The 72,089-nt window shown below is 39.1% G+C and overlaps 1 protein-coding gene across 2 annotated transcripts; it reads left to right on the plus strand.

Annotated features, from left to right (window-relative positions):
• Nucleotides 1-11,777: 11,777 nt before the first annotated feature.
• Nucleotides 11,778-50,961, plus strand: PCSK1 (proprotein convertase subtilisin/kexin type 1; the record flags this gene model as incomplete). 2 transcript variants are annotated; one of them, XM_080803805.1, is made up of 14 exons in its annotated part: nucleotides 11,778-11,957; nucleotides 14,960-15,064; nucleotides 18,376-18,486; nucleotides 20,906-21,052; nucleotides 22,370-22,446; nucleotides 27,266-27,354; nucleotides 30,241-30,413; nucleotides 31,501-31,713; nucleotides 34,220-34,320; nucleotides 42,531-42,764; nucleotides 45,189-45,346; nucleotides 46,598-46,731; nucleotides 48,713-48,880; nucleotides 50,590-50,961. In XM_080803805.1, the coding sequence occupies 14 exons, from the start codon at nucleotides 11,778-11,780 to the stop codon at nucleotides 50,959-50,961; spliced, it is 2,262 nt and encodes a 753-aa protein (XP_080659931.1). The 2 variants fall into 2 exon arrangements, with proteins under 2 accessions (XP_080659931.1, XP_080659930.1); XM_080803804.1 differs by having other exon boundaries at nucleotides 48,713-48,874; nucleotides 50,584-50,961.
• Nucleotides 50,962-72,089: the final 21,128 nt, after the last annotated feature.

Here is a 72,089-nt window from a genome sequence, read left to right on the forward strand (position 1 = left end):
TAGGGCCCACACTACCCCCAAATCACGATAAGAAGAGGGATGCTTAGGAATGTGCATTTTAAACAAGCTCTCCAGGTGAGGTTTAAGCATTATAAGCTGAAAATTATTGGCTGACTATAGGCTGGGTACTAATAGCAGGGATGTCATCCAATATAACCCATTTATTTTTTTAAACCTTCCAGCCTTCCAAAGCAACAGAGGGAAATCATATTTTCAGATAATACAAATCCAGGGACATCGTGCTTCTGGGATTAATCTCAGACCATGGTCAGTTCTCTTTGATATGAAGCCAACAAAGTGACAAGAGAAGACAGGCCAGTACTCATGACGGTCAGCCTTCACTGAGCACATACCCTGCGCGGAACCCTGTCCTCAGTGACTGACAAGAGGTAGTCACCTTGAGGTCTCATGAGCAGGTCTTGGTAATATTTTCTCAACTGCACAGAGGAGGACACTGAAGTTTCAGGGTAAGCAAATTATGCTAATTAACAATGCGAGTAAGGGACGGAGGACTCACGCCCTCCGCCCTCCACCACTCAGACTATGTCAAACTATCCCGTGTCCGCGGACAGAGCACCGCAGACCTGTATTGTGGCTTCAGCTCTGTCAGAAGAGTTATGCAAACTCTGGTGGCCTCCCTGTCTGCAACTTCTTTGGTCATTTGTCTGTGAAATGAGACTGGGAATAATGGCGGAGTGAGAAGCAGGTAGCTGTGAAATCTTTGTGTGAAAACTATCAAGAACCATACAAATGCCTGCTGTTATATTCTGGTAATCGCGGCTCGTGTGAGCCAGATCTAAACCTTCCCACACGAAGTTAGGAAATTCAAATGAAAGAATTGTGTGAGTGTTCAATCACACAGATAGAATCACAGGCTGGCTCTAATATCAGGAGCACAAGGTGAAGGGGTACATTTTTTTTTAAAGGTGCTCCCTTTGTTTTCTTTATGCGCCTCGAGGTCTGATGGCCGCTCTTGATGTTGAACGCACTGACTCAGGCTTCCACACGATTCCTTTCCAGCACACCTGACAACATTGAGTCGACATAGTATCCTGCTTTTTTAAAGGTGCCATTTTTATAGAATGTGTTTAGGAGCAAGTCTCTAGGTCTTCCCATTACCTTGAACTCTGTCACTGTTTATCTTCCACCAGGAAATCAAATGCCAAAATTTCGAAGAGGACGGATCTACTACCCAAAGTTGGCTGTGGGAGCTGCGGGGAAATGACTTCACTCTTCTGCATTTCAGTGAACTGGAGCTAATCAAATCTGTCCTGCTTCTCTCAGCAGGCTTGGGAGAAAAATCAGCCAAGAATATGCAAGACTGTGATAGAAAGAAATAAAAGAGGAAGAGGAGCATGCTGGAAACTAGTGAGCAGGAAAAGAGGAGGGAGATATGAGAAGGGGCTGCTGGAGCTGAGCAGGCTTCAGTTCTGAAATCATCTCCCTATCCCATGTGCCACGGCAACCCCACAACCTCCTCTCCATTTAAAAAACACTCTTACAACAAACAGGTGTTTTCAGGGGGCTATTTTCTCAGTAAAAATAACTGTTATTTATTTGCACTGGAAAACGTTGTAGGTATGTTACATATAACGACGACATCAAGAAAGTTACTATTGTAGCCCCCCCTTTACAAATGAGGAAACTGAAGCAAAGAAGGCTCCAAAACACCTGCAGACATCCGCAGCTGTTACATGGCAGAACCGAGATTCAGACCAGGCAATCTGGCTCCAAGGTCTGCTCTCATTTCTCTGCTTACTGCTTTTTGAAATAGTGTCCATCTAGATAGAGTTTGAGCCCGGTTTGTCAAATGATGCCAATTTTACAGCGAACTCTCAACTAACCTTGCAAATAAAATTAAAGCGCTTGCTTCTACTGTGTCCAGCAACAGAGCACAAGGAGAAGAGAAAATGGATCGCCAGCCAGGGTACCCCACAAAACATTTTGTCCCCAGCTTTCCCACTGCCAAACCACCACATTCCTGCCTGTGTCGGTGTGGCTTCACCCTAGATCCCTGATTAGTCTGGACTACAGAGTCAGAGGAATCTAAATGGCCTTAAATTGACTTCTTTGCTTTGCTAACATCCTTCATGCTCCCCCCACCCCACCCCTCAGAGGCTCATCTCTTTCCTAAATTCAGAGCCTGGGAATGAACTCTTGTCATCTGTTAGTTTCTCCCTGGGATGTAACACCCCAGACCTGGTTAATTCATGTTTGCTTAAGATACTGGACCAGCTGATCTTTTGCCTCTTTCCTGCTATGATGGGGATACGGCATGGCCAAGTCTGAACAGTACAGGAAAGAGTCTGCAGGTAGCTCTGGGGAAAGGGATGCCAACACCAATATTCAGAGGAGACAGGCAGATACCGTAACTGAATGGAGTAAGTCAGGCTTAAGAGAATATTGTCTTCAAACACTTGGTTCCCTCTGCTGTGTTTTGTTTTCCCACTTTTGATAGAGTTAAGGTTACCTGAACTTGACCATAAGAAAAAAAAAGCGGAGGGTAAACATAACTGCAGAAATTGATACTTTGTCTTCTTGTGTGAGACTGATGGGGACTCCTGTTGTTATAAGGGAATTCAAACTTACAGTTTCTAGATTTTTATGAGATATCTCTTGAGTTTATCAGAAACCAATTTAGAATTTTTAAAGTAATGTGCTGTGGACTGATTTTGTTTCCATGGGTTTGTTTTCTTTCTAGTAGGTGGTGGTCAAAGAGGCCCAGGAGTGGAGAGAAGAGATGAGCAGCTGAGAATTGAGTCCCCTGTGCTAAGGTGGGAAGCAGCTGAATTCCCCCCTCCCCCAGCATCCATCGGACCGGTCTTCTTTAGGCTTTCTTTCTAGCCAGGCTGCTGAAAGATATGCAACAATGGACTGAACCCGACACTTTACCTTTGCTTCTCATCTCCCTCCTGTGAATGTGAATGTTGGAATTAATCTGCTTATTGTTTAAATAAATGCAATCCTTGAAGGATTGCACGGAAGCTATTGTAAACAGGCGAGGAAAAGCAGGCCTCAAACAATTGTCTGTAATTGTGGTTGAAAGGGTGGGCCAATCTTGACTCCAGATGTGACAAGCAAGAAATACAATCAACAAGACTGGAAAGCAATCTCCTTATGTGCAGAGTAATAACTAGTTAGGGTTATAAACATAAATAGCTATGGAAGTGAAATTATTTTCATTTTATCTAAAAAATATAAATTTGAATATTATTAATATACTGTGGTTCTTCTCATCATTGCTTCAACAATTATTTTTGCACTGAAATGTTCCTCCTCAAATAGTAATTTTATAGTGGAGAAAGCCTGGCCAATGCCACCTTGACCGAGTAATCAGAGATAGCATCATGAGTAATTAGACATATGGAGATCTATACCTTCTGATGCAAGGCCGTGAGAATGGCATAACATTACTTTTTGCTAAAAGATACATAACTCTAATCTGGTCATGAGAAAACCTGAAGAAAGATATAGATTAATTAATAGTATATCAATATTAAGGTCCTGGTTTAGGGGACTGTACCACAAGTATGTAAACCTTTGAGGAAGCTCAGTGAAGGATATATAAGAGCTCTGTGTACTATTTTTGCAACTTTTTGTGAACCTAAATTATTTCAAATTAAAAGAAAAAGAAATTATCTTTTTTCATAACCTTACCCTTAAGTCCATTTTAAGTAATTTTAAAGGATTTAAATCTATTGTTATATTTATATTATTTTATCTAAATTAATTCAATATTGGTATTTACTTTTAAATATTGAATGATGCTTAAATGCATGAACTCTAGGACGAATAATATTCAGGATGGAAGCATAGGGATTGTCAATGCCTATTCTCTACCTACTTTATGTCTGCTGAAGGGCTTGGTAATTGTTGTTTTTGCTTCTAAACACTCATCCTTCTATTATTATAGGGACCTCCACCATGCCCTTCCTTTGAGGAATCGCTCTTTTCTTACTGAAAACACATGATGTGGCTGGAAATCCTGGTGACACTAATACAGTCCTCCCACTTTCAAGAACAAGCTTGGCCACATGGCCTATATCTGGCCGATCACAATAGTAACACTTCCTGGCTACAGTGATTGGTCCGGGGTGAACATATTGGTCAAGCTTAACACCTAGAGTTTTTCTCTGGTATTTTTATATTGAGCATGGAAAAGAGATCTTTTTCTCCTTGTGTTATCAACTGGAAAGCTCCTGATCCCAGAAGCACCAATAGTCATGTATTCACCCCGCAGAAGAGCGTGAGAAATGAGAGCTACAAAGATGTAGAAACTGAGAAATGAGGAAGAGAGAGAGAGAGAATGGAAGAAGGAAAGAGAGAGATACTCGCTAATGCTACTTAAGTCTCTGGGTACACTGTCCTTGGCCAGCTCTTTTTTCAAGCTTCCATTACACAAACCAATGTATCTCTTTTTTCCTGCTCACGCTAGTTTCAGCTAGGATACACCTGTTTGTCTTTTAAAACCAAAATAATTTTGATTCCAACAAGATGACTTTTGTTTTGATAGATGAAAATGTTATATGTACCAGGTGATACTGTTATACTACTACAACTTGCAGCTGATTCAAGAGGAGGAGGCAAGTAATATGGGTAAATTTCAATTCAAGAATTAATACATTCAAATAGGGAGGCACCTGAATTCGGTGTCAGAGATCACTGAGGAATATTAGAAAGCAGAATAAGGATCAGTACTGAAAGACTGGAGATGGTCAAAAAGTCTCAGTTTCAAGAATAAAAAGAAGGAAAATTCCATGAACTAGATCAGTGGACTACCATTAATTTTAGAACAAATTATTAAAATTTTGGCTTCTATGACTCACAACATAAATATTGATCACTGGCACCTAGCACCACATAGAGCAAGTCGTACTAATGCCAGTGAGAATTAGTCCTGCAGTCACTGTATATCTGGACGTGACAAGGTCTTTCTGCTAGCCTTTTGATATTTTAATTAGGTAAATTAATAGCTGTTTCTAATGCATAATAATTATTAAGTAAGTTAACTTGTAGGGAAGTTTCTGGTGGCTCTATCTTCTGTCCTGTCTGCAAATCTTTTCATTAATAGCCGGAATGAAGACACCAATGGAAAACTGACTATATCTGTATATAGCATAAAGCTAGGAGAGAAAAACTGGATGATGAAATCAAGATTCAAAATATCGGGGTGCCTGGGTGGCTCAGTGGGTTAAGCATCTGCCTTCAGCTCAGGTCATGATCCCAGGGTCCTGGGATTGAGTCCTGCACATAGGCCTTCCTGCTTAGCGGGGAACCTGTTTCTCCCTCCCCCTCTGCCTGCTGCTCCCTTTGCTTGTGTGTGCATGCTGTCTGTGTCAAATAAATAAATAAAATCTTTTTTAAAAAAAGATTCAAAATATCTTGAAAGGCTGAAATGAGTGTTATGCTTAGACCTCTGTCCCATACATACAGATAACAAAAACACAAAAATTCTTCAAGTCTGGTGAAAATGTGACTCAGCAGCACATGTGACTATGAATAAAGATCTTAGTCGACTCTAAGTTCAGTAAGAAAAAATAAAGCACACACAATTTTAGGCTCTAGTGGCAGAAGGATAGTTTCCAAAAAGAGGTGAGATTCTTGCTGTAATCGGCATGGATTTAACCAACAATACTACATCACACTTCACATGCCATGTATCAAAAAGTACACACAAAGAGATCCTATCCAGAGAAGACCAACTGGGATGCAAAATCGTTAAAAAGACTGAGGGTGTTTAACCTAGAGTAGAAAAATGTTAGGCAAGACATAATAATCTGTCTTCAAAGTCTGAAGAGCTGTCATATATAAAAGAGATTGAGACTTATCCGTGTGGTGCTATAGGGCAAAATTAGCATGCTTGACTGGAAGTAGGTAATGAGGGACGATTTATGTCATTACAAAGAAGGACTCTGTAATCACTTGAGCCAGATCAGACTAAAGAAAGGACTGTTTTGGGAGACCATGAATTACCTCGCTCTTGACAGGAATATTCTCAAGGAATGTCATATATCGGGGTGGGGTGTGTTTAACTAGATCAATGCTTCTCAGAATTTAATTGCATATGAATCACCAAGGACTTATTAAAAATGCAAATTCTGATTCAGAAGTTCTGGGATGGGGGCTGAGAGACGGAATTTCTAACAAGCTCCAAAGTAATGCCTATCATGCTGCTGGTATGTGGACCGCACTCTGAGAACCGAGGAAATAGATAACTTTTTAAGATCATTTTACACTACTGAAAGTCTACAGTTCTCATCAAAAAATGCACTTCAAGAACCAAGAAAGCGGTTACATCTTGGACTTTCCATAAGAAAATGTCAGTGTTTGAGAGTATAAAGGAAGCAGGAGCATGCTTGGAAATGGAAGCAGGAATGCTCCAAAACTCAGTAAGTAAATGCACATTTTAAAAGAACTGTTCTAAAGAAAGAAAGATTGCTGATAAACAATCTTGCATATGACTACATTTAATTATCTACTTTCACTAGAAACAACCGATAATTTTTTATTAATAACACTTATTTCTTCAATTTTAATAATTCAATTCTATATTAAGATCAAAACTCTGTCTAGTTTATTCAAAAAAAGTCCTTCGTAATTATCCATCCACTTCAAAGTCTTTCAGTGTACAGGCTGCTTTATTTTTCTCTTATGTCCATTTCTGTAGATCAGAGCTTTCCAAATGGAATTACAAATGTCCCTCAAGATATTTGTCTTCTCAACCATTGGGAAGTCCAGGCAAATAGCTTTATCCTGGGCTCCTGAGAAAAAGAACTAGATTGGCATTTAGGCAATCATGATTATCACTCATTGGTCTGGCCTCAGGGCAGGAAGCTCAACCTAGCTATGTGTCTATGGCCTTGATAACTACTTCAGCAACTTGCTGTGAGCATGTCCCTTTTCATCACGAGAAAGGGATCTGTGGATTTGCTAAAGGAGTTCATGTTCGAAGTGCTTAATTAGCATAACATGCCTACCAAAATTTGGCTATAGGGGAATAGATAATAAGAAAGAAAATCAAGAGCTCCTGGTAGGTGTATCTTTAGGTATCTTCCCCTACATTAAATACTCTTACTCATTTGTGGCAATATTGATGCATGATAGCATCTTTAAAGGACATGTATTTTCTAATTTAGAATTTCAATATTATTTTGTAATACTTGACATATAAAATTTAGGCAAATTTTAAACATCTAGAATCCCCATGAAATTCCAATGGTAAATTTGGAAAGGAAATAAAAGAATTGCTATATTTAAAATCAAATGTTGAAAAATTTTTAATGGTTGTAAAAGTTGTTTCAAAAATTTTATTCCCAATTTGTACAAATACAATTTCTTGTTGACAGCAGCTATAAACAAAAATTTTTTTTTAAAGATTTTACTTATTTATTTGACAGACAGAGATCACAAGTAGGCAGAGAGGCAGGCAAAGAGAGAGAGAGGAGGAGGAAGCAGGCTCCCTGCTGAGGGGAGAGCCCAATGTGGGGCTTGATCCCAAGACCCTGGGATCATGACCCAAGCCGAAGGCAAAGGCCTTAACCCACTGAGCCACCCAGGTGCTCCTATAAACAAATTTGAAAAGATCATTGGCAAAGTGTTTTGATTAGAAGTTACATATAAGCTTTCAAACACAAAAACTGAGACAAAAAGTTATATTGATGGAAGTGTATTCATATTTCTAAATTTAAGTTTATCTATATTCACTTTTATATCTTTCCTTAAACATCCCATTTTATTTCCTTATCAAAATTGTATCATTGGAAGGTAATGTAATGAATCATTACATTATTATTATTCTACAGAATCCCATACATTTGCCTCCAAATCTCCTCTAGTTTACTCCAGTTAGTCATACAAATATTGTTATTTTCTATATTGGGAAACACTGCAATAGGTAGATTTAGTTCTATAATATGTTCTTTTACCAAATATCTTTTACTTAATTTACAGGCTAATCAATTACAAACTTGTCATAATACATGGTTAGTGTTACTCGAGGGAAATGAGTAAGTATACATAACAACTAAAAAAATGTTAAACTTAAGTTATTTTGTTGCTCCTCCTATGCTGCTTGAAATGGAATTGGGATATTGTTCAGAGGGCTAGCAATGTTCTTTTTCTTGACCTGAATGGTTACATAGTGTTCACTTTGTGATAAATCATTGCACACATTGTTTTGTGCCCTTTAGTGTACATATTTTATTTCATGGTAACAAAAGTTTAAAAAAAATTTTTTTAAAGATTATTTATTTATTTATTTGACAGAGAGAGATCACAAGTAGGCAGAGAGGCAGGCAGAGAGATGGTAGGGAAGCAGGCACCCTGCTGAGCAGAAAGCCTGATGCGGGGCTCGATCCCAGGACCCTGAGATCATGACCTGAGCCGAAGGCAGAGGCTTAAACCACTGAGCCACCCAGGTGCCCCAAAATTTTTGTTTTCTAATACTAAAAAGATATGGTGATTATAGATCTCTGAGGATATTCTTACTTCCTGTTTATACTAGCCTTGGTTTTATTACTCTCCAAGAAAACTTAATAAATGATTAACCTTATCACTTGGCAGTTGGGAGCAGTCATGAAAGGCATAACACTCACTTGATAATTCATAATAGAAACAGAATTTTCTTCAGTTTATGAATCATCCTGTTTTCTACATAAATTAATCAGATGACTCCAGTGTTATTCAAACCAACCTAAAGGTAATAATTGGCTCTTTTAATTCATGGTACAAAATACAACACCGATGGGCCTGGAGGTTATTACTATGATGCACATAGTAGAATAGGGCTAGCCCTTGATATGACAAAGATGAATTCTATATCTATTTGCATCTTCAGATTTTGCAAACATTCATTTCTTCTCTATCCCCAAAATTGTGGCAAATAAAGTCCATAAGATAAATTGAGACAATTTCAAAATAAATTACTGAGATTACACATATAGTTTGGATGAGACTATTCTGCTTTTGCTGTGAAAATTTAGTTTAACCTATTAGGCATATCAGTCAAATGTTTACTCCAGGTTTGTATAGTGCTCCATTTAACACAAACGCCTCATTAATGAGACACTCATTGCCAACACTCTGCAAACTGATTTACTTGAACAATAATAAGAAAGGGCAAATATATTCTTGCTCTAGCCATACTTATCTTTATTAAATATGTGCCAGGAGTTTCTTTTGTCTTGCTAGCACACAGTTCGCATCTGTCTGCTGTGAGAATGAAACACCCTAGAGAACTTGAGGCCACAACTCAGGCTGAGACACAAAAGGGAATAAACAAAAGTTCATCCAGCCATCAACACTCACACATGTGAATTTACAGAGCAGACAGAAGAGCTGTTAATCTCAGCCCATTCCACAACATTTCATGGAACACGTGGCTTATTAACATTGACATTTGTTTTTGTTAAGAAGATTCATGTTTCGGGGCGCCTGCATGGCTCAGTGGGTTGAAGCCTCTGCCTTCAGCTCAGGTCGTGATCCCAGGGTCCTGGGATCGAGCCCCGCATCGGGCTCTCTCCTCAGCGGGGAGCCTGCTTCCCTTCCTCTCTCTCTGCCTGTCTCACTGCCTACTTGTGATGTCTGTCTGTCAAATAAATAAATAAAATCTTAAAAAAAAGAAGATTCATGTTTAAAGAAATTATCAATCTAGTCTACATTTCTGCAAACATGAAAGCAAATGAAGAATTAGCACTACTCAGTCTCATCCTCCACCAAGTCTTATTTGCTTCCTATATAGTATATCTCTCGCTTCCTTTCTCCTCAATCTCATATGCCTTCTTTTCCAATCTTAGCCTCCTTCTTCTTTCTCTTTAATAGTCTGCGCCCCCCGGTGGTTTGAAACTTAAAAAAAAAAGAGAGAGAGAGAGAGAAGAAGGAAGGAAGGAAGGAAGGAAGGAGAAAGGAAGGAAGGAAGGAAGGAAAAGGGAAAAAGAAGAAAGAAAAGAGAAGAGAAGGAAAATCTTTCACAGACAAGACTTTTAAGCCTCCGCAATTTCACTTTTGGGATGAGTCCAATACGCTCCTGGGAGCTCCACGCCAGTAGTCACGATCAGGAACGTAACCACAGTTCCTCCCAGCAGTCAATTCCCTTCCCCACCCCCACCCCCTATTTAAAAGAGGGGAAAGACGCAGATCAAATGAGAAACAACTCGGTTAGCTGCAAAAAGACAGCAGTTTCTGAGACTCAAAGGGAAGGGCAGCTCTGGCCGCCGCCGCGTGTGGCGCTGTCCACTCTTTGGTGCTGAATACTATACACTGGGGCTTTTCCAGCCAGGTTCAACTCTTGAGGATCCTGATAAGCTCAGTCAGCCAAGGTAGACTGAATCCATTTTAGGGGTCTGTGTGGGGGTGGGTGGGAGGTGCGGGGGGGGGGGGCTCGGGCATTTAGACTTTTTGCTAATTCTATTCCCACGGGGGGGGGAACATTCTTCCACAGAGTGACACTGTGCATTTTATAGAAAAGTAATGGTACAGCTTCAGCTCAAATCCCAAGAGAGGAGCTCTACTGAATTAAAAAATGTAAAGTTCAGAATTAATAAAAGCCACGCTTTCTCTCCCTGATCTAACACAAGAGTGTTTGGATCCCAAGACCCCCTTGTTGATGGTTAAAGAAAGTAATTTTCTTTTAAAAAATCATGTGATTGGGGCGCCTGGGTCGTTGTCTCAGTCGTTGAGTGTCTGCCTTGGACTCAGGTCATGATCCTGGGGTCCTGGAATGGAGCCCTGCGATGGGCTCCCTGCTCTGTGGGAAGCCTGTTTCTCCCTCTCCCACTCCCTGTGCTTGTGTTCCCTCTCTCAGGTGCTCTCTCCCTCTCTGTCAAATAAATAAATAAAATCTTAAAAAAATTTAAAAAAAATGATTAATCGTTTTTCAGATAAGCACAGTAAGGGGGTGACACTAGGCTTTGCAATATCTAGAATAAAATTTTAGATATTGTTTTACTAAGTTGAGAGACATGAGGAACTAAACTTGTTTCTTTAAGGTGGTTTCAATGTTAGATGAGAATACATTTTTTTAAAGTATCGCTTTAACAATGTCTTCCAGATGAGCTTATTTTCTTAGGCAATTTAGATCAGAATCTGGTCAATAGACGCTTTTCTCCTCTCTGCTCAACCTCTGTCCGATTTCAGACTTAAGACCCCTGTTCTTCACAGCAGGTGCTCATCTCCACAGGGCTCTTATAAAAATTCATCCCCATTCCCGCCCCCCAAACCATGAAATAATTAAGTAAATGAAAAGAATGCGGACAGGAGTGCAGCAAAGTGTGTGGTAACTCCCAGCCTTCGGTTCTTGGTAGTAATATTCAAATAGGGGCACTTCTCTTTGAGAAGTGAAGGTGTTTCTCATGGCTACAGAATTTACAGTCAGTCAGGGAGCAGACTTAACTGATCCCAGCAATCGATTCCTTCCTTTCCTTAATCCTTCCCTGCTTATTTTAGCCGCTTCTCCACCCCGCCGGGAATACCATCTAGATCTTAGTCCAGGTAGATCTGACGTCAAGAGATGGCTTTCGTCGATTTGACGTGTAAACACTCATTTCCATTCCGGCTTGGAAGGGCTGGGGCTCCACTCAGCCGGGAGACCAAAGAGCGCTCGCCACCGCCCAGCCTCTCCTCGCGCGCCTCCTATCTCAGCAGAGTCACCGGGAGCGAGAAGTGGTCCAGAGTCCGAGGGAGAAAAGGGCTAGTGTTTCTGGCTTTTCTCCTTTCTTGCATCTTTTCTTGCTTCTTTCCCCCATCTCCTTCCGACTTGTGTGCAAGCGAGTGTGTGAGCCATGGAGCGAAGAGGCTGGACTCTGCAGTGTACCGCTTTCGCTCTCTTTTGCGCTTGGTGTGCGCTGAACAGTGTAAAAGCGAAGAGGCAATTTGTGAATGAATGGGCAGCAGAGATCCCCGGGGGACCGGAGGCAGCGTCGGCCATAGCGGAGGAGCTGGGCTATGACCTTTTGGGTCAGGTAAGAGTTTACACTTTCCAGAAACTTTCTGGGGCCCACGGGGCCTGGCGGGATTGACGCGCGATCTCCCAAGTGGGAGCCCCAGGTCGCACTCTCCTAAGCCCAGTGGCAAAGAGCAGAAGCTTCTGCAGCTCTCGCTCCTGGCGCGCTTGGAGAAAGAAGGCTTGCATTATTTATTGTTTGGGCTGGAAGCAGCCAGGCAGAACGAAGCCGCTGCAGCTGGGTAAAGCTTATTCTTGCTGTCGTCCGCGTTGGCATTTAAATCCATTCCCGCGTGGTTTGGGAGAAAAATCCCTTCACGCTTGTTCACCGAACTTGAGATGCATGTAGGCTCTTACCAACCAAGAGCCCCCGGGAGAGGCACTGCGCTCTGTCCCCTGGGACTCAGCTGGTCTCTGCGTCAGGAGCCGGCTGTTTCTTTTTTTTTTTTTCAATATGGCAGCATCAGATCTAAGTCCTGATGCAAGGGGTCAGAGAGGCTTGGTGATGTCCGCCCTCAGCCTTTCGGGCACGCCCAGGGCACTGGAAGAGCGCCAGAGGCCGGGCTCACGATCTAGAGGCTGGGGGCCCGCGAAGTGGCCTGGGGAGCGGGCGGGGAAGAGGTGAGTGAAAGACACGGGAACACTCCCCTCGCCTCTACCGGGACGTTTGGGTCTTCACCGGGAACTTGCAAAGTCTGAGCTTCACAACTTTGCCGGGTCAGTCCCCCTGAAGGGTCAAGGGGCCGGAATGACTGTGGGGAAAGCTTTTCTTTCTTTTATGCTCTTCAGCCAAATGCCTAATAGCGTCCCCGAGGGTGTCAGCTTGTGATAAAAACTTGTCTGTGCAAGGGAGAGCTGGTTTCATAGATAGCTGGGAGGAGGGTGTTAAGGCATTACTAGAGTGACAGCTTAGGTGTGCGATTCCCGGGGGAACCCCAGGGGGTGTGATTTCTAATCTAAGCTTTCATTTTCCTTGGCTCAGAATCAAGCCCTCGCCCCTTGCCTTGGAACTGTGCCTCAAAGCGGGGGAGGAGGGAGTTGTAAAACATTTTGGCGCGTTTTTTCTGGAGGTGGTTGTAGAGATGCAGCTGAAGTCACGGATGAGTAATCGGCGTGGGCGTTGGCGATTCCATGGATCGAATCCTCTGGGGGAATACGCCTCTCCTTGCCAGAGGCTTCATTCCCCAAACTTGATGAGCCAAATTGCCTTTAAATGCCCAGCATAAAAATCAATACTCAGTTTGACTTCTCCGTGTCCCAGGAGCCGACTAAGACTTTTTGCTTTGCCCAGATTTTGTTCTGTGCCAGACTCCGTGTTAGGGGTTGAGGAATAATAGGAGGAAAAGAAACTTTCAAGGAATCAAGAATTTAGAGGAGATTGGTTTAGTAACAAATAATTGGAATCGCAGGTAACTGGTGTAATAGAAGTTGCACCTGGATTCTCAATATTTGTTGATTGAGGGATTGAAGAGGGACAGGAATTGAGGAGGAGCGTAAAAAAGACAGCCCAGTGGAGGAAACATTTGTAGAGGGTTTAGGAAGAAGAGTCAAGTTGCCAGGAGAATTTGGTGAGATTGTAGAAGGCACCCAAGGCACAGAAAACAGATTGTAGGAAACAAAGAAGATATAAAGAAAGAAATTTAGAAGAAACTGCAAGGAATTGCTGGGATCTGAGGAGAGTGTGAGCAGTAAGTGGAATTGTACTGGTAGCCACTGTGGGCATCATGGAAATCTTGTGTATCCTATGGGGGAATAACGGGGACTTAATCCTATATCCTTTGGGTAGCTAAATAGCACTGGTAACTATGTGGAAAGAGATTGGGTAAGAGAGCAAAAATACCCCTTTTTCTTTTTCTCACCTGTTAGCCCCAGGCATATTTCCAAACCTGGCCATTCATTATGGGAATTGCTTTTAAAATCACAAATCCCTTGGGGCCTCTGGGTGGCTCAGTGGATTAAGCCTCTGCCTTCAGCTCAGGGCATGATCTCAGGGTCCTGGGACTGGGCTTTTTGCTCAGCAGGGAGTCTGCTTCCCCCTCTCTCTCTCTGCCTGCTGCTCTGCCTACTTGTGATTTCTCTCCCTGTGTCAAAGAAATAAATAAAATCTTAAAAAAAAAATCACAAATCCCAAACCAAAAAACAATAAATCAGTTTTCCTGATAGGATCTTCAAGGAAGGGTTGGAATGGTCACAAGGAGCTTTAAGAAATAGTGGGGTATGGAGGGGGGGATCTATGTTTACATATGATTTGCATATGCTATATTTTCTCTAGCTATTTCCAGTTAAAATGGCATTACTAACAAATATTTTTAAATAATAATTCTTAGTAAAAGATTGATAGTGTTTTCTTGATTCTGTTTATTTCTCCCTTTGTTTACAGTGATTTAGCGTCACTACCCTGAGCTTCTGAAGGTCTCAGGATAAAGACAGAATTAGAGAGGTGATCAGAAGCCAAACCAATTGATAGCAGAGGAAGAGCTAAGCATTGATGACATTTTCCCTCTCCCCAGCTCCGTGTATGGAAAGCCTTGAACTAGTGGAAAGTCAAATGGTCTCTACTAGTAGCTATAAAAATTATCACCATTGAGTCAATGGCTGTATTTTATAACAATGACAAATCATTATAGCTGAATGTAACATTGACGATATAGAGTACCCAAAGGGTTTGCCAGCTTTCCACAAATTATTCTTCTCTGACAAGATAAATTTGATGAAGTGGGTATTTTTTTTTTAAAGAAATGTCTACCTACACAATATTGTCACACAGAAATTTGTTCCTCTGAAATCTGAAAAAGAGGTATCATTAGCCCCCAAGTATACGATGAGCCCAAGTGATAAAAGTAAGCTCAACTTACTCAACATAGTGACAAGAGAGCAAGGGCTTCCATCGGTGTCTTCCATATAAAGAATGGGCTTAATAAAAATTGCCTGCCTTTAAGTTACATGGGTTTCAGTCTAACAACCCATATAAATTTATTTTGGATAAAGTGAGTTTTTATTTTAATATTTTTTCTTTTATAGATTGGATCACTTGAAAATCACTATTTATTCAAACATAAAAACCATCCCCGAAGGTCTCGAAGGAGTGCCCTTCATATTACTAAGAGATTATCTGATGATGATCGTGTAAGTGTTGTGCATTTGTCTTCAAACCAATAACCTGACTTATCTGCCTTATGATTTCCAGCAAGAGCAAAAAGCACTTTGCAAATATGATTATTTATTATTGTGGTCACAACTATCTGTCTGTAGTATTTCTTGTTATTTCTATAGGATTATAATTGTACATAATAATAACTGGATTGGAGTGGATAGACTGAGATAAATAACTTTTACATATTTTATATAAAAGTATATGTTTAAAATACTAGCTCACAAATCCAGCCGAAGAGCACAAAAATGAATATTAAAAATTAAATTGCAGCTCTAATAAAAATGTTTGCCGATACAATCAACAACCTTTTATTATACGCCTATTATTTATCAGCATTTTAATGTCCAGTGTGAGGATGCCAAAGAAATTTACATGTGAACATTGATTTTAATAAATTTCAACATAACTAAAAACACCTTTTGCCATTTCTGTTTGGTTTGGTTATATGGGGAATTAGTATTTATGACTGAGTTTTAAATCCACATCTTCATGAGCCAAATGTTTCCATAAGTATTGTTTTGAAAGTATTGTAATGTTTGAAAGCATTTGATCTCTCTTTATCCTTGTTCTTATACATATTCAATGGTGAGACAAGAGCAGGAAATGTCTAGAATGAATATAGGTAAATAGTGTGAGGACAATTTGAATGTATATCTAGTGTACCTATTAATTTTTGAAGTCTCTTTTCAAGATCAGCAAACATATCAATAGAAATGGTGACTATATTGGGAGTATTGAAATCTGTATACACAATGTTGCCTTTTCTCAAGAATGTGCTATACTGTTTGAAATTTATCCTGGCTGGCCTGTTTTCTGTTATCATGATTTCTGTTGCCTAGGACACTCCAGAGAATTATGGAAGCTTTGTGAGAGATAGAATACATCCTTTCAACTTGCTAGAAAGAAAATATAAGTGACAGAGAGGTGATAAAACTATTGAAAATACATGGAATTCATAAACCCTGTGAAATAATTTGTTACTTATTTTATTTGTTCTGAAACTGATAGAATTTTTAAGTAAATTGGTAGAATTTTAAAAGCTGAAAGGAAAAATAAAAAGGCAAATTATCAGGGTAGGGGATGACTGGGCTTTGGTTACCAGCAATCACACCTAGGCAAGGAACAAGGACCGTGGACAGCGAACCACAGCTCCTAGGCATCCATGGCTACTTTTACTCAGATCAATGGCTAGATATGAGCGACCAAATCAGAGGCTCAACATTATTTGAGAAGTTTCTTGTCCAGTGAAGTCTTCCTTTTGCCATCCCAAAGCAGATGACTCATTGTATGGGCTGTGAAAAGTAGGACAACTTTGAAGACTCTGGCTAGGCTTAGTCCTTGAGCAAAGCAAGAAAGAGATTTCCTTGTCTGCCTAAATGCATGCCTGACATTAATGGACAAGGAATTCAAACTGACCTCCCTTATCATCTTCACAGAAGAAAACTGGACGGAGTGGAGAAATACCTGTTATTATTACTAAAAGTATCTCACTAAAGTGAACAAATGACCCGGTTCTATTCTTTTTAGAGATTTCTTTGATAGTTGATTTGGGAGCAAAAATATCAAGTGATAATGAAGAAAGACTAAGAATTTAATCCCTAACATAACTTCATAAAAAAAGGAGTCCATATAATCTTATGAAAAATTTATTTTTGAAAAATTTATTTTTCTAAACTTTATTTTTATTTTGTTTTAGAAAACATCCTAGAACCCATAGAAGGTAGCAGTGGGAAATTGAGCTAGATGATCTTTAGTACTCTTCCCAAATCAAAAGGATTATTTACATTTAAGTACATGATACCTATTATATACATAAAAGAGAGATATTCCTAATTTCCTCTATTCTATTTGGTCTGCTCTTAATAGAGATTAATGTGGGATTTGGAGTTAATGACATTAATCATAACACTGTTTCCAACAACTGAATGTTTATCTGATCAGATGGAGGAGTGCCTCTTCTTATATTCCATTTTTTAAAAATTGCTTTTGATTTTCACTTTATTTTTCTTTTTTTTCGATGGGGGATAATATTCTTTCAAAATAGCCTTCTGAAATGCAGCAATAGGCTATCTTTACAAGTATGTTAATGAAATCTCCAACTGTAAGTGACTCTATCAAGGATTAGTACTTGTTCCCTAGCAGCCAGCTTCCAAAGACCAACTCAGAGGACAGGCAGTATATTCCAAGCATTGAGGTATTTTAAGCCAAAACAATTACGCTTGAACATACATGGTCTTTAAAAATAAATTATAGTGACTAATGTCTAGCTTTCAAGTCCCTCCCAATATTTATAATAGGTTTGCCATAAATATTCTAATTGAAAATTCAGGATACTCTTAGTGGATGGTTTTATCCTTTAGCAACACATTATTTTTTAGTTTTTATTTTTGGATCTGACTCATGAGTATTCGCACATTAACAACATCCCACTAGACACTGGACTGTCATCATGTGTACAACAGAGAGAATATGTTTTGGGTAGGAAAGAGTCATGTTGCCCAGCGAAATAAGAGCATAGTATTATTTCATAATGAATATAACCACAAGGCAGTCCCTCACCCTCTCAGGGTCTCAAGTATAATAGGATTATGCCATAAATGTGGGAAAGGTAATTTTTGTATTGTCAGATCTCTTTGCATAATACATGAGACTAAATTAATGGTAAGTGTGCATGGTCAGTAGTACTCATTCATCACCCTAGATCTGTTTCTCATATTAAATACTCTTAAGCAGGAGCTTGAAGCACAGGGGAGTCAGAGTTTTAGACTTGCAAAGACACAACACCTCTCTTGTCTGGCATAACCTGTACAATTTATACCTTTTGCATGTAAAGAAAGAGAAATTAAGCTGTAAGAGCACCATAACAGCAGTCTCTGGAATCTCCCAGCTTGTTGACTCTCCCCATGAAAATGGACAAATTTTCAGTTACAAACCCCTAAGACGGCAATAAAAAATCAGTCTTATGGTCCATATGCTGATGAAAGCAGACTAAACTTCTACTTCCACTGGAATCATAGTATAAATAATTTGAGGGAATCATCGCTTCACTGACTCCTTCTCCTCCCCCTAACGGTACAGTTTACTGTAATAGAGGAAATGTTCATCTCCCCAGTGGGTAGTCCCTTCTTCTCACTGAGCTGCCAGTTTGATCTGCAGTCAAATGAAAACATTTTTGAACTGCCTCAGCTGTGATGGGGAGGGCACTGGAGCTAGTTAGAGGGAAAATGGTTACACAGAGGTGACTTTCTGACTGCTGATTTTCTTGCTATAAAACACCTTGTAGGTAATATGGGCTGAACAACAGTATGAAAAAGAGAGAAGTAAACGTTCAGTTTTAAGAGACTCAGCACTAAATCTCTTCAATGATCCAATGTGGAATCAGCAGTGGTACTTGGTAAGTACTTACAGAAGGACTGAATAGGATCTGGGCTATTTATTTTGTTACATCTGCAAAATAGATTTTTTAAAAAGATAGACAATTTAAAAAGAAGGCCAATTTACCTGGAGATTAGAGCTGATGGGAACTTCCATGATCTGGATCTCCTGTTTAACTAGGTGGAAGTGTCTGAAACACAGATCTTAACTGCTATGAGAGGAAGGATTGTTACTTTTCTTCTCTTAAGCTTATCTGGAGCAAAAGCAGAAGAATCATGTCTTGCAAGAGTTCCAAAACAGTAATCATCGCAAAAATCATATTTGGTCGGAGTTACTCTTGAGAACCTTTAAATCATCCAAAGGGCACAGTGAACTTGATTCAGTATATACAGCCCTGAGTGGCAATTCTTATATGCCAACAAGTGAGAATTTCTGAACCAAGGAACGCAAGGAGAGACAAAAGTCATCTACATGCAGATTTGTAGACTTGCAAACTGCTTTACTTTTAAGATACCAAATCCTCATTGATATGTGGGCATTGAGTAGAGAAATTTTTTAGAAAGATTATTTATTTATTTGAGACAGACAGAGAGAGAGAGAGAGAGAGCGAGCGAGCACAAGAGGGGAGGAGGGTCAGAGGGATAGAGAGAAGTAGACTCCCTGCTGAGCAGGGAGCCTGATGTGGGGCTCTATCCCAGGAACTTGAGATCATGACCTAAGCTGAAGGCAGATGTTTAACCGACTGAGCCACCCAGGTGCCCCCGAGTAGAGAAATTTTAAGTGCTCTTTCTTGCCTGCAGAGCCTTGCTGCATGCCTGTCTCCCTTCCATTTTAATATGAAGCTTCTATGTCAGTAATACATGTTGATAAAAGTGGTTTTTTGTTGCAAATACTATAAAAGATAAATTTTCATGACAACCATGAGCTAAGGCTTCGACATCTTTGTTGCATAAAGGATGGGAAAAGGGATCAATTCCTCTTGACATTCTCTTAACCTAGGCAATACTCACTCATTGCAGTAGAAGAGACTCATTAACATTTGTGTATTGACTGTATGTCAAATACTATTCTAAGTGTTTGACATGAATGAACTCATTTAGTTCTCACATCATATTGTAGATACAATGATTATACCCATTTGGTAGATGAAGTGACAGAGATATGGGCAAGTTTAGTAACTTGCCAAAGTCATCTGGTTACCAGTGGTAGGGCCATAATTCATGGCTCCAGAGGTCATACTCTTAACCACCACACTGTGTGGTTGTTCTTGCAACTGACACAGAGGCCTTCTCTGGATTTGGCCAGAAATCCATGTGTAGTTCCTACCTCCTAAATCATTTAGTTTCATGTTGGCCTAGTAAGTTCTTTTAAGAGTTTTCCCCTACGGGGGCGCCTTGGTGGCTCAGTCTGTTGAGCATGCAATTTTTGGTTTCAGGTCAGGTCAAGATCTTATGAGTTGTGGGATCAGCCCCATGTTGGGCTTGTGTCCAGTCAAGAGCCTGCTTGGAGATTCTCTCCCTCTCTACCTTCCCTCATTTTTATATGCTCTCTCTCTCTCTAAAGTGAATTTGAAGACATCTTAAAAAAAAAAAAAGAGTTTTCTCCTACTTTTTGAGGAGAATCAGTCAGGGGGAAATTCATTCATTGATACTTTAAGCTGTTATTATTAATAAATTTCTTACTGTCCCTTTCACCAGAAACTGGCACTTTTCTAAAGCTTCTCCCTCAAATGCTTGGAAATGTGCTCATCTATTTCCTTGCTGTCCAGCTCTTCTCACTTAGAGTCCCACACACTGTAACTCTCAGAAAATGTATCTGAAAAAGAAAACTTCAAATCCCCTCTCATAGATACTTACTGTCTTAAATCACTCATACTTGGGAAAAAAAAAATACATCACTCATACTTGGAAATAGGCAATTAAATTGCAAGTCCTGGTGAGAAGGCATCCTCCTGAGCATTCCACGTTCTGCTTTTAGAAGAGTTGTTAAAACATCCATGAATGACTATGGACCAGACAATGTAAAGTAGGCTCAGAGTGGCAAGGGTGGCTCAGGATTTGGGGAGAGATGGGAACATGCCACGCCAAATAAAACTTTGGTAGATAAAAAGCTTGAGCATGTCATTATAAATGAATGAAACTTAGGGATGAACTTCTTAGAAGCTATGTAGCTCAGTGAGAAGGGGCACAGGGTGATTCATCCTTTTAAGTGATTTTCCATTGGAACAACTGGGAAGAGAACAGCACTCTGATGATTCACTTGGCTTTACCATCAACTCTGTTTTTTATTTCACCTAATTGCTTTCTTCTAAAAAGTAGAGTGACCCTGGGGGGGGGGGCGGGGGGGGTGGGGAAGATGGGTCTCCAGACTTGAGCTTCAGTTCTTATTTTGCAGCAAGTATATCATGGTTTTATCAATTCTTTGTTTTTCTTTACCAGCAAGATACTAGGATGACTGCAGCCCTGCCCAAGCTGGATCTCCATGTGATACCTGTTTGGCAAAAAGGCATCACAGGCAAAGGAGTTGTTATCACAGTCCTGGATGATGGCTTGGAGTGGAATCACACAGACATCTATGAAAATTATGTGAGTCTGGGCCCTCCCATGACTACAACTTAGGGAGATGTCTACAAACACACATAGTTAAGGCTTTCCTTTTCTCAAGTGGAAGACTGCTCTGATGTTGGCCTCGGGAATTAGGGCCAAGGTCTTTGCTCTTTCCTTCACCCTCCTGCCAGCAATATGAACTTTTTTGGTATCGTGAGCACTGAAAGAATTCAGTGGAACCAAGGATTTCACAAAAGCACGTGTGTTGAGGAAGTGGGGAGGCACCTATACCAGCTAAATTATTAAAAGCCATTCAGACTCAACATCACTTGGCATTTGGGGGCATTAAAACAATCAAATCAAGAATAATGCCTGAGATCATTTTCACAGTCTTCTTCCTTACATCCTTTATAGGTGAATATCTCTGACATTGTGAAATAATGTGAATGAGATTCCTTCCATACAAATTCAAAATGTACACCACGTGGTATAAAATGGCAAGCTGAGAAAAGAAATGTTTATTATGAATGGAAAATAAGTAAATGATAACTGCTTGTCTGTTAAGTACTACATGATATCTTAGGCCTTTAGATCAGTGTTTTATCTTTAAGATTGTCCCTTGTCTTTCCCTCATCCTTTCCATTCCTTCAAAATTCCCCAGCTAAAGAGCAAAGGATGAGGGAAGAAAAAGAGGAGATAAAAAGATTAGTAGAAAGTAGGAGTTATTGAAAGATGTGGAAAATGTAGAGAAAAATACTGGTTAACAGAACTCCTATGTGGGAGATGTTTAAGTGTAGCAATCTGTTTGGAAAAGGAGGTGGGGCCTAGAAGCTTGTCTTCTATTTCAAGCACACTCTTTTTAATTAAATTACATGTTTATTTCATGTAACTGGAAAGGCTGAAGGAGATCACTGCAGACCTGAGCCCCACCCCACAGTCATCTATTTGCACCTCTAATCATAAGAGAGATGAGTATCCAAGTGTCGCTAACTAGCTCTAGAGCTTAGTTAAATCATTCAACCTCTCTGGGTCTCAGTTTTCTCTTTTAAAAAATGAGGTGGTCAAACTAAGTAAACTGTGATTCCTTCTGGTTCTAATATCCTATGAACTTCAGAGAATTATATAGGTTTGCTAATGTTCACTGAGAATTGGATGATTGCTCACTTTTCTGTGTACATCTTTTATGCTTGGTTTATGTATATAACAATTGATCAACAACTGGGCCAGAAACTCTGAAATGCAGACTTCTGAGCTATCAACCAGGATGGAGGGAGTAGGGGCAAAAGGCTTGGGAAGTGCTACTTTTTTTTTCTTTTTTAAGATGATGCTACAGGGTTATTTCTATTGTCTCTCTAGGATCCAGACGCTAGTTACGATTTTAACGATAATGACCATGATCCATTTCCCCGTTATGATCCCACAAATGAGAACAAGTGAGTAAATGTGGATTTGGGGGGAATATGTACTTTAAAATGCTTTTATCTTATTTGAGAAAATTACACTATAAATATGATCCATATTTCAGCTCTCAGAGAAGTTTTCATGCACACCATCCACACCACAATATTTTGTTGCTTTTAAAACAGAAACCAATGCTTCTATTTTTATATTTCTTTTGGCTTCCAGGACCACATTTCAATTAAACTTTCTTCTTAGGTTATGCAATGCTCCCCTCAAATGGTGCTGATAGTTATAGCTTTAGAAAGAATGTTTGGGTCTTAAAGAGCAAAATCCTACATCCCATCTTCTCCAACACCAATTCCTCTATGAATCCTTTCCTATTAGCAAACATATTTGATGTTAGTTGTGGAAATAAAAATAAATGACAGGGGTGCCTGGGTGGCTCAGTCGTTAAGCTCCTGCCTTCGGCTCGGGTCATGATCCCACAGTCCTGGGATCGAGCCCCACATCGGGCTCCCTGCTTAGCGGGAAGCCTGCTTCTCCCTCTCACACTCCTCCCGCTTGTGTTCCCTCTCTCACTGTGTCTTTCTCTGTCAAATAAATAAATAATATCTTTAAAAATAAAAAAAAATGATAAAAAAATAAATGACAAAGATAACAAATCCCCATGACTTCTTTTGGTGGCCACAGTCACGCTCACCATTTCCCTCAGAAAAGTATGGCCAGATACCAGACAACAGAGATGTATTCTGAGGCCTGGCCCTCAAATACAATGCATTTTCTGGGGGCACTAGACAAGTCAGTAGTCTCTCCCCGAATTTTTGCTGGGTACTGTAAAACTAAAGGGAAGAGAAAAAGAGTATCTTCTGACTCCTGATTCTTGCTAGTAACCACAAAGTGTGGAGGGAGGCCAAGAGCCAGAACTGGCAAAGCAAGAGGCCAAATAAAGAGCCAGAGGCAAGAGACTTTTTAACCATTTCTTCCTAGCTGCAAAGAAACTTCATCCTTTAGCCACATGGTCTCATGTGAGGAGCTTTCTTTTACAATATCTCCCATAACTTCAAGAAGACTTCCATACTTCCTTTTTTCATTTTCTCCACCCAGAAGAGACTTGTCCCAGAATAGATCAAAACCAAGGCAAACTTAGAGCTTGTTGTTACAATCGGAATGTAAAGATTCTACATAAAGGGGTTCCATTTTTCCATTTTCATTGACCTCTCTCCCTGTCTCTATGTTTCATTTTGTCTCCCAAAATGGGTGATAAGGCACTTGCTCTCTACCCTCCTGAACAGAACTTCTAAGGAAATGGGCAATAAGTTCTTAGAAGAAAGGGGCAGTTTATTCCAAGAAGTTAGAATAAAGTAAAAATGACAACTCTCATTCTGTCTCCTTGGTCAAGACCAAAAGAGAAATCTGCTCTTAGCCGGATGGGTGCAGCGGAGGAGACTATTAGCTAGAGCCGTCAGCCTTCTTCCGAGGCTGTGTCCTCGAGGTCTGGCCTCAGGATCCAGTGTGGATGATAAATTGTGTGGTGGCTGCACAATAGCCAAATACTTGGTAAAATGATATTCTCAAGAGTTTCTCTACTCAGGAGAAGGAGGGGTTCAGATTTCCCTTTTTTGTCCCTCCCCAAAAGGGGAGTCTTATATCCAATAATCATAATACTGGATAGCCAATTCAATAGCCACATTTCCCCCAATGTACAGAGCTTCAAAGCCTTCAAAGAAGTAGCTCATATAATGGTACTTACTTTGTGCCTGAACACACTGAGTTTCCAGAACAAAGCCTGCCATGGACCTCCCACATAGTGTCCAGTTAGTGTGACACAGACAAGTAGCTAAAGAGTACAGGATATGCAGCTAGATTTGGGTTAAATATTAGCTCTACCACTTAACAGTTGGGTGACCTTGAATAAATTATTTAACTGCTTTAGTGCCTCAGTTTTATCATTTATTAAAAAGGGATAATAATAATAGCTATTTCATTGTGTTATTATGGGGATTAAATGAGTTTATATATGTAATTAGCTTGTATAGTATCTGGTACATAGAAAAAGTTTTGTTTGCTATGGTGATTATGATGATAATGACCAAGCCTCTTCATTTAGCAACAAAGACAGACCTCCTTTCACTAAGAAATCAACAAGACAAGAATTACACCATCTGAGAGGAGCAGTGACAGAGGCAAGTCCATTTTCTGAGCCAATTCAGAATCTGCTCTTTGAAAATTACACAATAAGTAACTACCTCTCAGGGTCCTCTTGACTATCAACCAAAAAGGGAGCATCCCTATCATTTAACAAAAGGTATAATAAAAAATAGAGTTGCCCTTCTAGCATGTTGTCAGAAATAAATCCCCTAGGTTTAGAAAATGAATGGCTCCATTTCGTCCTGGGCTTTATAGCAGTTAGAGACCTATTATCTCCCAATTCCAAGGGCATTATCTCTCCAAACTATCTGTGTTGCTGCTGTTCTTTATTACTATGTAAATGAGAGTAATAGAAGCTGCATTTGAATTCTCTTCTGCAAATCAAAAAAGGAATCACTAAATAATAAAATCTCAAAAGTGCAGGTAACTCTTACTATTAAGCTGGCATGAATCTATATTCAGAATTTCAATACCAATTACAGATTATTTTTCTAGTTAAATAACATGTGTGACAAGGGTATTTTAACTAGGATAATAGTAGTCTTTAAACTATCTTGTGGAATAATTTTTTAAAAATCAATTTGTTTAAATGCCAGTTACTACCATTGTTCTAAAATAATAAAGGGTTCTTTTATCTCAGAGCCTAAGTTAAGGAAAGAAAAAAGCTGCAGGTCTACAAAGAATGACATAGTACCACTTTGATAAAGCCTTCCGTTTTTCTCAAGGTGTGGAGGTGGGAAGTGAGGGTAAGAGGAGGGAAAAATATCAATCCTTTTTTGTACCATGATCCTACTGCACCTTTCAAGAAAATAATTTTCACTATGTAAGGAGAGATAAATCACAGGTGTTGTCACTTTGCATCATTCTTAGGACAGAGGTGCTATGCTGGGGATAACTGTCAACAGTTTGATTCTATTGGCTCAGGCTGGACATTCTGCTATCCTGGCCCTAGGGAAATGGAAATAGAGGTGGTGGTGACTTCTAGAAACACTTTCTGGAGGGTGACAACTCAGTTTCTCCTTCTACAAAAGCAAAGAGAGTTAACCCATCAAAGAAGCATAAGGCTCCTTTTATGTGCTCGTCATGCACACAATTCTCAGAGAATGGGTGTGTTGGTCAGGGCAGCTTAGGCTGCAAGTGAGAATCCTAACTCAAAGATGAAGTAAGCTGGGGATTAAAAAAAAAAAAATCATCCAAGGGATGGTCTAGCTTCGGGCTTTCCAAGATCCAAGAGCTCAAATAATATGCTAGTAGGACCTTAATCAGTCTATCTCTTAGCTGCTTGCCTCCAATTTGCTACATTCTTAAAAAGAAATTTTTTTTTTTTTTTGGCCTGGAAGCAAGATCCACATGGGTCACATGGAACATAAAGCTGTAGATTCTAGAGAAAGAATAGAATTCTCTTCCCTAGAATATGCAACAATCCTTGAAAGCTGTCTGGGAAGAGGAGGCTCATGACAGAATCACAAGGAGTATGAGAAAGTACTTCCCTAAAGGAGGAAATGCTAGGAGAAAAAAAAAAAAAAGAAGCAGAAGCAGATGTCTGCTACATTAGGAAAGACCTTGAATTAAAAATAATTACATTGTTCTGACTTAGGATTCCTCTCCAGTATTAACATGAAGAAACAGAAACATCATTTAGCAAAAGGAGACCAAGAAATCATCTTTAGTACTTTAGCGGAAAAAAAAAAAAATGAGAGAGAGAAGTGAAACAGAATTATTTTGGGTAGTCAATGTAGAATTTGTATATTCCTGCTGGGCTAAATTAACAGATGTCTAGTGTAGTAATGCCTAAAAACTAGGTGGCTGGCAGTGCTGCCGAGAGCTAACTCTTCCCCTCTTTCCTATGACGGCTCCTCCAAAGCACCAACAGCCTCTACACTGCTCCCAGGGGCTTCCACGACGGGATGAAGCCTTTAAATAAATTCACATTAAAGTTCTCTTGACTTATTGACCCTCTTAAGGTCAGGGAGTGGTGGGAAAAGATGATTATCCTCAGATTTTCAGAACTGATGCTTTGATGGTGGACTCTGCTCTGTTTTAGAGATGGACTTTTCCCTCCAGATACTCTGAAACCAGCAATTATCCTCTTTGCCTGATGGCAAAACCAGTCTTGTTCAGGCTTCTGGCCCCAATCAGAGTTGCAGGACGACCCTGGTTTCCCAATTAGCTGGTAGTGTCCTGTTAAAATTTTCAAACTCCCCCCGGTACCAGAAAACCCTCAGTTTCTTTAGTTTGGTGGAGGATGGTTAGAGGGGTGGGGAAGAGGGCTTGAGAGGAGAATTCTGTTCTACTTATCCTACTAGGACTGGTCCAGGATAACCTACTTCAAGAAAGTCACTAGACAGGGATTAAGGAACAACTTCACCAAAACGTATGGAGCGGGAGCCATTTTTCTGAAACAGTACACTAGCCACCACTCCAAGTTCTCTACATGCAATATGGCATGTGTTGTCACAAACCCCCGAGGACAGATGACTTACCCAAGGTCACACCACTGGTCAGGGGCAGAAGCTGGAAGGTGAATCACATACTTCAGCTCCAGTTTCTGTAGCATCTGATACCTTCACTTCATCTAAAACTGTCGGGCAGGAGACCAGCAACAAGGTTGACAAAAAATTACTATGGCCACGTACCAGGGACTCACGTGCAAATGACAGTTGCACTCACTCATGTTTTATAATTCCTATTTTTCATCTTCAGACATGGGACCAGGTGTGCAGGAGAAATTGCCATGCAAGCAAATAATCACAAGTGTGGGGTCGGAGTTGCATACAATTCCAAAGTTGGAGGTAAAGCGGAGGGTTGCTCCTGGAGTTTTGAACTTTAATTCGAATCTCACAACACCTGGTGTAAATAAGGGGGGAAGGGGGTTTTCAACAACCAGAGGGAGAAATGAATTCCATGTAAAATGTGCTGCAGGATTTAATTGTGATTTGCAAACAAATCAATGGATCTGGATTCTTAAAAAAAAAAAAATGATAGCTGAATTTAGCCTATACATCTTCGTGGGGAGAAAAATGGAAATGTTGAAAAGCTTTTGAACCAAGGCTAATTTTCTCTGTGTGCTGATTTACAAGGGTGTGTTACTGAGTGCTTGCTAAGGGAACAGAAGGAGGAGGTAAATTTAGGGAAAGACTTTCCCTGCCTCTCAATTCTCTCATTCTTCATTTCATAGCAAATAATGGTCTTAAGAAAATAAAAGAATGCATACTGGTTACATGAAGAAGCCAAAGGTTATCTTTGACAGCACAGATTTAAAATCTAGTCGTTTCAGTCAGAGTCTTTGTGGAGAAACATATGGTAAATTCCATCGGGGCAATATAATAGAGGAAATATTTACAAGACTTAAGGGAAACTATCACGATATTGTACACCTGAAACTAATATAACACTGTATGCTAACTAACTGGAATTAAAATAAAAAACTTAAAAAAATAGTAAAGGGAAACCAACAAGGGCTAACAAATGAAAACAGATGTAATTATCTTTAGGCCTAAAGGAGCAAGAGGAAGGAGGGGTCAGTGGCAACAGGAGAAACTGGACAGGAGCTATGGCCTTGAGTGCAACAACAGGGCTTCCTCTAGGCAACGAGGATCCCAGCGAATGATTACCTCACTCTCCTCTCATCCCCCACCCTCCTGCTACGGTCTTCAGTTGACTGATGCCCACGGGAAGACAAGAGAACCCACTGACCCAGTCCATGTTCCTGTGAAGATGGGTGGATGGTGGACCAGCAGGGGCTCCCACAGAATATAATCATTGTCTCTCCTCTTTTCACTATCCCAATCTTGGGCTTTTACAGTTACGCTAGCAACTTTGCATTTAGTTTGTTTTCCAAACTACAATACAAAAGATCAGTTGTAGAATATGCCAATGATAGTAAAACTCCTTTTAAACTCTGCACAAGTATACATTGGGTTTATTATTTCCTTTTAAGAGATCAAATAAACACACATCGTGGCACATACAATGAATCTCTCCCTAATACAGCACACTATTACATTTGTGTCATTCCTGATCTCTCTGATACCAGCATTGTCAAAATGCTGTGTTTTTTTCTTTTTTTAAAACACTATGTTAATTAAAAAAAAAATGAAGGCAGAAGCACAAATCAGGTATCACTTAGAGAAATACTTCACATTTTAAGTCATGATGAACTAGCTATAGTTTGCAAGAGAATCTTCTGATCCCTTCATTTTATAGAGAAGTAATCAGGAACAAAATTCTCAAGGTAACAGCTGGTTTGTGGCAGTGTAGAAGTAAAACACAAGACTTCTGATTCCAAGTCCACTGAGATTTTTTTCATTACTCCACCCTTTGATGGTCTAGCCCCAAACGCATTTTTTAATAATACGTTTCACTTATTAGGCACCACTGACTCTACAAAACATTACACGTGGTGTACTCTAAGTTAACAGGCAGGATTTGGTTGTCACATTTCTGGGATTCAAGTCCCAGCTCCCCAGTTTCAAGTTGGGTGGTCCTGAACAAGTCATTGTCCCTCTCTGGACTTATAGTCCACCTGTAAAATGGGGGAAATTATGATATCTACCTCAAATCATTCTCCTAAAGATAGAAGAATCTGTATGTTTAAGGCCTTAGCATGGTCACTGCATATAGTATATCCTCAATACACATAAGCTGCTACCATCCCCATAAAGATTGAAGAAACTCAGGCACAAGATGTTAAGTGGCTTGCCCAAGATCACACAGCTAGTAAGTAGAGCTTGGATTTTTTTCTTTTTCCCAAAGTAAATTTTTAACCAGTTTTGTTTCAATCAATATGAGTTTTGCTAATTATGTTAATTACATGTTCTTTTACCTATGCTCCATAGTAAATAATAGCATGCAAATATGAGGCTGTGCACTCTACTACATGATCGGTCTGAAGCCAGGAATAACTGGGTAGCTGTCCGTATTTGTCTACATTGCTTTTGCCTTCCTGGCTTTGAATACATGAGTCTGATGACAGGTGACAGCCTGTTAGAAAGTACAAAGAGCTACCGTGTCTGCCTTCTCCTAATGAAAAATGATTCCCCCTCAGGAGAAAAATCCACGGCAATGATTTCATCCTTGAGATTATTTAGAAGAAAAGGAAGCATGTTCCTTGAAAATGTGTCTCACAAACACATAAAAGAATGGCCTCTGGGTTATTTTTAATCAGGGCTCAGAAACAAGAGTTCTTTCCCTATTTGCTAGTTTCCTATTGTGGGTAGATCTTTTCAACCCACACAGTGTCCCAAACAGAATCCTTCGTGTGGCACAGGCTAGGCAACAGTCTTTCGTGGTATAGTCATGAACAGACAGGTCAAGGGAGGGTTGTTTGATGCCTTTTTTCAAAAGCTGTCTTGTCATTTTCAGGTTGTTGAGACAGCAAAGGGAGGGGAGACATTTTGTAATCAGTACCGATCATGGTCACTGCTTAGTGCATAGAGTTACTCTAAAGGGCAGATATCAAAGCTTCATGGAGGCAGTGACTTGTATCTTCCTTCTGTGCTCATAGCAGCCTGATCACAGGCACTTGAGATCTAGTGGTTACCCTGTTTTTTACTCTTTTGAGAGTCTTCTGTAAAATGAACATTAAGAAAAATAAAATTAATATTAAGAGCATTACACCATTTTACATGTACATGCTGACATCCACTTACGTGTTTTTTGTCTGATTTACTGTGCAGGCATAAGAATGCTGGATGGCATTGTGACTGATGCTATTGAAGCCAGTTCAATTGGCTTCAATCCCGGACATGTGGATATTTACAGTGCCAGCTGGGGCCCTAATGATGACGGGAAAACTGTGGAGGGGCCTGGCCGACTGGCCCAGAAAGCTTTTGAATATGGTGTCAAGCAGGTAAGATGCTTAACAAAGACCCACCTGAAGTGAAACATGACCATTTGGATAAGAAGGAAAGGGATGAACATTTAGCTTATATGGAAAGAAATGGCTTTGAATTTCTTGTCATTATTTACAATTTGAAATGCATTTAGAGAACCAAGTCATTCTTCAGAGGGACAGAAGTTAAGGGTCAAGAGAGTTTTCCCCATTTGGGTCTGACATGCAACATAGATTCTTTACTCTTAGAATAGTTACTTTAAAAAATATTCTGGAAATAAAATTTTAAAAAACTAAAAAACAAAAGTAAAGAAATCAGAAAAAAATTAATAAAATAAATTTAAAATAAGAAATAACTCTGGGTAGGTCCTTTCTCATTTTCCTGCTGCTTTTGGATTTGTACACTAGGGAAACTACTAACCAGACTTCTTTCCAATCTTTGGAAATGCATCCTTAAATAAAGCTACGTGCTACTTCCCATTTTGTTTGTGCCGGGTGCGGACTTGTGCCTTGGTGGTATTGCTCTGTTTACTCCATTCTTACCAGGATCCTAAGGCCTCATTCTGCACAGGATCAAACAAAAGTAGGAACTTCGGAGAGCACAGACTGAGAAGTCATAGAAAGAGTAGCCTTGACGAGTTGCATTCAGCTGAAGAGTCCCTTTTAATGCAGCTGCAAAACAGATCTGAATAATGCCTGATTTTGTCATTCTATCAGTCAGCCAGAAGATGCAAGCAGAAAGAAAAAGAGGAAGTTCAAAGATTCAAACACGGTGACATAAGCCAAGGGAGGAGTGCAAAAATATGAGCAAGTGCTAAGGGCCAGAGTAGGGCTCTGCACAGTGAGGAAAAGAAAGAAAAGCTCTCACTCAGACCCATGTCAGAGAGGGCCCAGAGGAAGGTAGCCTGGTAGAGTCCCAGCCCGGAGGCTTCTTAGATGCAGCCTCATGAGCTTTCCCATAGGGAGGCCGGAGGACCTGAAGTTGAAACCGACTCCAAATAACTATCTCAGAGAACCTCATGCATGTATTTGTGGGGGATTTCACTGGGGCGTGACAGTGATCCCAAGAGATGACGGATGTGATCTAGTCTGGCTTTTCCTTTAGGGGAGACAAGGAAAGGGCTCCATCTTCGTGTGGGCTTCTGGGAACGGGGGGCGTCAGGGTGATAACTGTGACTGTGACGGCTACACGGACAGCATCTACACCATCTCCATCAGCAGCGCCTCGCAGCAAGGCCTGTCCCCCTGGTACGCTGAGAAGTGCTCCTCCACCCTGGCCACCTCGTACAGCAGTGGGGATTACACCGACCAGCGAATCGTACGTTGCTTTTGTCTGACTCCTCTGCTTAGGTAGGAGAGCGTGGCTCGTGTCCCACAAGATCCTTGGGTCGGTACCTTTGGTAAAGTTGATTTGCTTAAGCTTGAGGGCTCAGCTGGAGAGACTCGCACCATACTCCCCTGAAAGGCTGGTGTATATTGGCAAGTTTTCTCTCTCAAGGATAATGACATCTCTGCCAAGACGATGCTGCCTGTCGTTTTTAAACTTGCCCCTGAGAAGCCACTAAGCTGTCATTACATACAGCTAAGAATCCAAATGTCTATTCTGCTTGTGTGATGCCTCCTTGAAAATAGCCTTAAAGAAGATTTCAGGGTTGTAGGGCCTGTCTCACCCTTGGACTTGTTGATCTTTAATAGCGGGGATATGGTCTGGCTTGCTCTTTAGCAGATGATAAAAATACAGAGCACACCCCAGCTCCATCTCCTAATAATGTGTGACCTGCAGGAAAATAACAGTCTAACTCTCCCCCAAGATGAACTTCTTAGCTTCTGAATAAACAGCTCAGGAAGGTTATATTCTCAGAGAGCATCTCTAGCTCACACTTGGCTGTGCCTTCTCTTCCATGAGTCAGACTGCGAGGGGCAGTTATTGGATTTCCCTTGAAGGGCACCATGACAGGTCATTCAGGGGATCTGAGAATGGAGAAAGGTACTTTTAATTCTAAAATGTCCCAAATTTAACTCCTGATACAGAAAGAACCAACTGGCTAAAGCATGTAGATTGTAATCTCAGTGGAAAATAGGTCATGATCCAATTAGAGTGTGAGCGAACCCCATAATAGTTAGGCGTTGGAATGTGTGTAAAACCCTATGAATGGCATCTCAAAACAAAACAAACAACAAACAAACAAAAACCAACACCTGTCAGTACTTTTTCATAGAGGATCACTATTCTGGAACTCTGACTTTTTCTGTGACTTACTCTAGTTTAGATGGTAAAACCCTAGGCTCAACTTAGAAGCACTGGCCTCCCTCTCACGCCCTTATATTCAGTTACTCAAATAATAGATGGTGATGTTCTACCCAGGAATTGTTTACGGCAGGCCTATTTGATAGCCTTTGAAAGAGGCCTATCAGACATTTGTTCCCCTTGTGCTCAGAGCCCCCTGGCTCTTGTTGTCCCTGGGAGTATCTAGAGTTGCTTTTCTGAAAATGGCCTGGTAGGCATTTCAGTCAGTATTTCACAGACTGGCCCTCAGCCGAGCTATCGCGCGTTGAAGCCAGAGGAAGTTTCCATCTTCGTAAAGCTCTCTCCTTAGGTAAATCAGCCAGCGGAGAAGACAGCTGGTGGGTTCTATTTGAGACGCTGGCAATATCGTAGCCTTTGTCTTACGCAAACCAGGTCCTCCACTCAGTCAGCTCTGGGGGCTTACATGCGTCAGTAGGGAAAAAGGGCGGCCTCGCTTCCGCAACCCTCTAAGGAGCAGTGCCACCATAACTTGCGAAATTCAGCGACTCCAAGTGGGAAGCCAAAGGAGGTGATAATAGAACAAATTATTTTTTTACACCTCCCTCCCACACATTGAAATCTCTAGCTAAAAATGATAATGCGGGAGCCCGGGTGGGTGTCTTGTTAGTAATCCTTTGGCCCGACAGCTCGCTCAGCCAGCACCACTGCGGTCCTCAAGGCAGTCTGATTGGAAGTCTGTTTGGTTTCTTGCCTTCGATTTCGTCAACTTCTTCATTAAGCTAAAATTAGCCCGGGTAATTCCTTATGTGCAGTAATATTGTGTAAGAATACTTTCACAGAGAGGATCTCATTTCGGCCTCAGCATCTGAGGATATGTCAGCCTCATTCTACAGATGGGGAAACAGAGGGACGTGCCCGTGGGGACACATCTACTGAGTAGCAGTTTTACGGTTTGAAACCAGATCAGAGTCTAACACACTTTTCAGCTGAAAAACACCATTCTCACCGAAGTGCAAATATGGACGCTAACTCAGGGCCATCAAACTATGTCAACAGTGAGTGCAAACTACACACTGAACACGTTTTGTGCAAGTAGCTCAAACGGCCCCAATCAGAGGCTTTCCATCCTTGTGCCGAAGAGGTAGTCAAATGTCGATCTCAAGGCAAAAGGGAATTTTGCATGAGGCAGAATTTCTAAATATGCCAGACTAGACACAATGGACCTGCTGATTAATGGGCCAGCATGATTCACAGTGATTTTGAAACTGTCCCTTCTTCGCAGACAGCAATTCGTTTGGGAATCTCAGAAGAGAAAATATTCATAGTGGGAGTACTTCATCCCCAGAAAAGGCAGCCTGATGCCAGAATTATAGACAAGTTGCATATAGAGGAGAGGGAACTAAAATATCAGCAGATGGCAAACATCCGCCTGTGGTTTAGAGGAGGAAGTAGGGAAGACAATCAGCTGAGTTTCCTGATCATGGCAGATGCGGCGGTAGGTAGGGTTAACCCCCAGGGACAGGGGCACACTCCTCACGTGTTCTCCCACATTTCTTTCCCTCCGGATGCTACCTAGACAAGTGCTGACCTGCACAACGACTGCACAGAGACCCACACGGGCACCTCGGCCTCGGCGCCCCTGGCTGCTGGCATCTTCGCTCTGGCGCTGGAAGCAAAGTAAGGCCCAGGAAACTTTAATCGCCTTTGCTGCCTTTCCTTCTTCTTAACAGCATATCTTGTTTGCTGAATTATGGTTACAACAGAAAACTTAGGACCTTATAAAAAATAATCATAAAAACAAGTTCTCTTCCTGTTAAAATCTCAATGTAGATTTAACACACACACCTTACAAAATGGGGACCTCTGCATACACATTATTTTGTCATTTTTAAATACCTATCCTATAATCTTTTAAGAGCATGCTCTCATGGCTAAATCAATGTTTCTTGACCTTTACAAATTCACGCTTTCCTCCCAATTTCCCTCCCACACAGCTGCAAGGCCTTTTCACTTCTGTTTCTTCCCACCAGGAAAGACTTTGTGCAGATAACTTCCTGTGGGTAGGATTGGGAACAAAAAGCTTATAGAACTTCCTTTTATTTATTTTTTTCAGATTATATAAACTCATTCCTAGAGCTGATCTAACATATCAGAGGACAGGAGAATTAAAAACAGAATTTTTATCTTTTTTGTAGTATCCCATTATATAAATGCAAATTATATTAAGGTCTTCAAAACATGATTAGATGCCCACTCTTATCCATAAACATTGGTTGTCATCTCTGATAATTTCCTCAGGACAAACACACCTGATTAGAATTTCTGGGTCAAAGGGTGTACATGTTTGGTTTTTTATTTTTTTTAAAGATTTTATTATTTGACAGACAGATCACAAGTAGGCAGAGAAAGAGAGGGAAGCAGGCTCCCTGCTGAGTAGAGAGCCCAATCCCAGAGGCTTTAATCCACTGAGCCACCCAGGCGCCCCAAAGGATATACATGTTTTAATGATTTTGGTACTCATTGACAAGTCACTGTTTAGAAAGATTGTATCATTTTATTTTTCCAACAGTGTGTATGTGAAAGCACAAGTTTCCTTACCAAAGTTACTTTGGTCATCTTTTAAATGTTTGCTATTGATAGGGGAAAATGGTATCTCAACTTTATATGCCTTCATTTCATTAGCAATGAAGCTCAGTATCTTTTATTCTTTGGTCATTTGTTATCTGTGATTGCTCGTTTATGACCTTGATTTTTTTTTTTTTAATGGCCTTAGTTTGGAGAAGCTACTAATGCTTGGTTAGTTTGACATTTACCTTTTATTTATATCTAATTTTTATTGCAGTGAAGTTAGTATATATACAGTTATATTTGTCCATACTTTTCTTTAAGATGTTTTCCTTTGCTTTCATGCTCAGGAAAATATTTACAATCTCAAATTTGATAAACATTTATTTATATGTCTTTTATTATGCTTCCTTTACCATATTTAAGTTTAAATTCCCCTGGAATTTTAGTGTATGATGTTAAAGAGGGATTTAACAGTATATTTAACAGTATTTTGTTCCTCATATTGCTTACCCAATAGTCCACTTCTTGATACAGAGGAAAAAAATCTAACTGCTGCACACTGTGTATCCACAGCTTTCTATTTGTCCTTGTTTTTGCTTTCTGGTGGTAAGAACACTTCAGACGTCAAGTCAGGTGTTATGTTTACATGATAGAGGAAGTGGTCAAATTTGTAAGTTACTGTTACCCTTCCTAATAAAGAAGGTTATCCTAGAAGAATATCTATATTCTTTAGAGAGAGAACAAAACATTCTCCTCATGTCATATTCAGTAGACGAGGTTCTTAAGAGCAGAAAAGTAGAACACCTTAGCCTCTGCCACAGGTGGAAAAACCCTGGAGTTGCTAAGTCTTTGTTCTGGAGAGTCCGATAGAGGCCTAAGAGCCCTGGGGCCACCTGTGGAGTTGTAGTTTGTCCTGGTGTCTCAGCTAGGAGATGGCCACAGTGGCTAAGAAAGACAGACCTAGCAAGGTTTGTACCAAGAAGTTACCTCTTTAGAGGGGCTGGGAAGATGTCAGGTAAGAGAAGAGCGAATCCAGTGACTCAGTCAGAAACAGGGACGTTGGCAGCTCTGGCCCAGCAGTAGAGATGTGTTCAGAATGTGAGTTCATTTGTAACAGCAAGGCAATAGACAGGGGGCAGAGTTTATGAACACAAGGGAAGATGGCGTCAGCAGATCCTTGAATTTGGATGCAAGGAAAAATAACCTAAGCACCCAAAAGTGTGAGGAACAAATGACTTCAAGTTCTAGGCATATCACTAGCTATGTGACCTTAGGCAAATTAATCTCCAGCTGAGGGCTTAATTTACCATCTAGAAAATGGAGGGGTCAGATCAGACCACTTTTTTCAAACTTCGTCGCTTTATAAGATTCTCTGATGTGACATTGAAGATATCAGCGAATAAAGGTCATCCAACATGAATTGTTGAGTTTGGTGGAGAAAAGTACCGAGTAGAAGAAAATAAGGTTCACTGAAGGCAAGCAATTTCATGCAGGTGGTTAAACAGTCTTACAATATGTATGATTTGAGGATATAAGCTGTTAGTTCCAGGGAGCTGTTGAGAAAAATCCTTAAAATTTTAAGTCTTCTCTACTGAACACTTATCAGATGCATGTAAATATAACTAGCCAGGCCTAAGCGATCCTTGTCTAGTGACCAGAATAATAGAAACACCCATCTCATGAACAGATGTAATATTAATTTCGTATAAGAACTGAAAATTTAAAATTGTAACCTCTGATTTCTAAAATTTCAAACATTTTTCTGTGCAAGGAGAAAATGAGCTAAGAATGATCTAGCCTCATTAACTTCAGTTAATTTTTAATAAGTCATTTTTAAAGCAGGAGCTTCATGGATTGCTCTGAAATAACATGGATGATTTTCCAGCAGTTCATGAGCTTCTTTGAAACTAGATGCAGAATTGCTTGTGTGCATGACATTTTTCTGAAGGAATGGTCTATAGGGTCTATTGGATTCTCACACTGTTTAAATTTAAGAGAGATTAAGAATCTGTGATCTCTCTGGTACATATGATAAGAATTTAGTTCCTTTCTTTTTGATTTGAGCATCAGTAAGATAGATATAATCTAGCTTACATTTCATATACTTCATGCCAAAGCACAGAGAAATTCTTGAAGTGTCTGTTCTCAAATAGACGTTTTCTGAACACTATTCAACTGTCTATATGGAGATGAGTATTCCAGAAACTCTCAAAGTCAGTTTTTCTAAAAGTGTCCCTAGATAATGAAGACTGGGAGAAATCATTTAACCAGGTGCTGCTCAAGGAACAACTATGGAGACTGAAGAACTATGGTGGGCTAAATTCATCACGAATAACAATATTCAGGATTTGTCAGGTTCTTCCTATGGGCTGGACACTGTGCTAACCTCTCTGTGTACAACACTAATTCAAATCCTTACAACAGCCCTGTGAAAAGGGTATTATTATTATTATTGTTATTAATTTTTATTTTTTTATTAACATATAATGTATTATTAGTGCCAGGGGTACAGGTCTGTGAATTGCCAGGTTTACACACTTCACAGCACTCACCATAGCACATACCCTCCTCAATGTCCATAACCCCTCCACCCTCTCCCTACCCCCCTCCCCCATGAAAAGGATATTATTAGTTGCATTTTATAAAAGAAGAAATTGAGGCTAGAGAGGTTGAAGAATGTAACCAAGATCCCACAAAGAGATGCAAGTTCAGGTCTGTGTAACCTCAAACCTGAGCCGTGAGCTACTGTCCCTCATTGCCTCCCACAGTCCTGCAAGGGGGAGGAGATGCTGAAGGGCAGTCTATCATCCCCCCAGAGAAAGGGGCCTTAAGAAGATCGATGCTGATCAAGGACTGCCATAACTCGTGTGCTCCTGAGTTTCTCATAAACGGTTCTTTGTCACAAGCAGATTACTTATTATGCTACATTAAAGAAGACATAGCTGGAATGCAGGAGAATGGGAAGAGGAGAAGGAAGGAGAAAGAATGGTTCCTGGCTCAAATGTGTATAGAGGAATACTTTCCCTTCCTGGAGGAGTGAGTCTGAATACTAGCATAATCAATCCCCTTAGGAGTTTAATTAGTAGACAGACTCCCAAATCCAGTGCCAGCCACTCAGATTCACAAGTACCTGGTATGTGGCCTAGGAATCCCCGTTTTTAACAAGTATCCCAGCCAGTTTTAATACTGGTAGTACTGTTACTAAATTTCAAGAAACAACTGCTGTAAAAAGGTTTTTCTATCATCTCATCCAGCTGTGGTTGGTAAGATGCTCGATAGGGTACTTAATAGGCATATTATATATATTTATAGATATATATAATGAGAGACAGGAATTCCTTGAACTAGTGACTCTGGCACCATTATTATTAAGCGGTCAGTATACTTAAGAAAGATAGCAGGCAATGACCATAGTCTTATTGTACAGATGAACCAATTTTCTGTTTTCATGAAAGGCTAGAGGAAGGGAAATAGAATTTCAATGCTGCATAAAACCTTTGGATAAAGCACATCAAAGAAATCCTTGACTCAGAGTTGTGCAATGTTGGCAAGTCTCCAGTTTAGAAAATCTTTAATATCTAGGCTTACTTACAGGTGTTTAGAGGCTGAACCAGGTAGCCTGTAAGATTTTTCACATTAGAATTTTGTCTCCAGATTACTTTACCCACACTAATTAGAAGCAATGCTTAATTTCAATGTTTAATTCCATAACCCTTATTTTCTATAAACATATCCTTGATTAGCAAGCTAATGCAGTTTTAAAAAATTTAATTATTGTGGATGCTGTTGAGCACTAATTAACAAAGGAAGGCTGTCAGGAATGAGATGCACTATTGTTAGCAGCTCCTTTTCATTTCTGAAATGCAATCACACAAATGAAGAATAACTCTGTTAAGGAAAACAAGCTTAATTTTCCTAATTGCATGACAATGACACTCCCTTGAATATTTTGCAAAGAATAGGTAAAAGAAAAAAAAATAATAAAACCTGCAACTAAATATAAAGTAAATGTTCTTCAATAGAAAGTCTGTGCTTTGTGTTTGATTTTTATAACTCTGCCTTCCTTATACCACTCTAGTACAATTCCTCTTCCCAACTTCCATATACACAACTGCTCGCACTGATGGTCCAAATGGGAAACTGATGTGTTTCCCATTGACCACACATTGATAAGAGGCATTTACCTAAAACTTCCTTTAAAAACTGGAAGGAAGCAAGAATTCCAATAAAATGCTTCATAGAACAGAATTAGTTTCTGCATTAAGAAAATAGCCATTTCTGCTCAGCTAGTTAATTATTCCTTAATGTGGGCTGGCCAACATGGAAACACAATCTAAATGAGGTATTTATGATATTGGGCAAATAGAAATCTCGATTGTAAAGAATTCTGAAGATTATCATACTCAACCCCTCATCTTACAGAGGAGTCACCTCAGGCCAAGGGAAATGAAGTGACTTGCTTAAGATCACATAGGTCTTTGGTAGGATATGGTTTGCTGTGCTTTCTTTACTCCCTATTCCGGCCTCATGATTTGAAATCACTTCTAATTGTCTGAATTGGTTATATGCCTATATGCTTTCTTCCAACTCCCATCATTTTAGCTGACATAGAATTGGCTAGACGGTTTTTTGAAATATAAATATAAAAATCATGCTCCATCCACAGATGTTTTGACACAATAGGTTTAGGATGGGATTTAGGAATTTTCACTATTTACAAGTTTAACAGGTAATTATGATGCAAGCTATCTGGGACTCTTAAGTCTGACCTCTAGTCTCTATGCACTCTATCTGTCACTCCCCAGAGTTAACTGTTATGTTTGTCAGGGGCTGAGATGGAAGAGAGAGAGAACTAGCCTGCCAAGTATCAGAAGAGCTGATTAAAGTAATAAATCAGAAATCAAAGAATTAAGCCTTTGTTAACTACAATGTTTTAAGCAAGAGTCAAAAATCAAAGATAATGCTGACGTCCCCCACCCCATTCCATTCTCCCCCATGGAAGAGTGTACAGTTGAAGGGGAGGTTGAAATAGTGCAGACATGGGGGTCATGTCACTGTTGAGGGAACCTCAATCGAAAGCCCTCCTAGTTGTATTTACTCTGGAGTGGGGTGGGGCAAGAGTGAAGAATGAGAGGAAGGTACAGGGAGGGTACTGAGTCAGAGTGGGTAAAAGTGTCTTCAAGGTCTCTTCCTCCTTTCCCCATAAAGAGGCCTTGGGCAAAGGCAGACACCTGAAGAAAACCTCTGCCCACCACCTTAGATAAGGTGACCTAGAAATGAAGGCACCAGGGGTGGGAATATAAATATGTGAAGAGCTTGACTGGGTAGGGGGCCTAAGTCCTTGATGACAACTCCGTCCACAGACTACAGTGCATGGGCTGTGCACCCAGGCTAGCATGGGGAGAGCAGTTTCCCCAGAAAGCCTCCCAGGTCTTTGTCACGCTTCTGAAGAGATCCGAAAATCATATGTGGGATTTTAACCAGGAACCAGACTCCTCAATGTTTAAGAAGGTATACACTGCCTCCTTTTTGTCAACAGGGGATTGCTTAACCAGCACATTTTGGGATCTGGGGAAAGATAGCAAATTGAGCCAGATTCCCCTGATGGTTGTTACACAACTTAGTGCTAAGATGGAAAACCTAAAGACTACACACTTGGGTATTTATTTATTAAATAATACTGGATTGGCTTGATAGAAACAACATAAGTCTCAAAGCTAAGGAAAAACTTGTGATCTTGAAAGAATCTAATGACAAATAGTAATAAGTTTTAAAATTATTGGGGCCACCTAACACTCAGGCATATTCAGTCATTCAACCAACCAATGTTTAATTCAGCATACACCCTGGGCCTGGCATTCTTCTGAATGGTACACACTGGAGAACTGGATAGATAAAAATCCCAGCCCTTCTTACAGCTAATTCTAGAAGGAGAGACGGATGTTACTAATATATGAAACATACGAGTTGCACAGTAAGTTGGATGGTGGTAAATACTATAAAAGAAAAAAAAGAACCAGGATAAGGGAGCTCAGGAGTTTGTGAGGAGAGCTGAAATTTTAAATAGAGTGATCTGGGAAGGGTGCATCTTCATTTTAACAGATTCAACATTCCCATGGTTCTCTGATGTATCTCATATTGCTGATAAATTAATCTTACCAAGATTTCTGATTATACCATTTCTTGTTCAAAAATCCTTGATTCCCCATTGCCCAAGGGATACAGTGTCATCTCCTTTTCCTGGCGTGCAAGGTCCTCACCATTGGGCTCAGTACTCTCTCACCTTTTCTCTGCTCCCACCAACCAGACTACCTACCCACTGTACTCCAGTCACATTCTACACTTTCCCCCTTGTAGGTTTTGTTCTCTTGCCCCATCCCTTTTCCATCTCTCCACTCCCTGACATTCTATCCAATCTTCAAAGTTCAGACGGAACACTTCCTTCCAGCAAAGCTTTCCCAGATCTTCCATCCCCAGAATTCTTCCTCCTCTCAATTCCTGTAATATATGACACCATGAACACAGCAGTCAGCAGATACATTAGAGTTATGCAAAGACTTAGTTCCTTTGCTGGATTGTAAGCTTTCTAAAGACAAGAAAGAACCACCTCCTTCAATATCTCCAAAGTATTCGGTGTAGTACCTTGCAAGAGTGATCTCAAGTAGCTAAGAGTTTCTTGACAATTTGTTTAAATTTTTAATTACTGGAATTAGTTGTAGTCTACATTAGAACTACATTAAAATGTTGTTGACATACAGTCTTATATGAGTTTCATGTATAAAATATAGTGATTCGACAGTTCCATGTATTACTCAGTGCTCAAGATAAGTATACTCTTAATTTTTATATATAAGGAAAAGAGGCAAAAGGATTTAAGGATAGGTAACCAGACTGTGTCTTTAAAATCTGAGTCTTCCTAAGAAAAATTCAAGGCCTCATCTGTGGGTACATAATGTTGAAAGTGCCAAGGCTGTTAACAGATAGCAGAAGACTGAAGACATAAAGGAAGTGTTGGCACTTAAAATTTTTGTTCACTTAAATTTAAGTAATTAAAAATCAGGGGCCAAATCCCACATTTCTACTATACTGAAGACCAAATTTTACTCATAGTAGGAGCTTAACTTAGATGGGAGAAGTTTTCAGTATTTTAAATTCTGAATGAAAAGACATTCCAAAAGAAATACATACCAGAATTATACAAGTACACTTGCAAAAGGCACTTTATAATCTGTAAATAGAAGATGCTTGTGTTTAACACTTAATTTTACAAGGAAACTTTTTTTGTCCCTGAAAAATATTCTGGGTCACTTCCCCTCCAGTCCAAATCTCACCTGGCGAGACATGCAGCACTTGGTTGTCTGGACCTCTGAGTATGACCCACTGGCCAATAACCCTGGATGGAAAAAGAACGGAGCAGGCTTGATGGTGAATAGTCGATTTGGATTTGGGTTGCTAAATGCCAAAGCTCTGGTGGATTTAGCTGATCCCAGGACCTGGACCAGTGTGCCTGAGAAGAAAGAGTGTGTGGTAAAGGATAACAACTTTGAGCCCAGGTGAGTGTTTCCAGGATTTTTAAAGAAATGTGTACCCATGGCAATATTTGATTATAATGTTTGTCATTGTCTATTTTTTTTTCTTACCTACCCTTCTGAAGTGGATGGAGATAGCATTTGCCACAGTTCCCTGTGGGTCCATGGGAATCACTGAGAGATATGAAATCTGCAAATCATGTTAGCATATTGCCCTTTTCCATTTCCTGGCCTACCTATATTCAGGTTAAGATGTATCATTGTTTTATATATCACTAAGAAAAATCACTGCCAATTAAACTGTTACCAATGATCAGTTTGAAGATTGATTCCAAATTCAAAGATATGAAGGTAATTTTTTCAAAAAATGCATCTTAGAATTGACTAAATGCAATACTTGCCGACCAGCGTTATCCCAAATCTATTTCCAGAAGATCCTCACTTTGTGCCACAGTACTATGTGATTCATGATTTCTCTTCTATGAGATATCCTCTACCATACTGCTTTTATAGAGACTATATCCAGCCTACCAGATCTGGCCACAGAAGCAGAATCTCGAGTGACTGTTTTGTTGATTCCTTCAAGGCAACCATGATTTTACTAAAGACCCACTCACACAAAATGCCTGAGGGTGGGAGCCCTGGGGTACATTCATTACAGAGATAGTATCATTTCTGAAGAGGGTCGATTAGAGCAGTAATGGACCACTTTTTGATGGGTTCAAGACAAACCTGCCATTCGACCCCACAGCAAAAAGTATTGCAGTCTTGCATCTGTGTTCCTTAACACCTTCTTTTCTATTCTATCTTATTGTGGTAAGAACACTTAACATGTGATCTACCTTCTTTAATCTTTAAGTGTACAACACATTACTGTTGATTCTAAGTACAGCTGTTATAAAGCTGATCTCTAGAACTTAATCATCTTGCTTAACTAAAATTTTATGTCCATTGATTAGTAACTCTATTTTCCCCTTCCCCCACACAACCACAATTTCACTTTTTGAATCTACAAATTTGACTATATGAGATGCCTCATGTATGTGGAACTATGCAGTATATCGCTCTCTGTGGCTTGTTTATTTCACTTAGCTTAATGTCTTCAAGGTTTATCCATATTGCTGCACATTGCAGAATATCCTTTTTTTTTTAAAGCTTATATTCCATTGTGTGTATATACCACATCTTCTCTATCCTTTCATCTGTTAATAGACACATCTTAGCTATTATGAATGGTGTTGCAATGAACACGAGATCCTAAGATCCTGTTTTCAATTATTTTGGATAAATGTCCGGAAGTGGGATTGTTGGATCTCTTTTTAATTTTTTTGAGAAGCCTCTATACTGTTTTCCATAGTGGCTGTACCACTTTGCTTTCCCACTGATTGTGCAAGGGTTCAAATTTCTCCACATCTTCTCCAACACTTGCTGTCTTTTGTCTTTTTTGGTAACAGCCATCCTGATAGGTGTTTGGATTTGCATTTTCCTGATGATTAGTGAAGTGGAAAATTTTTTTTCCATGTCAGCCTTTGGTATGTCTTTTTTAGAGAAATATCTATTTAAGTAGTTGGCTCACTTTTTAGGCAGGTTATTAATTTTTTTTTTTTTTTTTTTGCTATTGAGCTGTAGGAGTTCTTTATGCAGTTTATAAATTAACCCTTTACCAGATATATGGTTTGCAATATTTTCTCCTGATTTGTAGGTTGTCTTCTCATTTGGTTGATGGTCTTCTTTGATATGCAGAAGATTTTTAGCTTCATGTATTCCCAATTGTTTTGGTTGCCTGTGCTTTTGGCATCTTAACCATGAAATCACTGCCAAGACAAATGTCATGAAGCTTCTTCCCTATGTTTTCTTCTATACTTACAATTTCAGGTCTTGTGTATAAGTTTTTACTCCATTTTGAGTTGATTTTTGTATGGCATTAGATATGTGTCCAGTTTCATAATTTTGCATGTGGATATCCAGTTTTCCCAGCACCCTTGGCTGAAGAGACTCCTCTTTCCCCATTGAGTATTCTTGGCATCCTTGTTGAAGATTAGTTGACCATATACGCATGGGTTTAAACTCTAAGTTCTCTATTTTGTTACATTGGTCTATATGTTTGTCTTTATGCCAGTACTATACTGTTTTGATTATTGTAGTTTTCAAATATATTTTCAAATGAGAAATTGTAATGCCTCCAGTTTTGTTCTTCTCCAGGGTTGTTTTGGCTATTAGTAGTCTTTTGTGAACCATAAAAAGTATAGAATTTTTTTTATTTCTGTAATAACCTTAGCATTTTTATACTTTATATTTTATTTATAGTTACGTCTGAATTGGGTTCTACTCATTAACAGGGAGAACTTAGCTGAGTAGCTAATCAAGACTAATGTGTATATATTTGCCTAAAATGCAAAGAAGAAATGATGTACTTTATTCAGTGATTTAAAAAAAAAATGTATTTAGAGCCCTGAAAGGTAATGGAGAAGTTATCATTGAAATTCCAACAAGAGCTTGTGAAGGACAAGAAAATGCCATCAAGTCCCTGGAACATGTGCAATTTGAAGCAACGATTGAATATTCCCGAAGAGGAGACCTTCATGTTACACTCACTTCTGCTGCTGGTAAACCTTTTAAAAATATCTCGTTTATTCTAAAGCATTTGTTAAAATTTTTAAGAGTATATTGAATGATTTTAAATCCATGGTTTTCTTTTTATTTATATTACTGAGTTTCCCAATAGATGTTTTTCAGGGCTTAAAAAAGTATGCCTATTTTTCATTTTCCTTGGCATCAGAACTCTGCCTACTCATTCCCCCTTGTCCTTCGATAAGCAGAGAATGAGGTCTATTCAAATAATATCAACTAATCTTTCTGGAATTACATATTTTAAAAATGTTCTCATTTTCATCATTCATTTAATATCATTCATTTCTCTTAGGTAACACATTAGTGAAAGTTACTCTGATAGTTAATAATGCTGACAGATATATTAGACACATCCTAGGAATCAACTGAAAAATTAGGAATTCTGATTCACGAAAGAGGACTGAGAAAACTAACAAATATTCCATGATGATATTGTAAAGGCTATATGATATTATACACAGGCAATTACCCTTCCCTGAGAAAGTACTAACTCAGATGAGATCATGGATGAGGAAGAGCTTGTGAACCATGAACTATAATCCAACCAGGAAATGCTTCTTAATCCTCTTTCATGTTTTAGTAGGATTCACCTAACTAAATTTGATTGCTATAGGCTATGTATGAGGAAGGATGAGCTCTCTTTATCATCTCCTTCCAGGATATAAACTTCCTAGAGGTTTGGACTGGACTCTGTTAATTCTGGAGTATGCTTTCTAGATATATTGAAGTTGGCCTGAAGTATGGGTGGGATGTTTTCTCATTGGTGGCCCTAGTATTAACTTGACCGTTTCATTTTGAGATATATAGAGAGAGCTTAAATTTGAAAACTTAGATTTAACAATTAGTACTAATACTAGACAGGAAATTATTAAGTTGATATAGCTTTATTTTTTTAGGTCTACACTAAAATGTATTTTAGATCTTTGACTCTATAGTTTATAAATGTAGTTCTATGGGTTCTCCTTATTCAAATAAACCTTTATCAATATATTCATTCAATATTTTACCAAAATATTTATTGAGAACTTACTATATGCCAGGCAATATGCTAACTGCTATGGATAAAAACATTTTTTTAATGAATGTCTCTATCCTGCTCTTATACAAAAAGGGAAAGTTGGGGGGCTAATCTCTCCCATTTTTCATTTTCATGAAAATGTTAGAGTTTATCCTATTTTCAGAGTTGTTAGGACATTCATTAACTGATGTTTGCTGTATGAAAATAGGGACCAGCACTGTACTGTTGGCTGAAAGAGAGCGGGATACATCTCCTAATGGCTTTAAGAATTGGGACTTCATGTCTGTTCACACGTGGGGAGAGAATCCCGTAGGCACCTGGACTTTGCGAATTACTGACATGGTAAGTATAAATGAAAAGAGAGAGGACCGCAGGCTCACTTTCAAACATTTTGAAGTCCTTTAATTTTCGTATCATCATTCATCAAGGCTGTAAGGAACTCTGGTCACTCCCTAGTAAAGTAAGGAAAAGGTGTAGTGTTTCAATCTCTGCCCACTTAGCTCTATAGATTGGTTGGATCGATTGACTAAATAAATAAATAAGACATATTATAAGAAAGAAAAGAAGATACATTGGTTAGTAATATTACAGTGACAAATCCAAGTGTTCCAAAGTCAGAACGCAGCCAGGCCCATGACATGCTCAGCCACCAGAATCACCTGTACTAACAAAGATAGTGAAATGCTACAAAAGCTTTGCTATGACATTCTGCTGGGGTCACACGAAGAAATTCTTACCAATATTTACTGCAGTGCTATTTACTTGTTGGACAAGATATCTTATTCAATATGACGTCTTTGTTTTGTTTTGTTTCAGTTCTGAAACAAGCTGAAAAGCATTTCTCATTTCTCTTTCACTCTGTTTACTAACACTCTTTGATATATTTCTAAAATTGTAACTCACAGTGACAAAAATAGAGTAAGGAGTGTCTGAACAAAAAGCCAAAAACATCTGAATTATCTACCTTTGCATCATTTCTCCAGCATTTTTAACAGCCTGAGCACATTAATGAATAGGGCTCTGGTCTGACCTTTCCGAAGAGAGAAATGTTACAAGTATCAGCACTAGATTTCAAAATCTAGATAACTATTTAAAAAGAATTGATTTTAAATTTCTGAAGATCTCAATTTAATTAATACAAATTCTATAGTCATTGTTCCTTTTTTTATTTGAGAGTACCTTTCTCCTAAAGACTGCTAAAATTGTAATTCAGAACCAGAATTTGTAAAATTCCTGCTTCCTTAGGGAGAGCAAGAAAATATTCTTAGGAGGTGGTCCTATTCTTGAACTTGACCTCTGTTCTTTAACTCAGTTTTTTTTAAAGTTAATTAATTTATTTTATACAGAATGAGTGAGCAGGAGCAGGAGGGGCAGTGGGAGAGGAAGAGGGAATCTCAAGCCGACTTCTCACTGAGCATGGAGCCCATTACGGGGCTTCATCTCATCACCCTGAGATCATGACCTGAGTCAAAATCAAGAGTCAGACGGTTAACTGACTGCCACCGAGGTGCCCCAACCCGATTTTTAAGAAAATATGTTTATCAAGATGAGACTATTTTATATCAAGTCTATAAAATCTGACTTTACACTTGTAGACTTTTTTTTTTAGATATTTTACATTTCAGCATATTATTTTTAGCATAATTGTTGAGCTTCTGAAAATCATTACTGTTTCCATAAATATACAGTTTTTAAGGGCTGGTTAATACTGAAGGCTATTCATAATGCTTGGTAGAGCCTTTTTTCCTCCCCACTGGAATGTTTCTACAAGTTGATAATTATTAAATATAATGCTATTTATAGAAGGTAAAGTCAACTTTCCAAGAACAGAATAGAAAAGAACATTCATGTAAAGAGTTCTGCCTTTTTAATCAAATGAAGCAAATAATCATGCTTTAAATCCTTAAACCTATAAAATGCCATTTTTTTTCTTTTTTTTTTTTTATAAGCAAAGGTTTTAAGATTTTATTTATTTATTTGTCAGAGAGAGAGAGAGAGAGAGTGAGCACTGGCAGACAGAGGCAGAGGGAGACAGAGGGAGAAGCAGGCTCCCTGCCGAGCAAGGAGCCCGATGTGGGACTCGATCCCAGGACGCTGGGATCATGACCTGAGCCGAAGGCAGCTGCTTAACCAACTGAGCCACCCAGGCGTCCCTAAAATGCCATTTTTCACCGCAACAGTGAATCCAGTGACTTGCTTCTTTGTACATAGCGCTCTACCCATGGAACGTTCTGAATTTTTAAATTAGATTTGATAGTTATTTCTAAGGAGTTTGATGTTTCTTAGAACACATCCTAAAATTATGTGTATGCTTATTCCTTAGTCTGGAAGAATGCAAAATGAAGGAAGAATTGTCAACTGGAAACTGATTTTGCATGGGACCTCTTTTCAGCCAGAACACATGAAACAGCCTCGTGTGTACACTTCCTACAATACCGTTCAGAACGACAGAAGAGGAGTGGAGAAGATGGTGGATGCAGGGGAGGTCTGTGTGGCTCTGTTCCTGAGGGTTCTTGGCACACTCTTCTTTGAACCCTAGTAAAAATGTAGTGAGGGGAGCTAGATCTAACTTTCAGGCAGGGAGTAAGTCAAACATGGGTGGGGAGGGTAGGGAAGGGAGTGCTAAATCATTTTCCATAAAGGTCTAATATTTCTTATGTTTATTCTTTTGTCCAGAATTTAGAAATTAAAATTGCTGAATTCAAAATTATGAAATCCTCTGACATGACTTTTCTCCATTTATGACATAACAAATTGTAAAGACAGCTCTCTTTATGCACAATCACACATGCCTAACATCTGTATTACACTTAGTTTTTAAGTTTTTGATTTGTTGTTTGTTTGTTTGTTTGACACCGTGCCATTTCATCAGTGATCCCTCTAACCTAGAGAAGGTAGGCATTAGTATGTTCATTTTCCAATGTTCATTTGGAAAATGTTCATTTTCCAAAAAGATAAACAAGGCTCAACTAACCAAGTCTTGTAGGCTTCTCTTTACTAATTCCTTAGCTGACATTTCTTGGCAGCTCCAAGGGAAGCTACTGAATCACAATTTCTCTAAGAAAATTTCATAGGATAGCTAGTCAGTCATTCCCATTCCTGTCAGTGTCAGCTCACTGAGGTTGCTGACTTCTCCCTTATCAGACAGAGGGCAAGCACCCCATTTTCTTTATCTCTTAATCGCCCAGCATCTAGCACAGAGCCTCAGAGGTAAGAAGTAGGTTATCAGAATTCCCAGAATGAGTTTTCCTGACGTCTGACTCAGTGATGGGTATTTTGGAAGATACAAAGACATAATATTTAAGAAACTTAAAAACTAGCTGTGTGAGGTCCTCAGCTCAGATTCTGCCTCCATTTATATTCTGCAAAGTAGCTTCCCCCACCGCTCCACTCTCCCCCCCTCCACCCTTTCTAAGGACCTTCTCTTCACAATCCCAGAGGCAAGCTGACTTTGTAGGTATTTCTCCCTCCAAGATTCCTTAAGGGCTATTAATAAGACATAGTAGTTGTGAAAATGTTGAGATACTTCCACAATGGTTGACAAAGAGCTTCTTCTTTGCTCTATCCAGTTCTGCCCTAGCCGGTCCATCACCCTGGTCTCTCCCAAGACCCCTTTTTAGAACTCAGGGGCTGAAAGAGTAGCTCCTGACAGAACAAGGGGCCTCCAAGAAACTTCTTCCACAGGCAGCATTGTTAGTACCTTCTCTGGGACTTATTAAATATTTTAATATCATCCCAAAACATGGGCAGGGAGGAAAGGGAGTAGGAATGGTCAACTATTTACTTTCCATAAGATGAAGCTATATTATTTAAAATTTTTTTTCCTTTCATCCAAAATTTATAAATTTAAATTAACAAATTCAAGTTTATCAAATACCCTAAAATGAATTCTACTACAGCAGGCTGACAAATGAAGGAGAGCAACACATACATCATCTCATTCAGTCTTCAAAACCACCAGACATTAAAGTATTCTTGGTCCCATTGGTTCAGAGAGATGAAACAGGTGTCAGGGGTATATCAGTAAGCACAAAATTAAGACTGATTCCTGAGTTAGTATGTTTCTAAGCCTTATCCTCTCTCTGCTTCTCCCATGGTCTCCCATGGAGTAGGCAGTAGGCATGGGCTACATCTGGTTTGCTTCGCTCTAAAGAGGACTTTCCTTCCTTTTGTCGGTGGCATTCTTTGTTTTAGGAGCAGCCCACGCAGGAGAACCTGAAAAAGAACCTCCTTGCATCAAAAAGCCCCAACAGCGGCAGTTCAGGGGGCAGAAGGGATGAGCTGGTGGAGGCAGCCCCATCGGAGGCTATGCTGAGACTCCTACAAAGTGCTTTCAGCAAAAACTCACCCCCAAAGCAATCACCAAAGAAGTCTAAAAGTGCAAAGCTCCACATCCCTTATGAAAATTTCTATGAAGCCCTGGAAAAGCTGAACAAGCCTTCCCAGCTTAAAGACTCTGAGGACAGTCTATATAATGACTACGTTGATGTTTTCTATAACACGAAACCTTATAAGCACAGAGATGACCGGCTGCTGCAAGCTCTGGTGGACATTCTGAGGGAAGAAAATTGACATCGGTGTGTGGTCCTGAGTTGGAAATATTCATGCTTCCTCCTTCCCCTTAGATTTTTGCCTGTGTCTGAAGTGGTTGTTTTTGCCATTGGTTCTTATGCTTATAATATCCTTTGGTGGTACTTTTGCTTTTGCTTCCCAAACTAGACATGTAAAAGAGATGAGCTCAGGTTGAAAATCCCACTTCCTGAATTGATCATGGCTCCTTCAAAACATATCTTCCCTGCGTGCACAAGTGAAATGTTGTGTTCTTTCTGGAGCCACAGTTCACTTCACTTATGGTCCTCACACCACACTAGAATGACTCCTTGAGCCCTCCCATTTCACTTCTCAAAAGAAAAGGCATCCCCTGGACTAGAGATTAATTTGAAGACATAATCTGCAAAGAATGAGAGCAAAGAAAACTGCTCTTATAACTTGTCCCTTGTCTTTGCCACATGGTTCTTTGAACTGTGATGCCCAAGAGGGTTTAGAAAATTTCTAAGTGAAAGAGTTCACAATCAGACCCACACACTTGGCTTTTCTACCTCCTAGTACTACGCATTCAGGGAGTGGTCATTTGGCCATTTTGGGAAGAAGGAGAGTCATTGAGATCCAGAAACAGTCCTCGAAATCTGTGTTACCCAGTTTGAGCAGTTTTAGACCATTTTTCTTTGCTTAGTGAGCCGTGTAGAGGGCTCTGTGACTCTAAAGGTGTCCAGGACCTGTGTGTGCTCTGTCCCCTTATGGAGGTTTCCCCTTATGAAGGTTTTTGTTACCTATTTCCTTTCTCAGCCATAAGCTGCATACTGAGAGAACTAATCCATATTACTTTCTTAGAATAAAACTTACACTTGGGACTTGGCAAATTCCTAGTCATATTTTTTTTTAACAATACTAAGAGGAAACCACTCACGACACAGAGAACCAAAATAAACAGGAAAATATTTATAATGGGGAGAGTCAAGGGGAGATTTTTCTTTTAAATTATATTCATTGGAACAGGTTTTTCTGGCTCGTTAAGACTGAGTGTTCGTTCCTTGCCACCAAAGGCTCTTCCCCAATGTCACAGCTAATAGTATTCAATTGTTTACCAAATTGCTTCCAGGATTTAACTCAAGAGGCCACAAACTCCAGTCCACAGGTCCCATTTGTCCCTCAGGTAGATTTTGTTCGGCATGTCAAATGATTTCAAAATGTGAGTGATTACTGAAAATATGAAATTTCACATAAAGTTTGATTCTCAGACCCATTTTCCCTCCTGGCAACAGTTGGCTAGTGCTGCATAGCAGCTGCCCAGCTAGATTTGAGTGCTGGGTTCTCGACGTGCCCCGCTCCGTGCTGCTCACTGTAGCAACCCTACTGGTCAGCACCCAACAGGCATTTCATTTTTCCCACTGCTGCATGAAACAACACATACAAAGTGTAAATGCATTCAGAAAAAAAAAATCATCTACTTCTTTCAGGTAAGATCTGTATAATCAATAACTATGAGAACTTGCCATAATCCGGTTAAATTATAGGTGGGGAAAAATGGCATTTGAGACCCCTAAAAGTACCTCTGAAATCCAGTTTGATATATTTGTTTCATCTCGCCTCCCCTGGATACCATCTATACTGAATTCATGAGCTGCCAACCCCTAGCTTCCCAATTTCTAGGCGCTCACAAAGGCTCCCATCACCTACAATGCCAGCATTCTCCCACTACATTTGCTGTTCGTAATTCTTTCATAAAGTTGGAACTTCAGGATGCTACAGATGAACTAGCAGAAAGAGAACACTACAGTCTGTCACTTGCTATGGTTTGAAGTGTGGTGGGTAAGACCAAGCTTCACCTCCTAGTCTACCATTTGTATTTGTGCACAAGAGGAGTATCTGCAGAGCGATCCCCATGATGCTTCAAGGATGTTTTTCTCAAACAACTGCAGTATTGCTCTATCCTTAGAAGTTTCACATGTTGTTTGAGACAGAGTGTTGGACAAATTGCAGCACATCAAGAAGTATTAAAGCCAGAAAGAACCAGAGAGTTATTAGTTAAGCTGTCAACTGAAAAAACAAAGCTAAGACCCAGAGAGGCCAATGAATGGTAATAAACAAAACCTCTGCTTTTCCCCTTTCCTACTCTCATGCTCGCTGTATGAAGCTTTCTTTTTTATCCTTCTAACGTATCTTTTCCTGGCTAAGATGCCAACCAACGCATTGGATTGTAGCCAAAGTTTCACTCTAGAGAAGCTTTAATATTTAAATAAAGTCATGTTTGAATGTTTCCAACCTGGAGTATATTGTTCAGGCATAATATATTTTTGTCAGTCTTTCTTAGTGCCTGTGTGGATTTTTGTGAAAATGTAAAAAGAGGAAACTTATATAATAATTCCCTCGGAATTTTAAACTCTATTTTCTTTACAGGTATTTATAATGTACCAATGCTTTTATCAGAATTTTAAAAGGCATAATAAATTATATTAAAGAACCAAAAATTTCCTGAGAATAAGAAAGTTTCATCCAATAAAATATTTTTGAAAGGCATGTTCCTCTGTCAGTGAAAAAAAAAGTATAATATGTATATGTTGCGATATTAAAAGTGACATTTGTCTAATAGCCTAATACAATGTGTAGTTGAATTTAACATGTGTTGTCTTAGCATTTTTAAGGTAACTCCCACATTACACACTTGATGTATTAACCAGAATATGTAAAATATGCTTATACATCAGAAGAATAAATGGTTTTTCACTAAGTCAAAAAGGAAAAAAGCTCATGTTTCCAACAAAAACAAGATCCCCTTCTCTTACTGTGTTTTCCAAATGAACTGTAAAAAAAGAAAAGTTGAGGGTTTATATTAAGATGCTAACTTCTTTTGAGAAAAATGGGTTTTCTCAAAGGCAATTTAAGAATTTACCTTAATAAGTATTTTCATTTTCCTTCATAGCTCAGTCTTTTACTTTTTTCACAACATCCAAAGTTATAGAACTGAGCCTTCACTGAAGTGTTGAGGGAAAAAAAGAACAAAAACTAAAGGGAATGACTATGTGTGAAAGGACTTGCAACAGTTTGTCAAAAATGATTTCTTTATAGGCCAGCTACTGTAGCTCAACATTCGACTCTCCCCAGAGGCCACTTCATCAGAAACTTCCAACTTCCAACTTTGATCTCCCATCCTCAGGTCTGCATTCCTCTCCTGCTTCAAACCTCCATCGCTAGAATGTCCACCCTACTACTTCAGAACCTGACCTCTTCCTCCCAAAGGAGTTGGTTTTTCCCCAGACTCCATTCCTTTCTCCCGAATCATAAATACTCAGTCAAGCTAAAATAATTTTTTCAAGAATTCCAGAAGAACACTTCTATCTGGCTTTTGTCCTTGAAATCCAGCCATCTTCAAAGTCTACCCACTAGGAGAGCTGAAGATAGCTCTCTATTTTGCTTTGAATGCCCATGAGGTAATTTTTTAGATTAGTCGTATGCAGGCTGCAAGTACAAATCCAAATACATATGACAATAAATGTTAATTCTTAAATACAATTTCAAATCCATAAGGAAGAAGAATAATGTTTTCCTAACCGCCTCCTAATTTTGCAAGGCTACAGTACTAATACACATGATGATGATTATTATTTACTCCACTCCCTCAACCCCTGTGGACCGGGTGTAGTTTCCTGGGCCATCTATGTTGAGCTTGACCCAGTGATTTATTTTAGCCAATGGATGTGATGCAAGCAAAGACCTTCAATTTGCTTGCACAGTTTGGCTTGGCTCTTGCTTTTCAGTGTTCTAGTGCTATGAGAAGAGTATATGCCTCTGGGAACTACTGTCCCTACAGCCTGTTTCCAGAACAAATGTATATGGAGCAGATTCACATTATGGAACCAAATCCAGCCAACTCACAGCTGCCTAAATAAGTTGCACTTGTCACCATGGCAACTTAGGAGCATGAGAATAAATAGTTGTTGTAAGCAACTGAGTCTTGAGGTAGTTTGTCATGCAGCCTTACTGTGCCAACAAAACTGACTATACAATAAAAGTTCCATTTGTACATTATACTACCAATACCATCCATCCCCTTCAAATTGTGCCTTCCTGAGTCTAGAGCACATACACAAAAAAGAGGTAATATTAAATCATACACCTTTTAATGTTGATCCCATAGCTAAACAAAGACCTTGTCCAAACTTTAAAGTTGTCATTTTTAAAATTATGCCTTTGGGAGGTGGGAGGTTGGGAGAACCAGGTGGTGGGTATTAGGGAGGGCACAGATTGCATGGAGCACTGGGTGTGGTGAAAAAACAATGAATACTGTTACGCTGAAAATAAATAAAAAATTTAATTAAAAAAATAAAGTTATGCCTTGGCTTAGTTCATCCTGAAACCAGAGCTAAGATAATGAATGATTTTTGTATGGGTAATTTATTTAGGAGGTAACAGTAGAGAGCAGAAGTGACTCACACATACCTGAGAGTCACATAAAGTGACACTGATGCAGCCCAGGACTTCCCAAAGACTAGAACTGATGTTTCAGCTGATAATATCATTGGTAGAAGATAATTAAGAACAGACACCTATGCTCTCCTTACTCCCCCATTTCTATCCCATCCAATGTCTTGATACTTCCATTAACCTCTCTCAGAAGTTAGATGCAACCCCAGGGCAAGGAAAGAAAACTTGATTGGCTCAGATCAAGTTTATACTACTTATTAGAAAGGCAATGCTTAATAGAAACAAAGATCTCTAATAAAAAAAAATGAAGTATTTTTTACATTACTTTTTGGATTGCAATCTGTGTATTTGTAAAGTCTGCATTACCTGAATATTGCTACATATAGATATTATGAAAGCATCACTCAATCATCAATTAATGACAAGGAGTTGACTATAGTTATTAGTCATAGCATGTCTGAGGGAAGCAGAAATCACTTTCTTGGTTTCTTTTTTTTTTTTTAAAGATTTTATTTATTTATGAGAGATTGAGGCAGAGTACAAGCAGAGGGGTGGGGCAAAGGGAGAGGGAGAAACAGACTCCCCACTGAGCAATGAGACTAATGCAGGATTCCATTCCAGGACCCTGGGATCACAACCTGAGCTGAAGGCAGATGCACTGACTGAGCCAGCCAGGCATTCCCACTTTCCTGGTTTCTATGCTGAGCCTCTACCAGGTGTGTTATTTCTACACAATCTGCATCCTGGAACTCCATAAAGCCCTTGCACTCTCCTCCAAACTCTCTACCTTCATCTAAGCCCATATTGCAAGTATCTTAATTGAATATTTACCTGAAGAGGGGGGCCACAAGCTCAAAAGGAGCTCTTGTTCATTGAAGAGTGTAGGGGAAACCTTCTCAGATTTATTCCTGGAGGGTTGTTGTGATTATTGCCTTCCACCTTCCATCCCTTCATCCCTGTCCCTAGGAGCCCTGTTGACAGGGAATTTAGAAATCTAGACGATGTTTTGAAGTAAGCAAGGTAGCCTTTAGGCTTTACCTTAAATCCTTTACAGTTACTTGTTGCATCATCACTTCTTTTTTTTTTTTTTTTAAAGAAGATTTTATTTATTTATTTTAGATAGAGCAAGCACGAGTTGGGGGACAGAGGGAGAGGGAGGGGGAGGGAGAAGCAGGCTCCCCACTGAGCAGGGAGCCCAATGTGGGACTTGATCTCAGGATTCTGGGATCATGATCTGAGCCAAAGGCAGACACCTTACCAACTGAGCCATCCAGGTGTCCCACATCATCACTTTTTTCCCAGATACCACCAGGGCCCACCCTGAAATTCGTTCTTGGAGAGGGTCTAGCACTCTCCCTACTTCATGAACAATTTTCAGTTTACAGCAGGTGTCACTTGGGTGTTCCACAGTAGTGTGCCAGTTTGTTTTGGAAGATGTAGTGATTTTTGGATAGTACAAATTTTGAACCAAAATTTTTAAGGGGCTTGAAGTGAAAGAGAAATGTATGGGCTATTTCTAGTTATCTTATCAGAGAGAATCAGAATGAAGAAAATGCACTGTTGAGATCTTATCTTTCCCAACAGATACTTATCTCTCCCACAGGTAGATCGAGCTCACCCTGTTTATCTGAACATTCACTCCTCACTCCGTGGCTCTGATCATTCCTTACCAGCATCTACTAAACATGAACGAATGGTTCTGAATTTGTTGCCATTTTGTCAATGATGTTCTTTTTACTTACAGAAACTACAAGGCCCTATAAGCTTATCAATCGGTTGCTGTAAAGGATATTATTCTAATCATTAAAGGGCCCCCCAAAAGTCTGAAATTGTAACACCAACCAAAGTGGTGAGAGGTGTGGGCTCTCGAGACAGCCACAGGTGAATCTGAATCTGGGCTCTCCCTTCTCCCAGTTCTGTGCCCTTGAGCAGGTTACTTCATCTCTCTGGGCCTTATTTCCTCATTTATAACAAAGAAGTCTACCACTTCACGTCTGCTATTAGGATTAAATAAGATAATGCAGATAAATAATTTGGCATAGCTCCTGGACCTAGTAAAAGTTCAATAAATGTTAGTTTTTATTATTAGTGAAACTGCCGCTCTTATTATTGTGGTGTCATGAAAAGAAAATGGACTTTAGAGCCAAACAGATTCGAATTTGTAGCTCTTATCTACAAATTCAATACAGAAGAGAATATTGGAATCAATGAAAAAGAGAGGAATACCATAAATTTTCACTGGTCAAGATGGTGTTGCCTGGGGAACTGTCATTCTGATGTGAACCACCTTCTCACACTGGCATTGTAGCTAATGTAGAGTAGACTACAATGACGAGGAGTGCTCAGAGTGACAGCTGGCACTAAAAGAACAGTTACCCTAGGCCAGGGAAAGCCAGAGCTGACAAGTAAAGAGCAAGGAGGTATCAAGAAAAGGAAATCATTTGTTTAATTTTGTCTTATGTCCAATCTTCTTTTGTGTAATAAGTTGCAATACCAGTTTTCAAATATAAACATTTTATCCAGCATTGAACATTAGTATTAAAAACAATGAAAAGCAATGAGTTTTTAACTATATGCACAGCACAGTACATTTTCTAACTGAATTCTCTTAAGGATTATACAACAAATAGGAGACAAATAATGTTATTGTCCCTGCATTGTAGACAAGGAAGTTGAGGGAGTGAGAGGTAATGTGGTTTGTTCAAGGTCACACAGATACACAGTGGTCGAGTTGAGATTTTAACTTGGCAGTTATTCCAGAATCCAAGTTGTATACCTTATATTAGCAAGACAGAAAGGTGACATAATTTTAAAAGATATTTATAGAATGAGAATCTAATGAGCTCTGTGTATCTTATATGATCCATTCTTTTCTGTTTTTTGAAATAATAGAAATAACTTTTATTAGATTATTACTACAATATAGTAAACACACACATTATATATTTTCACAAGGATGAGTTAATTCATAAGAATAAGACCTACTATTTCTAATGTTTGTATAATTCTGCAAGTGAAGTGCTTTTACAGATACAGAAACTGAGATCCAGGAAGGTTAAATCATCTGCCCAAAGTCACACGGATAAGCCAGGATTTTAAAACTAGTCTCTCTGACCCTATCTTTTCACTATGCTAATGTGTTTTTAACTTTATATCTAAATTGTTTGAATTGATGCCTTAACAGGTAATTTCATGCTTCCAGAAACAGCCAGATAGATTTGATATTGCTTCTTTACCTCCAATTTTAGAAATCCCAATAAATCTGAAAGTGGTACAGGGAGTTGTCCTTTTCAGTCATCACTCCTTGACCTATCTTGGAATAAATCAAATTTCTTCTCTTAGGGGGACAACAGGCCAGCCTGACAGCTCAAGCATCCTTTAAATCAAAAATCGTCCTCATGAATTTATGTGTAGTGTAGACCCAGAGCTGCCAAACCATATTGAGAATTAGGACATTACAGTCTAGGCACAAACCCTCAGAGTTTTCTACTATGTTGGGACATTTTATTTGCCTTCCAATTCCTTGGCCTTCCTACATTGATGTTAATTTGCCTTTTGTTTCCCTGAAGTGTGTTAGTGTGTTCTGCAGCATATTGATCAGTGGGGTCTGTGTGCAGGTATATGGGAATGAGTGAGTGAGAGAGAGAGAGAGAGAGAGAGTGTGTGTGTGTGTAGAAAAAGGATTTCCTGGTCATGTACATTTGTAAAATGCTGAATTAAAAACTGAGATTTTCACATTTCTTCATTGTATTTTTCAGAAGTCTTTTTAATATATTAGAGTCCACTGTAACTCTCCAAGATGTGGATGCATTTCTCCAGACAGAATCATTTTTTTCCTGGACCATCTTCCAGGACTAGTGTTAGCTCATTTGGGTAGACATTATCTTTTAGCTTTCTCCAGTTAATAACTTCCCAGTTTGATTCCAGATTCTATCAAAAGTAAGGCTTATGATCCCCATATGCCTGATAATTTCTGTAATAAAGCTCATAGCTCATGCCTTCTCCTCCTCTTAGTGCAAAATGCTGCAGTGCCAGTCAGCTGACAGAAAACAGGTGCCAACTGTTGGCAAGAAATGAGTCAGAGCCCATCAACTGGTAACCGAAGGACAGCTGGAACTCATCTTTCTGAGGGGCGACTATAGAGATGTGGGGGAAAAGAGGGAAACTACCAGTCATTTGTGTCCATAATACAGAGTGGCCACTGTCCCAATTTTGTTGAGGACAGCTCAGTTTATCTCTGTGTCTGAGCATAAATTAGTATTTCAAAAGTATCTTGTTAGACAATAATTATATCTTGTTAATAGTGCATGGTATGGATGCCCTTCTTAACTTGCAGATAATGAATTTACCTAAATTGTTTTCTACCCACCATAATCAGAGAGTCTCCAAATTAGAAAGCAGTTATCTATTTTTTCTACCTACTTTCCTACATTTCAGAGTGAATGCTGGGCAGGATTCTGGACAAAGTATTTTCCCTTTGTAAAAAGGAATGCAGACAAAGAAGCCTCTCTTTTTTCATCCAGACCTCATTGCATCTTCATACGTTGTCCTGGATCTCCTCAGCTATCTAGAAACTTTTCCTTATATAGTAAGTCCATTTCTAGAGGAGCTCCCTAATTCCATAAGCTTTGGGTCTCATCAAACCTGGATCTGCCTACTATTCATCTTTCAGATCTAAGTCACCAAGACTATAAAATCCATTTTTACCCACTTGTCTCCATCTCCAATGCCACTATCCTGGTCCATACTTCCATCTCCTTTCAACAAAGTTCTCACTGATCTCCTTTCATACTGTTATATTTCTAAATTGTGTATCTTACCACATTACTCTCTTCTCTAAAACCCACTTCACTTAGGAAAAGGCCAACATTGACTTGGTTTTGAAGCCCTGGAAGTTGTAGTCCTAACCTGTCTCTATAGCTTCATGTCATCTTACTGCCTAACTCACTCTTTGGGTATAGCACACTGGCCATTTCCTTTTATTGTAATGCCCCAAAGAAGTCTTGGGGACACACTATTATGCAAGAAATGCACTTTCTCCACTTCCTTTCTAGTTAACTCTGTTCTACTTGCCTTTCAGAGCTCAATTTAAAAATCCCTTCATTGGGGAAGCCTTCCTGACCAGTGTGCCAGGTTAAGTCAGAACCTCTGACATATGCTCCTATAGAGTATTCATCTCAAGGGTGATCTCATATCTCATTTTTTTCGTGTCTGTCCCTCTGGTTGGAATGTAAGTTCCACTAACAACTCTCATGTTAACTGCTTCAACCTCCTTAAGAAGATGGATACTCAAATACTTAGGGAATATTTTATTAAGCATTTAGTTTATCTGCAGGCAATGGTATGCCTTGAAAATTAGGAACAAAGGAACCAAATCCACACTTCTTGAGCAACATGGGTAGCTAGTGCTAGCATTCCCTTCCTGGAGATGCAGCATAGGTACTAGCTCCAAGGTGAATCAAACAGAGGTGGTTTCAGTTCTGATTCTGTGACTTACTGCCTGGGTGACACTGAATGATTCTTCCTTTCCAAGTCTCAGCTTATTCATCCATAAAATGGTGAAAGTGATTACACGTACTTCATACGGTTGGTTGTTTGCTTATTGGCACATACTTGTTAAACATCTACCATATGTCAGGCACTCTGAGAAAGACTGGAAATAGAGTAATGTACTACAAGGACATAGCCTCCACTCTCATGGACATGTTTTTATCCATCTTTGTATCCCGAGCATTACTAGCACAATGCCTGGTATATAATAGTTCAATATGCAATTGTTGAATGATGTGATTGAGTTCTTTATTTTCCCATCCATTTAATGCACAGTTGAAATGAAACTGCCAGGAGTAAAAGTAGAGAAGAATCATAGCTGATATTCATGGAGGACTCAATAGGTGGCAGGCAGAACACTGGGCATGATTCATGCATTGTTTCACTTAATCTCCATTCAATGAAATAGATCCACTTATTATCCTCATTTTATAGAAAGGGAAATAGAGCACAAACAGCTAAAGTTACTTGATCAAGGCCACGTAAATGGTGAAAATGAATTTGAGCACAGGTAACTTTACTATATTGATAGCACCCTTCAATTATATTAAACTCTAGCTGAGAAAAGAGAGTCCCAGGGAAAAAGGAAATGAGGAGAGAAATTTAAAGCTCACAAAGCCAAACACTGACATCAGAAAAGCAGCAGGAAGATATCTTTCTTTCCTTTCTCTATTTTCACCCAGCTGTTTACTTATCAAGATCTTGTACAACTTTTTACTTTTTGTTTTTATGTTCTACATTAGGTAATAATACTTAACTATGTTATAATATAAAGCTGGATAAAACATAGTCTGATTCAGTGCTTCAACTGATGACATAAGAATGCCACATAATTCCACTTATTTTGATAAGGAAATGCACTTAAATCCAAATTATAGTCTGCTGATCACTCCCCATACTGATTTCAAAGAATCCTGATGCAATCACGTGATAAAAAGTAGACAAAGATACAAGTCATATGTCAGATGCATTAAACACAAGGAAGTCAGACAGACGATGAGTATCTGAGATCAAAAAACTGTGCGTGTGACATGGCAAAGCAAACAGTCTTCCTAGGAGACCAAGGCCCATTTACTGCCACAGGTCAGTAACCGAATCCAGGAGTCATCTGTGCACATGAACAAAGTATTAAGCAAACTTTTAAAGCTTTGATTTTCTTTTTGATTTCTCCTAATTATTTATGTGACTGTTATTGGTCATTACGCCCAATTTTACATTGAAATCTGGTCATCCTAATCCATGGCTGAATATATTAACTTGCTTGGTATAGCTTCATGGTATTCACATGCAAAATACCCCAGGAATAATTTATTAGGGTAGTGATTTTTAAGGTTTTTTTGAAATCAAGTCCCCTGTACATTTATTATTAAGCATCCCAAAGAGTTTTTGTTGATATGTATTATATCTATTAGAAAATTAAAGTGAGAAAATCTATTAATTTTTAAGTTACAATAATAAACCCTTTGCAAATTAATATAAATAACATTTTTATGAAAAATAACTATTTCCAAAACAAAAAGTTACAAGAATGAGATTATTTTATATTTTTGCAAATCTTTTTAATGTCTGGCTTAAGAAAATAAAATTAGACTATGTTATCTACTTCAGCATTCAATCTGCTACAAAATGATATTTTGGTTGAAATACATGAAGAAAATGTAACCTCGCATATACATAACTGAAAAAGGAGAGTATAGTTGTAAATATTCCTTTTTGATACTACAGCAAGACTCAACAAGTAGTTTCCTAAAGAGTAGATATAATGACATCTCTGAAGTCATATCAATAAACTTTTACATTCTCTCTCTCTCTCTTTATAAGATTTTATTTATTTAACAGAGAGAGACACAGTGAGAGAGGGAACACAAGCAGGGGGAGTGGGAGAGAGAGAAGCAGGCTTCCCACTCGCCGAGCAGGGAGCCCTATGTGGGGCTCCATCTCAGGACCCTGGGATCATGACTTGAGCCGAAGGCAGACGCTTAATGACTGGACCACTCAGGCGCCCCTTTACATTCTCTTAAACTAAAATCTAATGGTCTATCTTGAACTTTGAATATTTTTACCCATGCATAATTCTAGAACACAATGCATTGTTATTTGGGAGACTGAATCAATGAGTAATGCAGATATTCCAAATGTTGACACATTTCATCACACTATGATATTTTTTTAAAAAGTGCACTAGGGGCATCTGGGGGGCTCAGTCATTAAGCATCTGCCTTCGGCTCAGGTAATGATCCCAGGGTCCTGGGATGGAGTCCCACATTGGGCTCCCTGCTTTGCGGGAAGCCCACTTTCCCCTCTCCCACTCCCCCTGCTTGTGTTCCCTCTCTTGCTGTGTCTCTCTCTGTCAAATAAATAAATAAAATCTTTTTAAAAAATGCACTAGTTAACATCATCACCAGTCTCAGACAAGTCTTTAAGCATTAAGAATTTGTCAAGCACATTATGGTAGATATAAGTTTTCTAAAATTTTAATTTCCTCTGAAAGTTTAAATTTCATCACTAACAACAAATCCTACCAATTGTTCTTTTTGAAAAGACAGGCTCTCTCTAATCATTTGGAAGAAAATTTCTGTCTCATATCCAGGTCAGAGTAACCACATTTTGTCTGTTGGTCATTTTTTTCGAGTAAAAAGAGCATGCCGTGAAAATAAAACAAGCCCTGAGTAGTTTAACTTGCATCTCAAACAACTGCACAAATTTTGTCTTCGTGACAACATGATGATTTGGTATACAGCAAAGTACTTTATATAGATTTCCCATTTTGCCAACTGAATTATTGAAAAGGCATGTAATTCAATGGTCACTATTTTAGCCACCAGAGTATTCTTGAGTGCCATTGTCTTTTTTATTTTTGTTTTGTTTTTAAACTATGAATGTGTGATGGTGAAGCATACAATGACTGTTAGTACAGTTTGGGCCATTGCCTTGAATCTTGCTATTGTGTTGACCATTAGTGCAAATGTCAACAAAGTGGAAAAAGGCAAATAATGTAAGGATTATTAAGAAAATAGTTGTGACTTTGCAGACACACTTAAAGGGTGTCAAGAGTTTGAGGACTGTCTGGTGTCTGTGGACTATACTTTGAGAGGACTCCCAGAATTTCCAATACTATGCTGAAAAGAAGTAGTGAGAGAATATACCCTTGTCTTGTTCCTGATCCTAAAGGAAAAGCTTTCAACTTTTCACCAATGAGTGAACCATTGGGCTTTTTACAGTTGGTCTTTCTTATACTGAGGTACAGTCCTCCTATACTCAATTTGTTGAGGTTTTTTTTTTTTTTCATGAAAGGATGTTGAAATTTGATAAAAGCTTTTCCTGCATTTATTGAGATCCTATAATTTTGATCTTTTGATCTTTCAGTCTATTAATGAGAACTACAATATTTATTGATTTGCATATGTTTAACCATCCTTTCATCCCAGGGATAAATCTCACTTGATCTTGGTGTGTGATCTTTTTAATGTATTTTTGAGTTTCGTTTTCTAGGATTTGGTTGAAATATTGGCAGAAACAAAGCTAGAGGCATCACACTTCCTGGTTTGAAACTATACTACAAAGCCACAGTAATCAAAACACTGTAGTACTAGCATAAAAACAGATACACAGACCAATAGAATAGAATTTAGAGCTCAGAAATAAACACACAAATATACAGTCAACTTATCCAGTTGGAGGCCAATACTCAATAGGGAAAACACAGTCTCTTCAATAAACGTTTTTGGGAAAACTGGGTTTTCACACACAAAAGGATGAAACTGAACTCTTATACCACTCAAAAAATTAATTTGAAATTAATTAAAGACTTAAATCTAAAATCTGAAACCATAAAACTCCTGGAAAAAGAAACTAATTAAAAAGCTTTCTGACATTGGTCTTGACAATGATTTTTAGGATAGGATACCAAAAGCACAAGCAACAAAAGTATAAATCAACAAGTTGGACCACATTAAACTAAAAAGCTTCTGCACAGCAAAATAAATGATCAATGAAATGGAAAGGCAACCTAAAGAATGACAGAAAGTATTTACAAATCACATATCTTCTAAGGAGTTAATATCCAAAATATATAAGAAACTCATACAACTCAATAGCAAAGAACCAAATATCAGAATGAAAAATGGACAAAGGAACTGAATAGACATTTTCCCCAAGAACTCATATAAATGGCCAACAGGTATAAGATAAGATGCTCAACATCACTGATCATCTGCAAAATGGAAATTAAAACCACTATGAGATATCACTCCACACCTGATAGAACAGGTGTTAACCGAAAAGACAAGAAAGGACAAGCGTCAGTGAAAATGTGGAGAAAAGAATCCTTGTACACTGTTAGTGGGAATGTAATTTGGTGTAGCCACTATGGAAAATAGTATGGAGATTCCGTTAAAAATTAAAAATGGAACTATCATACAATCCATCAATTCCACTTCTGGGTATATATCTGAACAAAATGAAATCACTGTCTTGAGGATATCTCTGTACCCTCATGTTCCCTGCAGTATTATTTATAATAATCAAGGTGTGGAAACCACATAAATATCAACTAACAGGCAAATGGTTAAAGAAAAAATGATATATGTATATTCAGCCAGTATTATTCAGGAAAAAAGAAGGAAATTGTCATTTTTTGATATTAACATTTTAATAGATCCACTTGACAAATATAAAATCATGGAATATTATAAATGTTCCCTCCTTAAAAAAGACAGAGACTGAAGAAAAGTCTTTATCATTAAAATCATCTGTCCTCTTAATTATCCCTTGATTTCTAATGGTGTGGATGCATTCAAACACAGTTTGCATTTTATACAAATATATGGCCTTAATCCATTATTCAACTTCACTTTCAGATTGGGATACCTAGGAATACCAAGTAGCCAAATATTTTATGTCAACAAGATTTCTGACATCTCTGTACTAAACTGTGATCCTTGATCATTCTTTGATTACCATCATATCTAAGCAATGTCACACCACCAACAATATAAACAAGCCTTAACACTTGGAGTTATGGTTATCATCTGAATATTTTATTTCAATGATGGTGCAATAGACTGAATGTTTCTGTGTCCCCAAAATTCACAATCTGAAATCCTAAGCCCCAGTGTGATAGCATTTGGAGGCATGGGCTTTCAGGGGTAATTAGGGTCATGAGAGTGGACCCCTCATGAATGGGATTAGTGTCCTTATAAAAGAGACCCCAGATAGCTCCCTAACCCACTTTTCCACCATGTAAGGATACACTGAGAATTCTGCAATCCAGAAGAGGGCTCTCACTAAACCCAACCATATTGATACCCTCAGCTCAGTCTTTCATTCTCAAGAATTGGGAAAAATAAATTTTTCATGTCATGAGTCTATGGGTCTTTGCTATAGCAACTCCAACTGACTAGGATAGGAATGGCTACCATTAAGTGGGGGTGGGGGGTGCTACTGTAACAAAGACCTAAAAATCTGGAAGTAGCTGTGGAACTGGGTATTGGGTAGAACCTGGAAGAATTCTGAGGTGCATGTGGAAATATGGACATTAAGGGTGATCCTGGTGAGATATCAGAAAGAGAAGACCTGAAAGAAAAGCTATCATCTTTCCAGATACATAAATAATCCTCTAGAGAATGTTGGTAGTAATATGGATGACAAAGGTCATTCTCATGATATTTTCAGTGAAAATGAGAAACATGTCAAGGCAAGGAACAAGCAGCAAATTCTGCCATTTGAGAGGATATGGATGAACTTTGAGGCATTGTGCTAAGTGAAGTAAGTCAGAGGCAGGGAGTCAGTGAGAAGAGGTAGTTAAAGTGGTCTTAGAGGTATAAACTTTCAGTTATAAGACCATAAGTTCTGGGAATCTAATGTACAACATGGTGACTATAGTAAATAATACTGTATTTTTATACTTAAAAACTGCTAAGAGTAGGTATTAGAAGTTCTCAACATATGAACATGCACACGTGCACAGACACAAAGATAACTATGTGAGGCGATGGATGTGTTGAATAACTCTATCATGATAATTGTTTCACAATGTATACATCTATCAAACCATCACATTGCATACCTTAAATGTAAACAGTTTTATATGGCTATTATATCTCAGGGGGGCAGAAGGAGCCAATAGTAAGTTACCCCAGATGACGATATGAGAACAATTTTTCATTTCTTCTTGCTATTTTACAAGCTCTTAAAGATACTTGAGAATTTCTCCCCATTGCCTTTCTTTTTATAACTGTGGGGAAAGTGAAGGGGGGAGAATCCCATGTTTTATCAAAAACAAAACAAAACAAAACAAACCTTCCAAATTTGAAGACCTCTGAAATCTATCAGATTCTTTCATTCTATGGACCATGTAAATCTTCCATATCCAATGCCCATCTATTGCAGCTGAAGTTAAATTACTTCTCTATTACCATGTTTTGTTTCCATTGTTCTGGTCAGGAGTTTTTAACTGCAAATCACAGGATAATTTCTAACTAATCTAAGCAAAAGAGGATATATCAATGTACATTAGGAATGGATCATCAGAATCTCAAGGACCACCAGAGAGCTATATTTAAAATGCTAATTAGCTAGTAATAAAATACACAAGAGCCATGCCCATTACCTGTAGGGGAATTGTCCAAGTGAAAACACCAGGCACTGAACACACGTGGTACTGGGTGCTGGACATGCCACCACTTAAACCCAGAAGACCCAGAAGCTCTTGCCCTCTACCAGGAGATGGATCTCTGTGTGACCGTATCTTAACACTGCTCCCTTCCTCATCCATATCTTGTCTGGGTTGCACCTAAGTGGGGGTAATCTAGGTCATATGCCTTCGTACCTTAAGGAACAAGGGATTCTGATGCAGTCTTTTACATCATAGCTTAACAAGGTAAGACTCAAAATGTGGAAGCTATCAAGACCTAAGAATGTTTTCAAAAGATGTTGAGCAGCCATAGGGGCCTATTGTATTCACTGACACAGGGATTACTCAGATTGAAGTAGATAATATGGTGAATCACAAAGAAGGCTTGGGACAGTGTTCTCATTGTGTAGCATTCCCACCTCTCCTCACTCGGAAAGGGCAAATCAGAAACTCTTTCAGTCCACAATGCTTCCCCATTATACCTTCTCTATGTTGAAAGTTCCAGAATAGATTCAATGTCCATAGGCATATAGAAGTTTTTCTACAACACCCTTTTCTAAAGGGCTGGCTTGTTTTCTGAAAATAGATCTGTGTTATATGGTACTAAATATTTCCCTCTGTTTTCTCACTTGTAATATCAGCAAAAATCAGATAAATATAGGGGGAGAACATTCTGAATCCAAAAAATCCTGCATTTGGATTGGAAAACATATGGTTCAGGCAGACATTGCTTTGGTGCCATGGAAACTCATCTTTTTTTCACCAAGTATATTTGAATAGCTGGCAAGCATCCAATTTTGTGGAACATAATGGGTTCTCTACATGAGGTGCCCCATCTTAGTGTTTTTACTTAAGTTTTACTGAGGTTTCATATCAACTTCATTTGCTAAAGTGAAAGCACATTCTACTACGCATACTCGGAATAGGCAAAATATCCATGCTTTTCAGCAAAAACAACCAATTTAAGAATATAGCAGGAAAGACCAATGGTTTCTGGTATCCTGACAGATTGAAATTTCATATTCAGCCTTCTTCCCACCACAAAAATAGGAAAATAATCTCTCAAGGTACTTCCTCCAGTGAGTCAAAGAATGACAAGACTCCAACAATTCAGATTCCACCAATCTGAAATCTCATGTTCCATGTCCAATATAACCAGCCTCATAAATGACAAACTTGCTCCTGTTATGATTTTAAATATTACAATTCCTTTCTCAAATGTGAAGTTACTCACAAGTCTGTCTTCAGAAGGAGTAGCTGTTCTTGCTCCCTTTGGAAATGTCCACAGGGTTGCAAATCTTCAAGTATATTAAACAATTTTCTAAAAGCCCTCTACCTTACTAAGAGAAAAACCTGCTGTTCCTGAAAAAGACAAATAGCTATACTCTCTGCGGAATATTTTTGGACAAAAAGAAAATATTAAGTTAGAGAGTTCTATTGCATTTGTCTACCTGTTTTGGCAGAGAAAAACAACTCATTGTTACAGAACCTGAGATATTTCCTGTCCTACCCTGTGCCTTACTTAAAGAGCATATGACCCATTATAAACAGTTCCTCGGTGTTCTCTGCCATCTCATTTCCAGCTCACAAGTAGAAATGATCCTGAAGCTTTAATTGCTTTTCATAGGTCATCATCACTGTCATCCAGTCCTCTTTTAGGAGCAAAATTTTAAAAGGCATGTAACGTAGTCAACTGTCAGAGGGCTCAGCTTTTCCTTGTAAGACAATCCTGCCTGTCAAATGCAAAGTATTACAGTGGAAAGATACACATGCCTGAATTCAAGCAGATGTTAAGGATTTTTTTAGGAGACAGAAAGCAAAGAGAATAGAGGACTAGCTCAAAAGAGGCGGTGGAGGGGGAGAGCGGTTCATGCCCCAATTAGCAAACTATTTCCTTTCTAGCTAAGCCTGGACATTTCACTAAATAAATTCAAAATGGAACACCAAAGCCAGTAAGCGAAGAACAGCTGCGTTCAGCTTAGGAGACAGATCAGAAAGAACAAAGAGAAGGATGGGCTGAAAGTGGGCTTTCAGAGATATGCAGAACTGAGAGTAACTGTGAGCTTACAGGAAGCATCATATAGTGACTCCATTCTTGTTACCCAAAAGCTGGGTAGAGACATAGACTGTCAGGAAACCAGTGAAGTTCTATTTCACTGGGTTGAGTATACATCTGTCAGACATCCAAGAGCTAATCTGCTAAGAGGATGATGCAGAAAGTGCTTTCTTTAGTATGCATTGAAACTAAAATTAAAAAAGAAACTAATCAAGGGCAATTTCTTGAAAGAAAAATCAGAAAGCGAGTTAGAGGAATTTACATACGTGATAACAAAAGCAGCCAGGTATAATGCCTTAGTATTAGAATATAAAGTACCTTTTACCTCTATCTAAATTATAAATCCTGTTGTGTTTAAGGATTTTGTTTCTGCTTGTCTTCATTTTAATTGTATTTTTAACCTATATAACTGGTGTGTTATTAAAAGACTAATATAGATGAGAGGGAGGCAAACCATAAGAGATGATGAACCCTAGGGAACAAACTGCAGGTTGCTGGAGGGTGGGGGGATAGGGTAGTTGGGTGATGGGCATTAAGGAGAGCACTTGATGTAATGAACATTGAGTGTTATATGCAACTGATGAATCACTAAATTCTACCTCTGAAACTAAAAAAAAAAAAAAAAAAAAAAAAAAAAGACTAATATATATTGACCATTTAGACTTATGACCAAAATTCCTCACAATGCATATATACAATTTATTCATAATTTCAGCCAGAGGGTATTTATTGAGCACCTACTACATGCTAGATAGATGCTATGATAGGCAATAGAGACCCACTACTCAAAATGGTTCCTTCCTTCCTGAAAAGTATAGTTCAACAGATGAAAGAGACACAGAGCCTCCTGACTTCAAGATGAAGTGACATGCTATTTCACACCCTGAGAACCTGAGAATCTGGTCACCTTATAAAATACTTCATCAGGATGTCACTGGCAAAAATGTTTCTGGAAGAAAAAAAGAAAAGATAGAGAGGATACAGTGTACCATGAGGAAATAAAATAAATATGAACACGCTAAGTCTCTGACCCATACCTCATTGACATTTGACAGCAATCTAAGTAGACCTACCCTCTCCCAAAGGATCAGTCAAGTGTCTACAGGCAGTGGGGATTTTATCGAACAGCCTTGTTAATGATGACCTTCCTGGAAACATTGCCAGAATGTCTGAGGGTTTTCCCCCCTCTACCTTTTGAAGCAATCATGCTTTATCAGCTTTTCTACATAACAACCTATGGAAATGAGCCAGCCATGGAACACGACTCCATTTACTTAGCTCTGAACTACAGATGGCCTGGTGAACACTGTGAGCTAATGGAAAACTAACACATGACGGTCCAGGTCAACAGCTGTTTCCATTGTAACTGCAGCCTGGGAGACACAGGTGTATTTCATGGGCCTTTAGATAGACCACCATCTGCTCAATAAATGTTTTACATTTCTTTTAAATATGAAGATAAATACCAGGAATTGGAGGAGTAAGTCAGCGTATTATGGACATCAACTTTGTTTCTTTTAGGCCTACATGGGTGGAGAGCCCTCCAATTCGATTTACATCATGAAGGTAAATCTGTAGTTTAACGCTTCAAGCTTTCTCATTCTTCTAAGGGAGAAACAGGAATATAGGCTTCCCTTAGTCATTTTGCTTGAAGGTTTATCATTCATATGCTAATAATTTTAGCACAACAAACCTGTCTGGAGTAAGAGTTGCACCATGTAGTAGAAGCAGCTTGGGTGGGCACTTATAATCCAAACTCCCTACTATACCCCAGCACAAATATGGAGATGGCACAGACAAAGCAACGGTACTCTCCATTCCTGGGTCTACACCTAAGAGTGAACCAGCACACCTCTCCCTGTGAATTTCAGTATTGTGCATACATAGGCTAGAGGCAGCTGTAGGGGTGAGAGATGAAGAACCGGTCTGGCCCTGGAGGGGTGTTTTGTAGTTCCACGTTGTTCTCTTTAGTTTATGGAGGTTCATATTGCCTATTGTCTCCAGTTTGGAGCCTTTAGCTAAAACTGAAAGATAATAAAAACAATTCCATTCAATGCCCTATTATCCCTCTTTTCTTGTTTCCACCCTCTCTTGTTTGAGAAATACCCAGCAGAGACCAGGTCTATTTTAGTCACAGCTTTAACCTCAGAGCCTTGAATAGTGCTGGTATCCATAAGATTCTGGTCCTGGTTCTATTACAGCCTCACATTGTGTATTTTGGGGCAAGTCATTTAAGTTCTTTGGTCTTGAGTTTTCTCACTATTAGATTACTTTTATACAACAATCTATAAAATATATTTAATACCTCCTATAATCACTTCCATATCATTAGGAAAATGTTGATAATCCTTAGTTGTTTGGCTCCTCTTTTATTAAATTTGAACTATATGGGGGCGCCTGGGTGGCTCAGTGGGTTAGGTCTCTGCCTTCGGCTCAGGTCATGATCTCAGGGTCCTGGGATGGAGCCCCACATCGTAC

Source organism: Martes martes (genome assembly GCF_963455335.1).
Source record: "Martes martes genome assembly, chromosome: 5".
Lineage (NCBI taxonomy): Eukaryota > Metazoa > Chordata > Mammalia > Carnivora > Mustelidae > Martes > Martes martes.